The following is a 61,119-nucleotide window of genomic DNA, read 5'->3' as shown; positions in this document are numbered from 1 at the left end:
TAAGAACAAAATAATAATAAAAAAGGCATAAACATACCAATTCCCAATAGTCCAAACATAAAAAGGATAAAATAAATAAAAAATTGATTAATAAAAAGAACAAAATAAACACACCAGCAAAACTAAGCAAATTTATGAAGTCCCATGAGCTAGATCATGTGAATGAAATAATCTAATAAAAGGTAAAATGAAAAACATTATGAAGCCTAATTCTTAAACCAACCAGCTGTCGAAGGAAAAAACCGTAAAATATGAAATCTAAAAAAAAAAGATCCAAAGCAACTCTGGCTAACCTTTCAAACCCGTGATCTACATCATGAGATTGGGTCAAGCCTACTAAAAGGAAAGAAAAGAAAAGAAAATCATGAAGCCTAATTTCTAACAAACTCAACATCGAATTATGAAATAAAAAAAAAGAAAATCAGTGTAAAAAAGATTTTTAAAAAGATTGATGTCAATTCATATTAACCTTTCAAACCTATGATCCAGGTCATGAGGCCGTAATCACCCCACAAAAAAATCTCGAAGCCTAATTTCAAACCAACTAAATGGTTAAAGATGAAAATAAAATTAAAAAAATTTAAGTAAGAAGAAGTAATAAAAATAATAAGGACTAAAATTCATATAAGAATAAAATGACAAGAAACCTTTAAATTTTGGCTGGACCAGTTCAAATTCCGAGGAGAGGAGAGAAAAAACAAATAGGAGAAGGAAAAAGAAGTTGTTACCGCCAAGACGCCAATCATCACCCTACATGGGTCGTCCTAATGAAAAGAGCACACCGTGTCACTTTATATGACATAAAATATGATCGCTTTTGGCCGCTGGAGGAGGTCACACGCTTCACTTGAACGCATCGGACGTTCATGTGCTAGCTCATGGATCGCACGCTAAACCTAATTGGTCTGCCCATCTACCATAGTTTAATATATACCTGTTAGTTTCAATTTTGGTCCCTTAAAACTTAATTTTTTTTATGTTAACATAATTTAATTATATTTTATTGAATTAAGCTCAGCCGAGAGAAACAAAAATTTATGAGGCATTGCGAGAATCTTATATATAGGCAAATAAAATAAACTACAAAGTTAAATCTCAAATAAAGTCAATGTGAATGGATCAGATTAGAAAAAAAGATGAGTGGCTGAAAAAAAATATTATTTTAATATATTTTTGAGAAAAAATATTTTAAAAAACAACCACTACAATATTTCCAAACAAAACATAAATTGAGATGCTAGAATATGTATTAATACCAAGAAAAAAGAAGAAGATATATTTAACCTAAAGCTATCATCCAACTCTCATCCCGATTCCTAAATAAAAACTTTTATGGCTTGTAAACCATTGCCTTAAGATTTATGACTTTAAAATTATTAAGTATGAGGACCAATTTATCTTAAAATGACAACATTTCTATGATCAAAACTTCAATGGTAAAGTTAATTGGATAACATTTGATAGATGAAGGACTCATTTCAAGGTTGTTTTTGTTCGGGGACCTAATTAAAAATCATGTGATATTCAGGAGACAAACTTTCCTGATAATAATTAATATAGTCTAAATAACTCTAACATTAAAAAAACATATACCCACAAATCAAGGACACGCAAAATAAACGTCAATATTCAAAAAGGTTGAGACCAAGATATAATTTCTGAATTTATAGGGACTAATCTGTTAATTTATTAAGAGAATAGTGACTGAGCTATAATTTACTCACCCGAGGGGAAAAAAAATCTACAAAAACTTCCCAGGAAAGACAGCAGACGCGGCCAAGTCGTCGAAGGGAACTAAACTCCAAACTCCTAGCTATAAAATCTTTGCATGTAAAAGGAAATCAGCCCTTCACCACAAAAAATAATAATAATAAAATACTCTAATAAGTAGTAATACCCTAGAAAAAAAAGAAAAAAAGAATAGAGCGAGCCAGAGCATTCCTTAAAGAGACACACAGAACCACCCCAGCCCACCCCTAGGGAAAAAAAAAAAAAAAAAATCTCAATCGGAGACTCCAAAAGGGATAAAAAGGAGTTGGAGAGTGAAAGACCTGTCAATCAATCAATCCTCTTCAGTGGGCAGCATACCATACGATAGGTATATCTCTCTGTTTCTAACTTCTATGGACTCTGAATTTTGTTCACTGTTGTTTTGCCGCGAATTCTGAAACTTTATCATTATTTTGTTTTATATACAGGTTTAGTAATGGCAGCTACAGCTGCCTCAAGTTCTGTATTGATGATGAACGTGCCTCAAACCCGTGCACCCCTTACTCCTCCTAAAGATGATACTCTCTCAAGGAAGAACCGGATAAACCTAATTCAGCCTCGCCGTTTCCCTTTGATTCGATTCCACTCCAACCACCATCAATCTTGGAATTCCGTTTCCTCCAAAAGGTAATCAACCGTTTCGATCCATTTCTTGGAACTTGAACTGTTATGTGATGTTGAGATTTTACACTTTGTTACGATTTCGAGGTATTTGATGATGGTTAGCTTATGCTTATGAACATGTTTGCTTTGTTATCTGAAGAACAATCCTTTTCTTTTGTTTATGTTTTTTTTAAGGTGGTCACACGAGATTGCTACGGGTGGATCAGGCTCTCTTAGAAAGAAGAATAATGCTTGGAAACAATGTAGTTCTTCCCTCGGCGAGAGAGTGGTCGGGGCATCTTTTCCAGAACAATTTAAGTGCATGTCTTGCTCCCTTAACCGTCTTAGAAGCCGCTATAGCATCAAAGGATCTACACCAACTATACCAAGAGCCTTTGTTGATAAGTCTGCTTTTAACTTGTCTGGCCATTCACTTGATCCTGCTTCTGTAAGTAAATTGCTCCCACACCGATTGTTGATGACCATCTGCCCTATTTTGAGGCATCAAAATGTTTTGTTTTCCTCTTCTAGTTGAATGAAGAAGGCTGTATTAAAAGGAGGCGCCGACATAACCACAACTAGGAAAATAAAGCGTCTTATTGCTTGGAAAAATAAAGCTCTTTAGTTTCATTGAGTATCATTTATAGAGAAAATTTAAGATCCCCCCAGAGTGGCACAAAAAGAAAACAAAATGCTGCTGTGTCTCACATCAGCTGCCTCTAAAAAAAGAGGTCTTTGAGAATTTTTGCTTGTTGAGAACTTTTCAGTTTTTTAGATTTTTTTTTTGGAAACAGAAAGTTGTAGAAAATATGTTTATCAATCCAAATAATTTTTTTTTGGAAATTGTGTTTTCTATGACACATTTGAGATTTCTATCCTCCTAGTGTTCTAGGTGGGTTAGGCTTGGACGATTGAGGATTTTAGGGCTTGGATTAAAGAGAAATGAAAGTACGGTTTGTATATTGAATTGGGAATGAATATGAAGGGCTACTAGCTTCATTCTCTTAGGTTCTCTGGGAATCACACCTAGAAAGAGAAAAAACCTAAGCATCACAACCAGGATTCTTAGAAATCACACCGAAAAGCGATTGCATAGCACAATCATGGAAGCATAATTGCTGGAAATTTAATCCATAAATTCTTCTTCTTCATATTGAAATATTACATTGCGAATGACTTTATATAGAGTTCCTAATACTCTCACTCCATTAAGGACGTGAACTCCTAAACAATAAAAAATAAAAATTATAATACCTATTAGGTTCATTTTGCATTAGTTCCCAGGAAAGAAATGAAAATAAGACTTTGCATCAGGCACTTGGTTCAGTGGCTTTATTCTTTTATACGATATCTATTAAAATTCAGTGGCATATGCATAAGTTATTGATAAGAATCAAAAGGTTATCCATCAAAAAAAAAAAAAAAAAAATTAAATAAAGAAAAAGGAAAAGAGAAAGAAGCAGAGAAAAGTAAGCAATTCGAGCTGGCTTGGATTGGCACAAATCTATTTGGGGAAGTTCATGCCATGTTTGAGTTTACTGTAATTGTTCTTTAGATTAGCTCTAAGCCAACAATCATAAGCTTTCACCTGCTCAATTGGAGCATAGGTTTTGCTTGGTGCCCTTACTGTTACTAGAGTGCATTCACTGTTATCTTAATGATAATAGCTGGAGAGTCTTTCTTCATTTATGAAAATTGCATGATTACCGTCCCTGATTGTGTTAGTTCCGAAGTCTGTTCAATTCCAGTGTACCCATTTCATTGCCTGCCTGCTTAGATAATTGCAACCTGATTTGTTGTAGTCTTTTTACGCTAATGATGTATGCATGTTCTTCTGGATGGCTGATTGTTGTCTGCATAATTTCCAGGTGAAGCATGTTCATGTCCCATGTACATCGATGGGTCCAAATGAGCCACATGCAGCAAGTATAGGCTGCCCAGATGGTATTCTTGAGAGACAAGATTCTGATTTATTAGATTCGGAATTAGAAAGGGCAAGACTATTTGAGTTTTTGCATTCTGAACTTCCATGTCACCCAAAGTTGCACAGAGGGCAACTGAAAAATGGACTCCGTTATCTTATTCTACCAAATAAAGTTCCACCAAACAGGTATAGTTCATGCACTCCTGTCTGTTTTATGCTTTTCATCATGTTTGCAAGGCATGCCACTTTAAGATTTCTAAATACTTATGGTTATTTTAAAAGATGGTGACTGCATGATAGTAGATGCTTGATCTATAGTTCATTCAAAAAACTTATATTCACTTCTTGTAGCAGCTTAAGATATCATTAGACATTCCATTACATTTTATTTACCGTATGTCCTTATGAAATGATGTGTGAGAGGATCTAATGGTGACTTTTGGGGCATGATTTAGAGGCGAACTCCTCAACACATGAAGGAAAAGATAAACCATAAATAAAAATTTATAATAAATAAAATAACCAAGTGCTCTTCCTCAGAATCATTGAACAGTAAGCATCTTTTTTATAAAAATAACTCTTCCATTAACATCAATTTAGGAAATAATCTTCTATCAGTGTGATATTAAAGATTAGTTTCAATATCAACAGGTAATTCCAAGACTTATGCTTTTTGAGGAATTGGTTTGCTCCATGAATGCTTGACCATAGATGCTTGTCTAAAGCTCTCCATATGTTCATTCTCGTGCGGCACATGACGCTGACAGCTAACTTATTGTTCAAACCTTTTCTTCAAATTAGATGTGATTGGCATTTGGTGTTTTACTTGTGGAAATCTAATGGATTAAAAATGTGAAATATGTTAGCATGTCCAACAAAAACTTCTACTATGGCTATACATTAACTTCAATATCTCACAAGAGCAAAGCTAACATTACAAGGAGTGTAAGGTAAAGCATATTGAATTCATGACCATGTTGAAGTATATAGTAGTTGGAGGGTTATGATACTAAATTAGTTCAGTGAATTTCTCTTTAGCTTGCCAAATGATTTTAAAACTTATTACTGCATATTAGATTCTTGTTGCGCAAAAGATGTGTAGTAGTGGAATTTGCAAAATCATATTTGCTTTTTTTTCCCCTTGCATTCTAAATCTAGAGAGGCCTGAAATCTTTTCTTGTCGATCCTTTCACTCCCAATCTATACAGCATCCAAAGTTTTTTTTTTTTTTTTGTTTCCATCTAGTGAGTTATATATAGAAAGAGAGGATACTATCCATAATTGAGGCTTTTAATTTAGAAGGTGATACTTGGTGTGGTCAATACTCATTGTTCGTTCTCTCATATACAAAACTAATTTTCAATTTGTTAGGTTTGAGGCACACATGGAAGTTCATGCAGGATCAATAGACGAGGAAGATGATGAGCAAGGAATTGCACATATGATTGAACATGTTGCATTCCTTGGAAGTAAGAAACGTGAGAAACTTCTTGGAACAGGTGCCCGATCTAATGCTTACACTGATTTCCACCATACAGTTTTCCACATTCATTCACCAACTAGTACAAAGGTTTGTCACATTTCTCAAATTTTGCTTACAGTAACACTTGATTGAATTAATGGTTTTGATTTGGGTTCTTGACACTTTTGAAGTTCCGGTTGTTTCCCTTCACTCTTTCACATGATATATTTTTTTTATCTGTTTTTTTCCTTGCAGCTCTATGGTAACCTTTGATAGGTTCAAGAAAGTAAACAACTAGAGTTTGAACATAAATAATTCTATGCCATGATGGATTAATATGAAAAAATAAAATCCATCTAGAGATTCAATGTGCTTATATAGCGGAAAAAGAAAAAGAAAAGTTAAAATGATAAGGCACTGACTACAAATGCAAAGATGGTATATACTAGAGTTGATATCTTATCTATGAGCAAAAAGCAGTTAACACTTCAAAACAAGGATTACAACTACAAAACAAGGAATAGATGCGTGCATCAGACACTGCACAGCAGTCATGTATACATGGAAGATATTTTAATGGCAAGCACAAACCTGTGTGTTTGTGTGCATTTGCAGATTTGCTTCATCTGATTCATACCGAGTTGCGCTGTTAATATATTTTGCATCTGCTGGAAGGAAAAAGGACTTCAGAACATGCACCCAATGTATCAAACTAAAGTTATTTTTGCACATTGAAAACAACTTTAAATCTTATTGTTCAATTTATCCTTTGCATGGCATAGTGTGCATTAAGCATTTGATGAAGTTACAAAAACAAAAAAAATGTATTTTGGATAAGTTTAATTAATTTTGTGGTATGCTTGAATTCTAGTGGAGTTGCAAAGAGTTATGTAGACCCAATATGGACACATGTGATGCTATAAAAATTAGTATCCGTGCAACATGTTGAGAGGATTAAGGAGATATATTAGCATGTCTTGTGATACAATATCTTCCTATGTGCCAATTGTAATTGTATTCTAGTATAAACTACCTTATCTTTACATCTTGGTTTCTTTTGCTTGCTTCTTAAACCAGTACTTTTTTTTATAAAATTTCAACATGTGGTATTTATTGATGCAAATGGTGCTTGCCAGGATGCTGATGGAGATCTACTCCCCTCTGTGCTGGATGCCTTGAATGAGGTACAGATAAAGAAATTGCCCGTGTATTTGAGATGCTTCCCTTAGTTTGGTAAAAATATATTTGTCAAGACATGTTTGCTATCATGATGGCTTGTGGAATAAAGATGTGACGATTTGTGTTTTTATTTAACATGTTTGTTTCATTGAACAGATAGCTTTCCACCCAAGTTTCCTTGCTTCTCGAGTTGAAAAGGAAAGGCGCGCTATACTTTCAGAACTACAAATGATGAATACTATAGAATATCGTGTTGACTGCCAGGTACAGACTCAATGTTGCCTATATGTTGAACTAGTTAATGTTTGAATATTTCTGCTTATTATTGATGTTTGATGATTTTCTTTTAAATGTAGCTGTTACAACATCTACATTCAGAAAACAAGCTTAGCAAAAGGTTCCCGATTGGACTGGAAGAGCAGATTAAGAAGTGGGATGCAGATAAAATTAGGAAATTTCATGAGCGTTGGTACTTCCCTGCAAATGCAACTCTATACATTGTTGGCGACATTGATAACATTTCAAAGACAGTTCACCAGATTGAAGTATGCCCAAAACTTTGTTGATTGTAATTTGTAGTAATTAAATAGTGTCTGGCATAGTAACTTAGGTATCTTTCTTGAAAAAAGGACTATAATTACTTCTTGCTATGCAGAATGTCTTTGGACAAACTGGTCTGGAAACCGAGACAGTTTCTGCTCCTTCTCCAAGTGCATTTGGTGCAATGGCTAGCTTTCTTGTTCCTAAACTCTCAGTTGGGCTCCCTGGAAGTTCATCCCGTGAAAAATCATCTAGTTCACTCGACCAGTCTAAAGTCATTAAAAAGGAAAGGCATGCGGTTCGTCCTCCTGTGGAGCATTATTGGTCTCTCCCTGGAAGCAATGCAAATTTGAAGCCACCACAGATATTTCAGCACGAGTTTCTTCAGAATTTCTCAATTAATATGTTCTGCAAGGTATGAACAATAAGAGTAGCACCAGCATTATGCAGTGTGCTGGTTTTTGTGCTGATGTTCTCGTTTTATTTTATCCTCCTATTTATAGGGGTGATGATTACTTTTGCTTACATTTCTCCACATTCTAACTTCAGTAAAAAGCATCATTTTATCTGCATAATACTGTTTCTGCCATCATGCATGAGTTGTGATGCCAAACAGTAAAATTGAAGAGTTGTTGGCTGTAAAGAATCTAGTCCAAATTAATACTCGAGATTCTAGTGACTGGGAAAGGGAATCTTGGCAGACAGTGAATCCATTGAGTTGTGTTTCTTTTTTATTGTTTAATATATAATACCTTTGATGTTAGAAGAATAGCCAGACTTTTAATAAGGAAGGACTTCATTTGCATTTGTTTGACGCTTTACTCGAGACAGTGCTATGACTGGATCAATTTTTCATCATTTAAGAAGCTCGTTCGACTGTATGTTTTGATTTGAAGTTTTAATATTCGGCTTGCTAAGTTGAATCTTAGGTCCCCTTGTTAAGTTTTAACATTTCATTTGGAACGTTTTTGAATTTGGAACGTTTTTGAAGGAATGAATTGAATTCTACAAATTGGCAGTCTGAGTTGACATAAAGACTTTCCATGTTACTTTTAATAGATTAGAAACAAAAAAAAAGTGTATGTTCTGAATTTTGTAATGGGCCACTTTAAGTCAACTCATGAGTAACCAATCACATGAAAGTCAATTCAAATTGATTCTCATGGGAATTCTTTTTGCAATTTGTTTCATGATTTTGATTCCAAACTGGGTTTTGTAAAAATTAAGAAGACTGTTGCTTATCCCAACAGACAATTGCTGACATATAAAGAACAAAGTTCACTGTGAACATGTATAAAATCTTCAACACCAAAAGATATATAATCTTTGAATTTTTTTTTCAAGGTTTTACAACCTAAGTTTGTTTCATGAGTTTTTTTAAGTAGTAAATGGCCTCACTCTTGAAATTGGTCTCTTGATGGTTTCTAACTCCCCTTTGATAACCCAAGTTTATATGATTTAGTGTTGTGGAATTGCCAATTATTGTTGATTTCTTACTTTTGAATGGCGAGACCCTGAAGCACTGACACTAATAAGGCATGCCGTGGATTTATGGCTATTATAGAGAACTACCTGTCAACTCCTCACAGAGGACACAAACTCAAGATTCTATTCATTCATATATGTGTCATATTTCAAACTGATGCATGATATATGGATAACATTCTCTGTAATGCTGTTTGAAAGGGTAGTATTGTTTTCACATCTTAGTCAAAGGAAAAAATATAATTGGTTACTAATAACTTAGCCTTCCCATGCTGTTGTTTCTGTAACCCTTAACCGCTTTTCATGGTATGCTGTGTTGAAGAACATTTTTGTGTTCCCATAAACATAAAAACATGAATATTTTCTCTGGTTTCCTTAATGTAATTTAAGAGCTTCCCCAAATCTGGTTTGTCTTAAACACTTACAGTTAAATGCCGTTAAATTCTTTATCTGCATGAAGAAACTCATGCTTCTCTATTTGGTTATATGTTTCTCCTGATGGTCTTGCCTAGTATTTTATGTTCTACATACAGAAATATTAGCCTTTGGAAAGTGGGTTTAATTCCTTTTTTTTTTTGGTTTGGGATTGACATCATGCTCTGGATTTTTCTGCAGATTCCGGTGAGCAAGGTTCAAACATATGGTGACTTGCGTAATGTTTTGATGAAGAGAATTTTTCTATCTGCACTGCACTTCCGGATTAATACAAGATACAAGGTTTGTGCTTGTTATATTATATTTTAAGCGTTTTGTTGTGCTTGTTTCTTCTGTTTCCTATCCTATTCTTTGCCATTTAATCTATGATTGGTTTGGCCTTTAATTAATTTCTCCATAAATATCAGTTTTAATTTATTGTGTCGCTTTACTTCCTTGTTTGTTTGGGCACTGCCTTTTAATGGCTTTTAAATGGGAGTATAAAAATTGAAAATGAGTTTGGCTCCTTGTAAACACAGATTATGAATGGTGATGGTTTTATTGTTGACAATGCTTAAAGTTTCTTCTGATTATTGATCATGAATTTAGCTATACTTTCGCCTCAATGGGCAGCATGAAAGTCTCTGCAAATTTATCAATTATAATTTGAACCCAAACATATAGCAATTCTGCAGACTGCTGGTAAAAAAGATGAAAATTGGCGAATTGTCTATATCAGGCTGAATTCTGTTTGTATAGGTCCACATCACCTAGTTTGATTAGCCCTCCAAAAGTTTTCTTTTTTAATTTTTCAAAATTTTCAGAGTTCAAATCCACCATTCACTTCAGTTGAATTGGATCATAGTGATTCTGGAAGGGAAGGATGCACTGTCACAACTCTTACAGTAACTGCAGAACCCAAGAATTGGCAAAATGCCATTAAAGTTGCTGTTCAAGAGGTTCGTATCTTTCTGTTCTTACCATCGTCACTCTTCATTATATAGCTAATGCAATTTCATTTAATATTTTTTTTTTCTATTTCCATTCTTCCTTTTGTTCCCCTTATTTGCTAAATGCAGAACAGACATTCGATTGTTTGATAAGATTACATTAGAAGTTGCAACTATTAATAGTAGTCTTCGGTACGGAATGCTTCTATTTGTGTATGTAAAAGATTCTATAGACAGAAAGCACTGTGTCTTATTTGACACTGCTACTAATTCTCTTCAATTACATTCAGATCCTTTTCCTTTTCTTATTATTCGTTACAATATTTTATAGATTATGTTTGATGCAGGTTCGAAGGCTTAAAGAATTTGGTGTCACAAAAGGTGAATTAAATCGCTACATGGATGCTCTTCTAAAAGATAGCGAACATCTGGCAGCCATGATTGATAATGTGTCATCTGTTGATAATTTGGAATTTATCATGGAGAGTGATGCTCTTGGCCATACTGTGATGGATCAGAGACAGGGACATGAGAGTTTGTTTGGTGTTGCTGGAACAGTCACACTTGAAGAAGTAATTTTCACCCATAGTGACCCTAACTATTATTGCCTGTTGTGCCACACAAGTAACATGAGTGTGCTCATAATCCAGGAAGCCATAACTTCATTCATTGTCATAAGAGCTTATATTTTTTATTGACTCTTACTGTCATATTTTATCCCTGCATCTTTTCAGCGTGTAGCTTGAAATTGCTTTAGAACCACCATGCTTTTATTGGTAAAGCGATTGATATGGAGCCATAGTTAGTATTGTGCCAAAATCCAATATACTAGATAATTTTTCTAATGGTTTGATGCTTCACAAATTTTCCATTACCATTTATCAGATGCCTTGATTTCTTGTCTTTCAACTTGAATTTGTATGTTGATGAGGTTTTCTAGGAGAAATATTTGTGGTCATGTTTGTTCCGAAGGTGATATTTTCCTTTGGGTAGTAGATGCTTATTGAATGTAATGCTTGTTTGCATAGACTAGTGTGCTTTCTGAAGTTTTTGAAGTTGATAATGAGGATTGTGAGTTTTTTCATATACTCTTTTGTTTGTGAAAATTTTTTTTTCATGACTTTTTCTAATTATCCTCTCTCTCTCTCTCATAGGTCAATTCTATTGGTGCCAAGTTATTAGAATTTATCTCTGATTTTGGAAAACCAACCGCACCAATTCCTGCAGCAATTGTTGCATGTGTTCCTACAAAAGTGTATTTTGATGGATTGGGTGAAACTGAGTTCAAGATATCATCAAGTGAGATTATAGCTGCCATAAAATCAGGATTGGAGGAAGCAATTGAGGCTGAGCCAGAGGTATCCACATGGAACTTAGCATTCTTTATTCTTTCAACTATTATTTGTTTTTGCATTTTTATACATAAAGCCATTATTGAAATAAACTTCAATGGCAAGTTCAATTATTTGATTTTATGTGCAGCTTGAAGTGCCAAAGGAACTGATAACTTCAACACAGTTAGAGGAGTTACGATTACAACTCACGCCGTCCTTTATCCCTTTAGTTCCAGATGCAGATTACACGAAATTGCACGACCCAGAAACAGGCATCACTCAGTGTCGTCTTTCAAATGGAATTGCTGTAAATTACAAGGTATCTTTGTGCATGTTTTTATTCAGTTGGTCGCTCTGTTAGGCTGATATGTTTTGATGTTTCTGTAATATGCAATTGAAATTGGGTTCCTATTGTGTTTCCAATTCATAGCAATTATGCAGTTAATCCCTAATAGCCATCCATTGTTGTAGTGTAACAGTGTTTGTGGTATTTCATTTTGAAGATGTGTTGTATTTCAAGTTTACTCTTCACTGCAAAGCAAACCAATACTTCTTGTCTGCTCCATTTTTCATACTCATGTTTTGCAACTTGATGGAAGTATGATGATAAAAAACCTGATGGATATATAATGAGAATATGCTTAAATATATCACCAAAAAATTCATTTGTAGTTTAAGCCCATGCTGCTGTACAGATATCTAAAAGTGAATCCCGGGGAGGTGTCATGCGGCTAATTGTGGGTGGGGGCCGAGCAGCTGAAAGTTCTGAGTCAAAAGGAGCAGTTGTTGTGGGTGTTCGAACTCTCAGTGAGGGTGGTCGTGTTGGCAACTTTTCAAGAGAACAGGTTAGTGTAGTATTATGTTATGTTTCTTTTTAAAATCAAATATTAGAAAGTTCTCCATTGTGCTGATAGGCTATTAATTCTGAAATGAATTATGAATTTTAAAAAGTAAATCATCAATATCATTATTGCTAGTGGTGTTGTCATCAATTTTCTATGATTAAAATTTTCAATTTTCATCTGAAAGACCTGCCGTACAAAACTCAGTTTAAATGGTGGTGCAGGCTGGTTGTTTGAGACTTGAGGAAACCTTGGACAATCTTTTTGCCAAAGGAAATTCAACAGTTATGGCCTATTAGATTACGGTCTTGGAATGGAGAATTTGGAGACAGCCCTATCCTTTATTGTTTTTGATGTAGAGCGTGCACTTACAAGAGTTGAACACATACCTTTGTTGTTGCAAAATTCCTCTAGATTTTACATTGCAAAAGAGAGAAAAATTGAGGTGATGAGTGTGTATGAAATATGAACAGCTATGTGAAGAGAGATTGGGAAAATCATCAGGAAACTATGTAGCTGCTTAGATAGACATTTCAAGAAGATTATCCAAACCATAAAAAATAAAAAAATGGATGGTTGGGATTTAGAAACAACTGAACTTTAGGTGAGAATTTTGCTCAGAGATGTTATCAGGTTACATATATACTCTATTTTCTAGAGAATGGGTTTTTTTGAATTTTGGCGATCATTTTTATCAGTAAATTAGCTTTGATAAGGAATCATTTGCAGACGAGGTTTTGTTGCAGTTGGATATTTAATGATGAAGAATTTGGAGGGAAAACATACATATAAAGCTAACTGTGTATATCATATGCTTGCATTTAAGAAAATTAGAGTTTGTAAATTGGGGCCAACAGACTAGGAAAGTTCATTATGAGTATGAGAAATTAATATTCCAAAGATAGAATCGTGGTCAAAATCTTAATTTATCAGGTTTGAATGTGTAATGCATGATGGGTTTTCAAATTTATAGAACCGCCACAACATTATGTGAAGTCAGTTGCAAGTTTTCTTGCAATCATATTTTTTATGCATGTTGGGAAGTTTTCTCAGCAATTTATTTTATCCTTGTAACTCTTCTACAGGTAGAACTTTTTTGTGTGAATCACCTGATAAATTGCTCTTTGGAGTCAACTGAGGAATTTATTTGTATGGAGTTCCGCTTTACTCTGCGAGACAATGGGATGCGAGCAGCATTTGAGTTACTTCATATGGTGCTTGAGGTAACCCAATCAACAACCAAAATATGCTAATCTGTAAATGTTTGGTGTTTCATTTTTAGGCGTTTGGTTGTTTTGGTCGCTTTTAATGGGTGCCACATTCTTGACTTCTGATACTGGTATTTTGATACTTGAAATTACTGAATCCCAGCATAGCGTTTGGCTGGATGATGCATTGGACAGAGCCAGGCAACTATACTTGTCATATTACCGGTCTATTCCCAAAAGCTTAGAACGTGCAACTGCTCACAAGCTCATGACAGCAATGTTGAATGGGGATGAGCGATTTATTGAGCCAACCCCACAATCATTACAAAATCTAACACTGAAATCCGTAAAGGATGCAGTGATGAATCAGTTTGTTGGTGGAAACATGGAGGTGTGTGATTATCTACTTGTTAATCGTGCATATCACATGTGGATACAAATATTTCATCATATAAAAATTGCATGCCTTTATTGTTCAGGTCAGTATTGTTGGGGATTTCTCGGAGGAGGAGATTGAGTCTTGCATTATTGATTACCTGGGCACCGTTAGAGCAACAAGAGATTTTGATTGTGAACAAGAATTCAATCCTGTCATGTTTCGACCAGCGCCATCTGATTTGCAATTTCAACAAGTAAGGATCAAAACATTTTTTGTAACTTGAAAATTCTCACATTTGAGAATTAAAATGTCAGGAATCTTCCTGAAGATTATTGTTAGTAGGGTTGAAATGAGCTGAGCTTGCCAGCAAAACTGCTCAGCTTGTTTGTAAAACAAGGCTTGTTTTAGAATTAAGGCTGAACCAAACAAGCATGGACTTGACTGCTCAGCTTAAGAGCCTATCTATACAGATAAGAACCTCAATTCAGTCCTATGTTTTGACTTGTTGGAGATTTACAGCAAGTGAATGAAATAAGTTCTGCTGAGTTGCCCATGTCAGAGTTCCAAAATTGAGCTTGCAGAGGCTGTCAGTAAAACATGCCAGTTGATGTGTGCTGAGCCTGTCCTTGAGCTGGCTTGTTGGAGCTCAATTTGAGCTTGAGCAAGTTTGAGCATTTCATCAATGTGACAGAGCTAATCCTGCAAGCATGTAGTAATTGGCTCGGCTCGGCTGAAGCCCTAGCTTGTACCAGATATCCTAGTTTGGTTTTTTCTTTTGTTAGGTTTATGGAAGTAACCTGTGTCATTTTATATCTATATGACAAGAGTTCCTAAAGTATGTCTCTTAAGCAGGTCTTTTTGAAGGATACTGATGAGAGAGCATGTGCATATATTGCTGGTCCTGCACCAAATCGTTGGGGTTTCACTGTTGATGGAAAAGACCTATTTGAGTCGATGAGTGGCATTTCAGTTACAGCTGGTGAGTTTTCGTTCTATAAGTAGAACTAATAAATTTGCTGTTTGTTTTTGATTCTTGGAAGCCTTCTTAAGAATTAGTAAATTTGCTTCTTGTAAGACTTCTCAAGAGTTGCAAGGGCATAATGGAATGAATTAAGAAATAAAAAAAGGGAAGAACTGTGTTGCAAATGCTTGGATAAGTTGTTGTCAGGAAGGATGGGGATAGGAAAGTATTCCTTTATTCTTTGTGGTGTCATGCTTCAGGTGCTTTTAGGGGAGTTTCTTTAGCTGATATTCAGCGGAATTGGGCTGCTCATATATGATATTCATTTTGCTTTATTATTTTGAAGGATTACTTATTCTCCATCAAGCTTTTGTTGTTTTTTTGCTATTAATACAATCTTCTCTTATTTACAAAAAAAAAAAAAAACATTTGGGAAAAGCCCTTTATGTTAACCCTTCACTTTTCTTGTAATCTTGTCCTGTATTCACATGCTTATTTATTTTCCATCCTGAAATCTTGTCACTGAACAAGGATAGCCGAATAGCCTCACCAGGGTAGCTGTTTTTAAGATGGAATTGTTTTAATATCTCTTCTAAAACCTGTATGTAAAATTAATGGTTATATATAATCATGTAAATAGGATATCTGTCTTAGTTAATTCACTGCATTTTTAATACAACATTCAAGGACTTGCAAGAAATGTTTCTCACTTTCCAGAAGGCATGGATTGTACGAGTAACCAATTGATTTGGTTTCCAATGTGTCTACTGAATTTTCATGTTGCATTTCTTTTGGATTGAAAATTGTTGATCTTGTCTGCTTACAGAAGATGGTGGTTGACAAGTTAATATAAAATGTATTATTCAGGTTTACCTTTTTTTGCGAATATTGTCCGGCTCTCACTTCTGAACTGTTTACCTTTGTAGACAGTTGAAAACAGCTCTATTTCCCCCCCAATAAACTGAAGTATGATTCGTAGGCAGTGTTTGGGAACGCGGTTTCGTTTCCCAAAAATTTGAAAATTTTTCTCTTTTTTTTTTGCTTAAAATTAATATTTTTAATGTCTTCATATCATTTTAATGTGTTAATGTTAAAAATAATTTTTTTAAAATAAAAAAACATTATTTTGATGCATTTTCGAGCCAAAAGCACTTTGAACCACAACCGCTACCACATTCCCGAACACCCCTGTAATCTCATAGCTGGCCAATGCTTTGCAGATGCACAACCAAATTCTGACCCACAGCAGATAGACAGGAAGGATGTCCAGAAGGATAAGCAAGGAAAACTTCGCAGTCATCCTCTCTTTTTTGGCATAACAATGGGGCTACTGGCTGAGATCATAAATTCACGGTAATTTTTCTGACTAACAGTGCTTAGGAAGCACGTGCATCTATATGATATCACTGCATGTTTTAGCAATTCACTATCATGCGTTCATTAACCAGTGACATTCTTTATTTCTTGCACCTTGTGAAAGCATTCATCTAGAATAGTACCCGAGGGCATTTAGTCTAGCTGTATTGTACTCTGCAAAACAGCTTCTTCCTAAGGATGAGGGGTCTTGCTACCCTAAACACAAAGAAGCAGAGAAGTGTGTATCCATTTAATGCTACAAAATTATTTTGGAAAGTTATTAAAGTTTTTACTATTGTACCATGGATGCTCTGTGCATTTTACTCTTTGGCAACACTTATTTCAAATCTCAACACAGATAAATAATTTTCTGAAGGAGCCTTTCTTGATAGCAAGATGGGAAAGTAATCTTTTAGTTTTGAATTATGCAGCCTGAATCTGACTTATTTGTAGCTACCATAGCTATGAATTATTTGTATTTTCTTTCAGCAATATCTTTGTTTTGTGCAGGCTTTTTACCACAGTCAGGGATTCTCTTGGGTTGACATATGATGTATCGTTTGAGTTAAGCCTGTTTGATAGGCTTAAGCTTGGATGGTATGTGGTATCAGTAACATCAACTCCAGGCAAGGTGGGGTTCATTTCCCTATATTTTCATCTAACAATCTATTTGTCTGTTCTGACTTATTCACTAGCTTTGGCTCTATTGACATGCAGGTACATAAAGCGGTTGATGCATGCAAAAGTGTTCTTAGAGGGTTGCATAGCAACAAGGTTGCCCAGAGAGAGTTGGACAGGGTTAGATATTATACTACTTGAATAATCTTTTTGTTTTCTGTGATCAACAGCATTTAGCTTGGGACATACGATTCTAATCCATTGAAGCAAACATGTTTAATGGAAATGATGAAAAACGTTTCCAGATGTTTGTTGTTGTTACCTTTCTTAACAGCTTTTGCTTTAATTAACTTGTCAGCTGGGTTTTATTTTTCCTTCTTTTTTCTTATTAGGGAATATCTAATTGTATAATGCGGTGGGGTTATCTTTTATATATGCTTGTATCTTATGATTTTATGGATGTGTACAGTTCTTTTTAACACTTTGCAATTACAGGCAAAACGGACACTGCTAATGAGACATGAAACTGAGATTAAGTCCAATGCCTACTGGCTTGGATTGCTTGCTCATTTGCAAGCCTCTTCTGTTCCGAGAAAGGTAAAAAAGAATATCTTTGAAGCTTAATTTTCCATCCTTCAGTTCTTGTCTTCTAACTAGAGAAAGTATCGATTGCATATGACCTGTTCTATTCGGTTTTGGGGTTCAGGACGTCTCATGCATTAAAGATCTCACTTCACTATATGAAGCAGCAACTATTGAGGACATATACGTTGCATATGAACAGTTGAAAGTAGATGAGGATTCTCTGTATTCATGCATTGGGGTTGCTGGGGCACAAGCTGGAGAGGAGATTAATGGTAAGTAACCATAGTCCGCCGTCAAATGTTTCCTCATATCTAAAGTGTATTAGCACATTAATTCATATTTTAGCTGTTATCTCATTTTTCTTGGACATTCTGCATGAGGAACATCTTGTCTTGTTTTTCCATTTCATTTTTGGCTTTTCAGTGGCATATTTTCTATGAAATGCTTGCATCTGTCTCCTTTTCTTTTTCTCCCTCCTTTTTCTGTTAACACCTTTTGCTTCATTTATTTAAGATCTTTTCTTAAATTTGTTAAATTGTTCTCCCATCTGATTAACTCATAATTTGCAGCTTTAGAAGAGGAAGAAACAGATGATGATTTTCAGGGAGTCATACCTGTGGGACGTGGTTTGTCTACAATGACACGGCCAACCACTTGATCTTCCTCGATCTAACATGATTGACAGCAGTGAAATCATTTTCACTTAGTGTTGGAAGGTATGTTTCTTATTGGCATTAAATCTTATATGAATTATTTTATACAACAAGGCCTGTTGCGAACAGATATAGCAAGTTGCTTCTCTATGTGGCTTTGGCATATGCAATGAAATTAATAATTTTGGTTCAAAGATCTGTCTGGAAATTCCTTAAAACATGCCAAGGCAGATGCACGTGTATCATAATTGAGATTTTTCATTGATTGAAATGGGAGATAAGAACCTCGTGTTATTTTTTTTTTCCCTCTAGAGTCCTGAAATATGATTCTCCTTGTGTGGAGTATGTGGGTTGATGTTGATCCACTTTGTTATTGACCACCAGCTCTCTTTACTAGAAGATCATGTTATTAAGGGTTTTCATTTCTGTTAATCATTAGGTCATATGTTAGAATTAGTGGAGCAAAGTTGGATGTAAGGGTTCTGATTCATTTGTCACAGGAGCTGGCAAAAAAGTTTGGATTTCTAGATGGTGGTTTACCATTATCAGGACTCTTTCTGAGACACGCCCATCTACCTGCTGCCTACATACACTGTTAAGATCTGTAGCTCACTTGCACCCATTCCCACTCACCTGTTCACCTCCACTTAACATATGCATCATGTTCAGGCCCCAGTGATTAACAGAGATGGTCTTTAAGGGTAAAGGTACGGCTAACTCTAGCGTGAAACAAAATTGACAATGAGAAAGAGAGTTGATTAGGATCTGAGCTGGAGAGTGAGGGGAAGGATGTCAAGAGAGGTAGGAGGGTTTGTACCACTCTGCACGCCTGTTTGATGAAGTTTCAAGTTCTTGTCATGTTGCTCATGCAGTTTATTTAAACTGTATTAGAATTTCCAACATCAGAGGTCCATGGTTCAATAAAAGAATAGGATGCTGTATTTCTTATTTCCTGCATGTTAACAAGAAGTCGAATAATTTCTGCAGGACTGCAGGAAGCTCTCCACCTGATTCAAAGGTCACATGTCTGCCTATTGACAATCGGGGCTGTCCCATAAAGCTTCACCTTAGAATTCAGCAAAGTCCAAGGCGTGGAACCCGCACATCAAAGTGGTTCAAATATATATCAACTCAAATGCCCAGCAAAAGCAGTTGTGGAATTCCACTAGCTGATAAGGTTATTTTGATTACTAACAACTTAAATCATTGGGATACCAGAAATTGGACAGATAGTGTAGACTGCGTACAGCTGCCGTTCTTGGTCATTGGCCACTTGAATCTATGATAGTTTACAGCATACAGCGGTGCCAATTATTTCTAATGTAAATCAACAAATTGTGTGCACATGATGGTATTTATATACTGCATTAGAGAAATAAAAATCTTGGTGCTCGAGCTAAGTTTCTCATGTGTCTGCAAATCATGCACGCCATTTTTGTTTGCTGATGCAAGGGCATTTGACATTAGAGGTTGGGTAGAATATGGCTTTTTGATTCTTTGGGAGCAAACGGTGAAGATTTCTTTTGGTATTTGTAGTCAACAACATTCATTCAATTCAGTGCCTACAATAGATCTAGAACTTTTTAAATGGCGAACCCTAGAAGCTAGCTTAGAAAGAAAATGTGAGGAGCACGTATTGTGAATCAAATTCTTGTGTATCTAAGGGTAAAAATGTCTTCCAAATCATTTTGGTATGGTTCGAAGGGTTTTCAGTTGGCAGTATTGTGGGTGATCGGGAGAGAACTTGACATAATAGCTTAAGAGAAGAGTCTCAAGGAGAAGTCCAGTCTTTGAGAAATTGGATATAATTCTTTAATTATTATAAATTTCTTGTTTGAAATAAATATTTGAAAATTGCTCGATGGATAATACTCTCTAATCAACCCTTCCTTGTAAGTAGTTTTCATTTATGAAAAAATATTTCAGCCATTTGAAGGAGAAAGAGGTATTTTCGATGAAACTTCGGCAATTTTATGTTCTACTTTGGCCAACGCAATAACAATCATCATCTTCTCCAATGGTGTAATATATCTGGGGTACAAAAGAAAACTTTTGTGATATTTTATTAAATATAGAATAACTTTTTATTAAATATTTGAATTTTAAAACAGCTCCTGTAATCTTATCATATTTAAAAGAATTATAATTCATTTTAAATTATTATTGTTATTATTATTATAGATCGACAGTCTTCTGCTGCTGCTAATCCAATACTTTTCATCGGAAAGAATGGCAAAAGTCACCATCAAAGCACGTATACGGCCAGCTGGTGATACTCACACAATCCACTACACAACAACGCAGCAAAGCCCGAGACGATAAGAATACACACGGTGCGCTTTCTTCGTCCCTCCCATGAATCCAAAACCAACCCACAAAAACACAGTACCCACTATTTCGAAGCCACGAAAATTCACCGAATAAATAAAAAACTTAGTGTTCTGAGTATTTGAGTATGGGTTAGGCAAAATGCGATACCACATACAAACACCCCTAGATTTATGAGAAAAGCAGGATCCCATAAAAAACTCACACTGCCCTTCTGTCGTTTCTCCTGATTCCTCTGGCTCATGCATCTAATTTAAATTACGCGGCACGCCGTTGGTGCATGCGCCGCTACATCACCACACCACCTTAATTTGCGTGTCACCCTATCTCCATCATCCCCACTGCAAAATCATTGCTACATGCCACACACACACACCCCATCCATCCCTTTACTCCTCCTCTATAAATAGCTCATCTGGTACTCACCTTCTCATCAAACACAACTACAGAAAAGAGGAAGAGTATATATATATACACGGTACCAGCCATGGCAAAACTTATGAAGTCTTCAGTTCCCTTCTTGGTGTGTTTTCTTGTTCTCTCCACGCTTCTTGTGTCGGGAGTGAGTGGTTATAGAGGAGGAATGGTGGGGGGGAGATCCGAGGTGAGTGACGTGAAGACTAACAAGCAGGTACAGGAGCTGGGGAGGTTCTCCGTGAAGGAGTTCAACAGCCACAGAAGCCTGTACTGGGACGGTGGTGGAGTTGGAAAACTGATGTTTTCTGAGGTGGTGGAGGCACAGAAGCAGGTGATTTCTGGGCTCAAATATTATTTAAATATTGTGGCCACCACACAGAATGGAGAGAAGAGAATGTTTGATTCGGTAGTTGTGGTCCTGCCTGGGCTTCGAACCACGGAGTTGCTTACCTTTGAGCCTTCAGCTAAATTGATGGTTAGAAAATGAGAATTGTCATTTAGGGTTTGATTGGTTTATGAAATCCAAACTAAGATAATTAAATTAAGTTTTGGCGGTGTTCTATGAACATGAGTTAAGAGCACGTACTCTCTTTTATTTTTGTTTTACGAGGCTGTAATAACCATGTTTATATGTGTCGGAGCACATGTATAATCTCTATGAAAATAAAAAATAAAAATAAAATCTTTATGCCCTAATCTATAAGTGAAACTTGGGAGGTTCTCTGTCGATCGTCTGCTCCCCCTTACTATTAATTAACCAACTTGTTGCAAGCTGCTAGTTTTTCAGAGAATTTCCTTACGTTTTAAGCTACAATGCATGGCTAAATCTCCTGTTTAATTAACCATGCATAGCATAGATCAACATATCACATAACTATTATCAATTATTGCTCTAATACGGAAATAACGACCTGTTTTATGTGGATTTAACCCAAATCGCTGCTAGCCAATTTAAAGTAAAATATTTAATAGATAATAATCAATATTTATTCAAATAACTTAATTAGAAGACTGCTATAAAAATGAAAAAAATCACATCAAATATATTTTAAAATTTGAGTTTTAACTTGAAATCTTAATTTAAAGACATAAGTTGTTAATTGGTCTTGTTTTATTTGATACCAAAGACTTGACAAAGATAAATACTGATTGATATGCAAATTACAATCTTACACTTCTTGATGGTATGTTGAGAATACGATCAAGTTCACATAATATTTTGTCATACTAGTGGTGAAGGACAAGATGGTTCTCTAAACATGTTTGCTTCTTCCATCCACCGACGAGGTTTGAAGAAAATCTAAAAAACAATCAACATGTTGATGGATGAATTGAGAGATTCAGATGTTGGATTCGGATTGCATGAACACTTATAAAATTATTTCTTTTTTATTGAGTTTATGAGACTTTTCAATTCTTAAATTTGCAAATTAGCACTAGTGTAGGAGGAAGATTGCAAGGTTGTGTATGGTATCTTACCATAATAATAAATAAAAATGATAAAAGGCAAGAGATATGGTAAAGGAATTTGTGTGCAAAAATGAAATGACCCCCCTTAACTGGTGTTTAATAAGGAAAAACCCTAATATAATTTAGAAGTAATTATGTGAGATAATAATCTCTAATGGACAGTAATGTTTCATTTGAAATAAAAGACCCTCTCATATCGATTGCCTGATGAGCTCAAACGAGTCCAACATGACAACCACTAAAGGTTGTGCATTCAATGTATATACATTGTCTCTGTAGTAAGTAGAGAGTAAACCAAGTTTGATCAAGGGTTGTGCGTCATGGGTGTAATAGCTAAATTTAGGGGCATAAGTCTTGTCTAGGAGGACATGTGGTTGGTCCACTAAAGAGGGGATAAAAAGTCAGTTCATCAAGGAATTGATATGGGTCTAGACTTGTTAAGGGGAGACATGCAGTCATTTCTATTGGGGGAGGAACATGCAAGTGGTCTCGTTAAGGAGGGAACACACAAGTGGTCTTTTTGAAGGGGGGTAAAAGGTCAGTCTAGGGAGATGTATGACTTGTCTAAAGGATATGAAGTCAATCCACTAGGTGGACATAAGGTTAGCCTACCAATAAAAGGGATACGTTGTTAGTTCCATAAAAAAAGAACATGTGTTTGGGTATCTAATCAATCTAGGCATCCAATCAGATGCCTCTGCCTCAAAGTGAGGTTCACTTAGTTTGAGATATAATGATTTTCTTAACATATGTGATCTGGGTATATCAGGTTTTTGGAGATATGAGTCATCATGTTCGAACTAACTGGTTATTTTGTTTGATCAACCAAGGTGTTTTAAAAAATGGTTAGCAAGTTATTTGGGTTGACTTTAAAATTTTGTTATGATAACCTTTTATACTAGGTGATGTGGTTCCCTTATACTTGGGTATGGTGTAACTACACACCTATGAAGAGGTGTTTTCTTTATACCTGGACAGGGTGGATGCTTTTATTCCTAGACAAGGTGACTCTTTGTACCTGTGAGTAAGCCTTTATTACTTGAGTAAGGTGGGTTCCTGAACCAAAGGATGAATGTCTTTATACCCGAGCAAGATAGTTGGTTTGAACAACTTATAAAGAATAGCATATGTAAAAGCATTCTTGACCCGAGATGGAGGATGTCATTGTACTCGGACAAAGTTATATGTATACCCGGGGTGAATAATGCTTTAAGTTTGGGTTAGGTTATCCTTGTACCCAAATGGAGATCTAAGTGGACATTATATTGTGCCTAGGAGGAGAAGTTTCACCGAGATCCTTTTTGTTAGGGGTGGAGAATGTCTTTTTTCTTGGGAAAAGTTATCTTATACTCGCGATAAGTGTTGCCCTAACTCAAATGGAGGTTCCTTTCTCATCTTGCTCTAGCTAAATTATCTCTTCATGATTTATTTTGAAAATGTTATTGTATTTGGGTTCGGTGTTGTCCTAAGCACAAATGGAGAATGACAAAAAAATATGTCGGGCAGAGAAAAAAAAACTCTTGCCTAAGGTGGAGAAAATGTCATGGAAGATATTTTATAAAGATCATTGTATAAAGATTGTTTTTTAAATATTGTACTTAGTGATTAACCATGGTAGTGATTAACAATGGAAATCATCATATAATGTCTATTTCATTAAGACTATACATGGCAATTCATCATGTAGATTTTTATGGAGATCACTTATGGAGATTATTATGGATGCTTCTCATGTAGATCATTATAAAGATTTCTCATAAAGTCTATACTTGGCAATTCATCATAAAAATTAGGTTATACCCAGGATGAGATGTTTTCTCATTTAAGATGGAGAGTCATATAGAGAAAATCTCATAAAAAGCATGTAGATAATAACTAATGAAAAATAATGTAATAGAGAATAACTCATGGAAAATAATACATGGAGAACAATGTATAAACAATATTTCATGAAGAAAATCTTATGAAAAACATAAAAGAAGAAAAAATTCATAGAGATTATCATACGAAGACAATTTCTTAAAGAATAACATATGGTGATAATTTTGTAGAGATAGTTTTCAAGTAAGAAGTATAACTTTCTCCATAAGATCAGACAATGAACCCTATTAATCAAGCCTTTAGTAGCGACTGATTATAAAAAGACCTTTACCTTATTCAACATCTCTTCATCGAATCTTTTTAAATGAGCCTTCGTGCTCTTATTATCCTACTAAATGATGACGAACAACTCAATAGAGCATTTTTAGATAAGATACTCATTATAAAATAGGATATAATATTTACACAAAGTTCCTTAAAGCCAAGAATGGATTCGAGATCTAAATTATGATACCATGTTTAGACTAACCCTTTGAATATGATGGGGAGATTTTTTCATATGGTGTCTTTGACTTACATGATGACCTCTAGACTACCATGCATATTTTGCACATACTCTCTCAAGTCTATAAACTTATACTAGTTTTTTAGGTTTATTTGGATGGAGATGACGTTTCTCATAAGACGAGTGTCTAACACCCGTTTAGTTAATGGAGAACACCTCACTTGGTAAAGGTTATATATCTCTATATTAGAGAACCTATTGTAAAGAGTCAAGGTTGCCCACTACTCTTGTGTGATGTGATTGTTCTTACTTGTTGGATTAGATGATGGAGATTTTGAGAAGTTTGAGCACTTATAATGGGAAGGCTTGTAACCCTCTTATGTCCTCTAGTTTTTAGGTTGTTAAAAGAGGGAGATGAATTGATTTTTTTTCAAGATCCCTACCAATGTTGCCATTGATGGTTAAAAAACTCCAAAATATCAATGTTTTTCCAAGGCTAGTGGATGGATTGAAAGATAGAGGCTACTACACTTGGGTTTCATGAACACCTATAAAATAAAAATCCCTTATTAGGTTCAAATAACCCTTTAATACTTAGGTTAGCACTCAAGTAGAAGGATTATTACCTTGAAAGCTTGTATAAAGCATCTTGTGAGAATAATAAATGGAGATGATAAATGTAAGATATGTGAAGGAATGTGTTTGTGTATAAAAACTAATGAAACCCCTTTATCCGGTGCTTACTTTATATGAGGTTTTTATTCCCATGAAACATACCAACTTGTATTGAAAAAGGACATAATGATAAAACATTATATAATAAGGGCAACTATATGGGATATAGCCTTTAATGGGTGGTGGTGTAAGGTAGAAAATCTTGTCATGTCAATGCCTTCTAAGTTCAAACGAGTCGAACATAACAACCATAATTGCATGGGCCCAAATGTTATAGGAGGATTTACGAGCATTTAATGTGTGTGGATATATATATATATATATAGTAGTTGGATTAAAGGGTATAAAGCTTATATAGACGGGTGCATGGTTAGTCCATTAAAGAGGGGATGTAGAGTTGGTCTACCATGAAACGGATAAGTGGTTGGTCTTGTTACGAAGAGGACGCCTAGTTCGATCCCATTAAAGAGGACACATAGCTATAAAGTTAGTTTAGGCCCCGTTTGTTTGCTGGAAAGTAGTTTCCTTTTGAAAAGTGAATTCCGAGAAAGTAAATTATTTTCTGATATTTGGTAGTGTAATGGAAAATAAGTTGGAAAATATTTTTCAGTGTTTGGTTATGTCATGGAAAATAAGCTGGAAAATAACTTATTAATGTTTTATTTTTTTCAAGTTTATTAAAATAATGAGAAACAAAATTTACAAATTAAAAAGTTGAATGAGAATGAAATTGAAAAAAATATATAATTTCATAAATTATCTCAAATAAAATAAATAATAATCAAAATAATAGAGATCAAATCTAAAAAATAAAAAAATTAAAAGATGAAGAAATTAAAATAATAATAATTAACATTTCATAAATTATTTCAAATAAAATAAATAACAATAAAAAGAATGAAGACCAAATTTGATAGATAAAAAATTTCAATTAAAAAATGATAAGGGAAAAGCAAATAACAATTATAAAAATAAGAACTAAAATTAATATAAAAATTAAATTTTAAAGGATGAAATTGAAAAAAAAATATTCAAAACAAAATATATATAGCAATCAAAAGTTTGAGGACCAAATTTGATATAATCAGTAAATAATATAACATTTCTAAATTTTTTTTATATTTCTAAATTTTTCACAATTTACAAAAAATATTTTCCGCTCAAAATAAAAGGAAAATACTTTCCTAGAAACCAAACCAAATTTTTCTTTGATCGGAAAGTGTTTTTCGTTGATCAACTTTTCTAATGACAAATAAACATAAAAAAGTTTGACAAGTAATTTTCTAGAAATTACTTTTTAGAAAACAAACACAGCCCTAGAAAGATGTGTAGTCAAACCAGAAACACATGATGGTCCAAATAAGAAGTTTAGTAAAAAAAAAGAAAAAAAAAAGAGAGGGATGTGTGGTTGGTCTTATTAGAGGGGAACACATAGCAGCCATATCATAGAGGCGCTCGATGCTTATATGCATGGAAAATGATCTTCATCGTTGTGGAACCATCACCATCGATTTTGTGTACCAGCTTGTAACCAAAGCTTATGTATATGCAATCTTATCTATTAATTTTTTTTTAAAAAAAAAAACAGGAACTAACTTGAACATCTAGTCCTTGAAGCACATGATTGCCCCTTGTGTAGTTTCTTGGGTAGTTCTATGATATTTTGTTTTGCGGATTTTGCTTGAATAAATCTCCTGATTGAGGGATATCAATGTACATCTTCAATGTAGAGTGACATATATACTCTCCTTCTACCTCAAGGATTAATAACTCTTGAACAAGAATGATTGATGCGTTCGTTAACTTGCCAAATCAGGCCCGAAGACCCGCGGAAGAATCGGGTGAAAGATGAAACAAAATAAGACACACCATTGCATGATGGATTTACAGAAAAAGTTTCTTTATTACACGCATCACAACAGGGATACATGATGTTAACAACTGACCAGCTCAGCGCCAATTCAAGAAGCCATTGTCCATTTACTACTTAAGAACAAAGCGCACACCCATGATTCTCTTCCTACGCATGAAAGAGAGAGATAATTAAGAGGAGAGGATGCAAGAAGCTGTTAAGCCTTGCTATCTATGGTCATTGGCATTGGATCCTGCTTTGCTGCCATCTGCATTTCCATACCAAACACCGTACACAAGAAAAACAGTCAACAACAGGCACAATGTCACCATAACAACAGACTTAAATAAATTAGGGTTTTGCCTATTTACAGTTGAATTTGTTTGCTCTAACTTATTCATCTTCGCAAATATGTTGCTATAAAATTGCGCTTCCTTCTTGTTGTACTCTCTCACTTTGTCCTTCAGGATCTTGTACTCCAGCTTGACGTCCCTGTTAGGAGAAATAAATGGCAATTCAAGATTTGGTCAATTCCCAGCTAACGAATGGCAACCTCAAAGGCAGAAGATGGCACCCCAATTCTCAGGGTCAATCTCAAGCGGTAGCTCACCTATTGTCAGGGTCAATTTCAAGTGCCCTTTTAATGTCTTTCTCTGCCAGGTCCAAATCGACAAGCTGTATATACGCTTGAGCCCTCCTATACAAGGCCTTCACATTCTGACTATCAAGCTCTAACACCTGCACAGACAAATCTCTTCCAATGTTAGCATGTATCCTCGAGACAACTATCGTAGGATCAAAATGATTGTGAATGAAATTAAGCATGAGACCTTGGAGCAAAGCTTCTCAGCTTCCTTGTAGTCCTTGAGCTTCAGCTTGCACGCTGCATTGTTAAGCTTGCAGGAAATTTTCAGCACCTTTGATTGCTGCTTCTCCTCGTCAGTGAAAGATGAGTCATACTCGATAAACTTTGCTGCCTGTCGCACATCAATTAACATTCTGTCAATGACTTCATTACAATTGGACACCATCCCACATATAGCAAGAACCTGCTGCGCTCAATATACCTTCTCATATCTTCTTGAGGCTCTTTCATATTTGCCAGCCTTGAACCATGCATTCCCTTCTTCTTTCTTCTTCCCTGCAGCTTCAATCTTCTCTTGTGTATTCATATCCCAAGATTCCTTTTCCTATATCAAACCATTCGCAATTTGTTAAATCACCATCAAGGCGACAATTTTTAAAAATCAACCACATTAAGGAAATCAGATATATATTACACCCACCTTGGTGAAGGAGATCATCTCAACTTCATAGTACACTGTTGCATTGACAGGAACAGTAGCCAAGTCTTGTTGAGATTCAGATCCGCCAAAAGCATATTCTGGTTGAATTGTCACCAGAGCAACTTCCCCTTTCTTCATAGTCTTTACGGCTCTATCTAGTCCATCAATAACTTGCTCTGTAAGGGAAGCCATTTCAAATAGCAGTTAGTATTAGAGAATGACTACAAAATTCATAGAAACTTCACTAATGGAGGGGGAAAAGTGAAGCCATTCAAATTATATTACCTTCATCTATCTTGAACTCAAATGGTGGCTCCTCTTCATGGCCCTTCTTCACAAAGATAGTCCCATCTTCCAGCTTCCCAATTAGTTTCACTGAGGGAAAACAATAAAGATCACAAAGCACATATTAGAAAAACAAGTTGAGCAAGAACCAATCAAACTTCAGTCATAGAATATTATTGTAAACATTACCTTGAACAACAGTCCCGTCATCAGGTCGTTCATAACCTTCTCCTTCCTTCAGGATCTTTTTCATGACCTTCTTGTCCTTCATAACATCAGACACAGTCTTCCAGGAAAGCAGCTCAAGCATTATCTCGAGGGTAGCATTCGGAGGAACCGCACCTTCATCACCTGCTGCTGTCCTGCCATTCTCTCCAAACCCATCTGCGAAAAAGAAACAAAGAATTAGTAAACCATCATACCATATAATTAAATAATGGATCTAAGAAGGGATTGCGCTTACATTGTGGTTTCACTGTCAGCAACACTTTCTCCCCTTTTTTCATTGTTTTCACAGCCTTTGCCAAGGCGGGACAGAAATAGCCTACACAAGGAGACATGACATTTAACTTTCTTCAAAAAATGCGTTCAGCGTAACAAAGTACATACTTGTGAGAGAGGAGACAGACCTTCTCCAACAGTGAATTCAACTCCATCAGACTTTGAGACAACTGTGCCATTTTCAAGCCGCGCTTCATACTTAACTGCATTGAACAGTAAAACAACCATCAGGAAACAATGAAAAAAAATATCCATCCAGGCTTTGCATGATATAAGGTAGCAGCAGATAAAAAGCGTACCAAATACTTCATCGAGATCTTTGGGATTATCCCATTTTTCTCCCTCAACAATTATTTTCTTAAAGATTCCTCCATCTTTGCATATGTCTTTGACACTTGTCCAAGATAGCAACTCCACATCGAACTGAAGAGTAGCATTGGGAGGAATAGTTGGAGGAGAGCCAGATTCACCATACGCCAACTCTGGAGGTATAGTAAAAACAGCATTCTCACCCTTTTTCATAGTTTTGATGCCCTCATCCCATCCCTTAATTACTTGCCCTGAGATGAAAAACCGCCATTCCACAGTCACAAGACAAGCAATAATAAATCTAATTAAATGGAAAACAAGAGCGAAAGCAAATTTATATCATTAATCCTAGTTGTTATTAACTCCAACAACATAGACCACTCAATTCATTTTAGCATAGCACACTGGCAAAGCAATCAAGATTCATGTAATTCCACCACAACAACAAAATATGAAATATAATCGATCCAAAGTGATATTTAAATGTTAACTTATTAATGTAATTCAACACCTTTTCTTGAGATCAAACTTATTAACTTCCAATACATTTAAAATGTTTAATATACATATATATAAAAAAATCTTCCTTTCACTTGAAAATGGAAATCGACCAATTAATACATGACCAAAAGAAAAGAAAAGAAAAAAACAGAGAGGTAAATAGCATATAGCAGTACTAAATTAATTGATTACCTTGGCCAAGCTTGAACTTAAATGTAGTCCCTCTCTCACGGCTCGAATCAAACTGGGTTCCATCAACTAAAGTTCCAGTGTAGTGCACTGCAAATTGAGCAAAAGAGTTACTACCAAGCATCCACTACCAAATCAATTGATTAGTGGACACTACAGTTACACAGTAGGCAGGTAAGGGATATGTAGGTAGATACCTTCAACTTCATCACCGGCACTGGGGGTATCCCAGCCTTCACCTTCCTTAACGAGCTTCTTTTTCAGCCCATTTTTGCCAATCTCCTTCTCTTCACCCACCTTGATAACAGCTTCATCTGGGTCTGGGACACCCATGTCCATTTCATCTTCAAGTTCCATGTTGTTGCTTCCAGTTGGGAACTCAAAGTCTTCCTCCATCTATCTGATCTCAAGCAGCAGTTAACGTGCGACGAAAAAGAAGAAATGTATGGAAACTAATTGGGGTTTAAGATCTTGAAGCAGAGCAATGCAATAATATAGTTTGCTTGATTTTGCTAGCGCACGAAAACGCAACAAAGGCGTTTGTAGTTTTATAGTATATTTCGGGGTAGTTATGTCTCTAGAGACTTCTCATGTCAAACAGGCTCGGGATGGTTCCAGAATTGTCTCGTCTTCTCCGCATTTTCATTTCAGCAATATTCCATGCTTGGGCCCGTGTGCTGCAAACCTTTTTTTTTTTTAAAAAAAAGGAGAAAAATATGCTATTCGGGATACAAACATGAGTGCATGAAGTAATTCTCCGAAGATTATTTTTTAAAATATGTTTTATTTAAAAATAAATTTAAATAATATTTTTATTAATTTTTTAACTTTATTTTTGATATAAGTACGTTAAAGTGATATAAAAATACCAAAAAAAATATTAATTTTAAGTAAAAAAAATTAAAAATTAATTTTTTTGAAACGCAAAAAACACATTAGTTTTATTTTAATTAAATGATAAAAAAAATAATGATGGTAAATTGATCAAATTAAAAAAATATATAATAACTTAAAAAAAATTAAGGAAAAAAATATTGCTTAAATCTTAGCAAATTAAATATAGAATGATGAAATTGAGTAAAAAAAATATAAATAAAAAGTCCTGAGCCAACACGAATTAACAAAACAAATCTATAATTAGGTAATAAGGGGCGAAACAACTCGGGTTAATTCGTCAAACCCACAACTTAAATCATGATATTGGGATAACCCGATAGAAAATAAAACAAAGAAAACCACAAAACCCATTTAAAAAAAATATTGAATGATGAAATAAAAAAATAAGTAAAAAAAATTAATGTCAACCCGCATTAACTTTTCAAACTCATGACCTGGATCATTGGACTAGAAGTATCATATCTGAAAAAAAAAAATCATAAAGCCCAATCCCCAACTAATCCAATATTAAAGGATAAAACTGAAGAAAAAAAACTCAATTATACAAAAGAATCCAGAACCAAAAATAGCAATTAAAATAACGATGATCAAAATTTATAAAAAATAAATTAGATGAGAACTATAAAAAAATTTAACGGTTGAAATAAAAAAAATCAATTCAACAAAAGAATAAAAAATCAAAACAATGAGAACCAAGTTGAAAAAAAAATCATAAATTATGATTGAATAATGAAATCGAATAAAGATTTTACAAAAAATCTAAGAACAAAAATTAAAAATAAAAAGAATAAGAATAAGAACCGAAGTTGAAATATCAATAACTAAGAGGAAAACTTTGAAATTTTGAATGGCCAAAGCGAATTTCAAGGGGAGGAGAAAAAAGAGAGGAAAAAAAAACCCTGCCAATTATAAATTGTCATGTCGCCGCTGCCACGCTATGCTTCAATAGAAAGAAGATGTCGTGAAGATTCCAGTGACTAATAGGAAGAGATTTATTTTATTATCGAGAGGCCTTCGCCATCAGAATGCCACGAGTGCCTCCCACGTTGGCACTTGTTGTACGTGCCAATTACTTTTCCATTTGAATAATTTTTTTATTTATTAAAAGATCAATTTGCCATCATTAAACTTGATAATAACAGAAAACCCATAATAAACTCATAGATGCCTGGTTATTAAACCCAGCCTGGCGGGTTGACCTAGGACTCGGTCGACGGGGTGATTGGACTAGACCGGGTTTAATAAAAGACCGACTAGGATAACAACCCGGTGAATCCGGTCGACCTGGTGGGTCAACTCATGACCCCGGCGAATCCGGACGAGACCCGATGTTGTTGTTTTTTTTTTCCCCTCAAATCTGGGATTTGAAATCCATTAATATATATACTCTATGTTTCCAAGAAAAAAGTTATGTTTTTTCAATATAGGATAAAAAAAACTTTTTGATTTAAATACTTCAACTTAAAAGGATAACATAGTATCTTTTCAATGTGGGATTTGAAGCCCTTTCGTATATATACTCTATGTTCCCATGAAAAAAGTTATGTGTTTTTCAATGTGAAATTTGAAATCCATTAGTATATATACTCTATGTTCCCAAGAAAAAAAATTATGTTTTTTCAATGTAGGATAAAAAACTTTTTGGTTTAAATACTTCAACTTAAAGGGATAACATAATATCTTTCTAATGTGGGATTTGAAGCCTTTTCGTATATATACTCTATGTTCTCATGAAAAAAGTTATGTTTTTTCAATATGGAATTTGAAACCCATTAGTATAAATACTCTATGTTCCCAAGAAAAAAGTTATGTTGTTTCAATGTGGAATTTGAAACCCATTAGTATATATACTTTATGTTCCCAAGAAAAAAGTCATGTTGTTTCGATGTGGGATAAAAAAACTTTTTGGTTTAAATACTTCAACTTAAAAGGATAACATAATATTTTTTCAATATGAGATTTGAAACCCTTTCGTATATATACTTTATGTTCCCATGAAAAATGTTATGTTTTTTCAATGTGAGATTTGAAACCCATTAGTATAAATACTCTGTTCCCAAGAAAAAAGTTATATTTTTTCAATGTAGAATTTGAAACCCATTAGTATATATACTCTATGTTCCCAAGAAAAAAGTAAAGTTTTTTCAATGTGGGATAAAAAAATTTTTGGTTTAAATACTTCAACTTAAAAGAATAACATAACATCTTTTCAATGTGGGATTTGAAGCCCTTTTGTATTTATACTCTATGTTCCCAAGAAAAACGTTATGTTTTTTCAATGTGGGATTTGAAACCCGTTAATATATATACTCTATGTTCCCAAGAATTTTTTTTTTAATATGAGATAAAAAAAACTTTTTTGGTTTAAATATTTCAACTTAAAAGCTTAACATAGTATCTTTTTAATGTAAGATAAATTTTTAAAAAAAATATTCTTTTAAACTTCATTCTTAACATAGCCTATATTTATTTGGATTTTTTCTTAATTTTTTCATATGAAATATTAAAGCTTTAAATATTTTTTTAAATTTTTTCGGGTTGATCCGGGTTGACCCATAAAACCAGGGAGGCCGGGTCAACTACCGGGCCGAGTTTAATAACTATGCCTAGATGCTAGTTTTATTTTTTTAATGGTAATTGAGATGCTTAAAAATACAAAAAGATAAATCTACCCCCGATTATAATCTAGTAATGATCAATAAGTCTTCAAAAAAATCATAATACCCCCAACACCTAGGCCATTGATTAAAAAAAAACGATAAAACGATAATTATATTATTTTAATAAATAGTAAAATATGTGCATAAGTACAGTGAAAACTTTATCCGTACTATTTTTTTTTTGGATCAAGCCCCACCCAAATTGGGTAACAATAACAAATAATTTGGGTCAAGTGAACAAAGTTGGATTTCGCATCTTCCATATGAGTAATTGTAACCATGAATTGTTTGTTCGCCAAACCCATTCCAAATGTAATTATATCATAAATTGTTGATAGTTCTCAAAATGTTTTTGGAGGCATTTCTATCAAAGTCCAGGGACCAAAAGTAGTTCTTCTTGGGTTGGGTAGATTTATTCACAACTTGAGCTTGACAATTTTCCCGATGGGCTTACTTTATTAGGACCCAAAAACACTATATCATTTTTATTAATTATCTATAATCTAAATTGTGTGTTGTTTTCACTGTGCATTACCTCCACTATTCATCCTCTCACATTTTAATATGGATGGACTATGCAATTTTTTTTTAATTTGATCCTCGAATTTTTTTTAAGCTCTTTGGTCATAATTAAAAAGTAATTGATTTTGAATTCTTATGAAATGGTGGGATTGAAAAAGAAGAGATCGAAATGAAAAACACGACAAATATAAGTGGCATGCCATAAGTTTTGAAAAACATGCACTTTGGTTCTCCAACTTAAACAATCACGCAAATTATACAATTTTGGTTCCTCAACATTTTTCCAATTCCATTTTGGTACAACAATTCATTTTTGTTATTTTTTGATTTCTGGTTGAGAGAGGGGAGAGAGATCGTTGGATTTTGGTAGTAGAGAGAGAAATATATCATTGACACTAATTTATGCCACTAAAATGGATGATATTTGTGTCAAATTGTTTCATTTGATGAGGGGAATTCATATTAGGTGTTTTTGTTCCTTGAAAATTCATGAAAAAAAAGATCTAAGCTTAAGTTGATTTTTGGTTTCAAGTTGAATTCAGTTTTTGGGCGATGTTTTGAGGTCATAAATAGGTTTATCATGGTTTCTAAAGTGTTTTAGGTAAAAAAAACAAGTTGAAACAGGTTTTGGGGTCAAAACAAATTTGAGCCTGATTGTTTGGCAACCACAATGGCCAGAATCTGGGCAAGCCCGGATGAAATGGGTTAGGCAGGCTGGCTTGGCTTGCGAAGCTAGGAAGCGTCTGACCCTTTTTTTCTTAATTTTTTTATTTCAATTAATGCTTCTTTTTTTATTTGTGTAAAGAACAACGATATTTTGTTGGTGTTTTCTCTGTATTTCCATTAGTATATAAATAACTGATAGATTCCTTGATGAAAGCTTGTTATCAACGAGCTTTTCATTAGGAATATTAGGCCCGTTGATAATTCAGTCAGTGAATTTACTTACAAATAAAAATACCGACTGGATATCCATGACAAAAAAAAAATTGGCGATTATTTTTTTGTCAGTTAATCCATCTGTAAATATTACTGATGGAATACCCATCAATAATGGATCATGTATGATCGATGAATCCCCCAATAAAATCACCAACATACAAATTTTGTCAGTGGATTTGTGAGTTTATATCAAAACAGTTCATAACTCTTTGCAATTCTCCAAGGAAAATGGGCCTATATTATCGGTAAAAATTTTATGTTCATCAGTGATTTTATCTGTATTGCAATAATTTGTTTTTTTTCCCAGTACATACTTATTTGGATTAAACAATTTGATAATAAACAACTAAATTAAATTGAAGAAAACATTATATATTATTAATTTAATTATGAAATCAATTACAAATGTATATACATTAGAAAGAAGTTGGAGTTGCAGGGGGAGAGGGACGGGGAGGAGGAGGAGAATGGGAGGAGAATCTTCTTGAGGTCCATAAGAGGGAGGATAATGAGTTGACATGTATACCATCATCTGCTCTCATTACTTCCTACTGCATTATTCGTACCATGCCTCTAATTCAGCCTTTAAATCGGCCATTACAACAATAATTTGGTATTGAATCAACTCCTAAATGGCTACACATGGCTTAGTCGAGTTAAATTATAGGTGCCTACCACTAAGACACTATAGTCCACCCTCATATCTCAGGCCGTAGTCATAGAGATACTGTGAATCCAATTCCTACCGAGTCCACTGGTTGCTCTAGTCTCTAACCACAACTTTATATTGTATTTTTGATGGGTTGAAGGATCCTATTTGTGTTTGTCATGTAAATTGGCATTATATGTTTTATTAAAAAAAAAGCAAGTCAAAGATGTCGACAAAAAAAAATTGTTTAAAAAAATATGTAAAAGGTTTCAAAGTTCATTTACACATCGACTCGATTATCCATGAACTGTTGCACCCCTTTATGTCTGTCTCTCTTTTATATATGTGTTTTCATATATAACTCCATTAGAGTTGGCTTATGCCCAAGTTGTGTAACCTGTAAAATAAATCATTAGTTAGACTTTATCACAAATGATCACTAACATTTGAAAAAACAATACTTAGAAATAAAGCAAGCTCTTACCAGGCATTTTGCATGATTAATAAAACAAATCAATTCACCAATATACTTGTTAATGGAATCGTGAGTCTCCTTATTTCGATTCGATAACCCACTCCATGACCGCCTTCTAAAACTCTTCGACATCAAGAACTATAGATATCTCTCTCAATTACTCTTAGTGATGTGGGGAGATATAAATTTGTTTCACACCTTAAAGTTGTTAGAAAATAATATAAATCATATCATGGAAACTCACCTAAAAGCTTAAGCTTTTGGGTTGAGATGGTTCTTTGACATGGTATTAGAGTCTTGATGACCAAGCGGTCACGAGTTCGAATCTCACCATCCCTATTTATTTGATAAAAATTAAGCACAAGGTAATGTGGGCATGTGCAAGTTTCAAGCTCAAAGGGCTTTCACTTGAGGAGGTGTGTTAGAGAATAATATAAATTATATCATGAAAACTCACCTAACAACTTAAACTTTTAGGTTGAGATGGTTCTTTAACAAAAGTTATTTGACTCAGCTATTCTCTTAGTATAGATGTGTGCGCCATACTAGAAATCACGTAACCTGGTTAAAAAAGTATTGATTATTTATCTACTAATCTTAAATATCTCCGCCACGCCTCAACCATAGGCATCTATTTAGAATGATTTCTAAGTTGATTCTACTGAAATAAAAGTATTTTCATCGACACTTTCATTATCAATGTTATCATACGAACACCTTATATATTTATAAACTGAAAATTGATTAATAAATAAAAAAACTACATAAGTATTTAATCAATTCATTAATATTATCTTTAAAAAAATTCTTATATGTTATGATCCGGCTTCATTCCACTAACATTTTTAATATAATTTTTTCTTTTTAATGTAATTTTTTAACAAGAAAAATTATTTTTTCAGCTATGTAATGTCGTCTTCACGTGTCTAGACGTGAGTTCTAGAGGTCTACAAACTTCAAAGAGATTGTTAGAAGCGATGACAATGATCGGTAATGAACTGACATCAACAGTCCTTGCATCAATTTTTAGACTACTTGATTCACTTTGCAATACTGAATACAGGAAGCTTACTTGCATAAGTTTGTTACAGGTGAACAAATCACTGGAACCACACTTATAAAATATTATTAATTAGTATAGTGTTTCCTGGGTATTTTTAGTTTTATTATTCAATAATATAATTTTTTTTCAGTTTTCTTCTTATTTTAGACATTATGCTTCATAATTTTTTTATATTTTCTTTACATTGAGTTATTTAGTTATATATAGGTCTCATATATTTAATCGCCACCCCCCTCAATTTCAATATTCATTATTAGATTTTTTAGAAGTAGGGCTTTTCAATTTTTTTATTTACTTTCTATAAAATTATCACAGCCTTATAACTCGGGTTACAAGTTTGGCAGGTTAGCTTAGGTTTACTTGAGTCATTTTTTAATCATATTTTTTAATTTCATCATTTAATATTGAATCGATTAGAAATTGACTTTCATAATTTATTTTGATTTTGTTAACTCTACTTTTTTTTTCTTTCTTCTTCTCTCTCTTTTTTTGGGTCTTTTTTGTAATTCGATTTCTTTTCAATTTTAGCCTTGAGTTTTGTGATATTTTTTATTTTGCTTTCTATTAAGTTATCATGGTCTTATGATCCTGGTTGCAAGTTTTTCATGTTAATCTGGATTGACTCGTTTTTTTTTAATTATTTATTTTTAATTTCATTCTTTAACAATGGATTAATTTGGTGTTAGGCTTCATAATTTTTTTATGAGGTAATCATGTTTTCATGACTCAAAATTGTTGGTTTAGTTGGTTGGGATTCGGGCTTTATTCTTTTTTTTTATTTGCTTTTTATTATATTATCTCGATCTTATGATCAAAGTCATGAGTTTGTTATGTTAATTTAGGATGTTTCATATTATGTTTTTTGCTCCTTTTAAAATTATTTGTTTTCTAATTTTGTTCTTCAACAATGGATTGGTTTAGAGCTAGGCTTTGTAATTTCTTTTGATTTTTTTTATATGGTAATCTTATTTTCATGACTTAGGTCACGAGTTTAGTTAGTTGAGAATTAAATTTCATGATTTTTTCAATTTTTTTTCTATTAAGTTATCTTGATTTTATGCCTCAGGTTTGTCAGGATAACTCGAGATGACTTAAATTATTGCTTGTTGCTTTTTCTTAAAAAATTGTTTCTTTTTTTAATTTTGTTCTTCAACAATGAGTTGGTTGAAATCTAGGCTTCATAATTTTTTTTTCTAGTTTGCTTTCTATGGTGCAATCTCACTCTCATTATTCGAGTCACGAGTTTGGTTGATTGAAAATTGAGTTCCATGATTTTTTTATTTATTTTCTATTAAGTTATCTCAGTCACAAGTTTGTTGGGCTAACCCGAAACGACTTATATTCTTTTTAAATTGTTTCTTTGTTTGTTTTGTTCTTCAATAATGTATTGGTTTAAAGTTATAATTTTCAATTTTTATATATGAGGTAATTTTTTTTTATCATGATTCAGTTCATGAATTTAACAAGTTTATCCAAGTTGATTGGTGATATTTTTGTGTCTCGAATATTTTTACTTAATGAAAATTGGTCTTTCTATCGTGCGCGGATTGCAGGTTTTTCGCCTGAGCAATGTGGCTAAACTATATTGGTGGTTGAGATTCACCTTCTCCATCTTGTAGCCAAGTCTCCTAACTGGCTGAGATTCACCTTCTCCATCTTGTAGCCAAGTCTTCTAACTGGCTAACTGTATTGATTGTTGTATTGTAGCAATCATATGTCACAGTACTCCTAGTAATCAAGCGTAAACTGCTGATAGAGTCAAAAGTTAAAGTGAGTGGGAGGGGAGTACATGAAGGGAATGTAAGGAATTCTCAGTCACACTTCTTCGAGTGTGAAGCGGGAGCTTTCTGGCAATCGTTGCCATGAAGGGAAATTGGTGGAGGAAATGGAGCATAGTTACCCAGCGTGACCCATAACAGGTTGCTGCCGTTAGACTACAGTCACCTATTGTGAGTATTAGCATTCAAGATTTTTACCCAGCGTGATGATCATATAAAGAATGAAACTCTAAGAGGGTAGCACGCCTGGCAAATGCTCCTCTCCTCATACAAAGGAAGATAGCTCTATAATGGCATAACCCTCTCCAAGCATACTGTAATAGGAGATCATGACCAGCTTTCCAATCTATAAACAAAGATGTTTGTGGAAAACGCACCAGGTTTACTCTCACATGGCATGGACAGCCAGTAACAACGAGAGCAGTAAAGGAAAATCAAGCTCATAGGCATTGTTTCATGAAGAAAACCATGGGGCCTTTTTGGCACCAAATAATACAAGTCATAATGAACAGCTTTCCAGATCATGCTTCCTATGCATAGAAGTGACGCTTTAACTTATGAACAGAAATTGATGATCTGATCAATGTAATCTTGATGAGCTCACACATCTTGACTCTCAGTTTCATCAGCTTCCATTCATTTCACGCTGCATTTCACTGAGCTTTGCTAGTCACTAAATTTATGAAATCGACATATGTCCACCTTTTCTTTTCTCTAGCATTAGGTTCAAGGGAAGAGTAGCCCTCTTCACAGCTTCTGAGGAAGCTTCCCTTACCAAAAGCAGAGAGAGCCAGAGGATCGGTGTTCATTTCTACACGTCTATAAAGAAGACCCATCTTTCTCCACATCTCTAAACACTCTTTTCCATCAAAACCTATTTCTTCTGCATCAAAAAGAATTCCAAAAGTGACTATATCAGGTTCCACACGAATTTCTGGTAACTTAGAGAGCAAGATCCTCAAGCGGGTGAAATCTTTCATCTTCAAATATGCTAGCAAGATAATGTTTGCAACTGTTATATTCCAACAAGCCTTTGCATCTTCCATCTCCCTAACAACAGCATCCATGCCTCTTCGACTCAAAAGACAAGCATGAGAAAGGAGGTGTAGGCACCAAACAATATCAGTACGGCCAGTTATAGAAGTAAGATCAACAGCCAAGTCGTGCAGTCTCGAAAACATGTAGTTTGCAATATAAACCCCAGCTAATTTCCTAACCAAATCCTCCTTTAAAGTGATTTTTGAGTTCCATGCCCACCTTAAAATCTTTTCCATCTTCTCCACAATCCCGAAGTTTGCATATGCCTCAAGCATCGAAATCAAAGTCGAAGACTGCAACTTCATCCTTTTGGTTCGCATAGACTGATAAACCCTTTCCATTCTTGTCAGCAATCCACCTTGCGCAAACTTTTGGATGAGCAAATTATAAGTATAGCGATCAGGTGAACACCCATCCAGCTCCATCTTCTTCAGGCACATAGCCATCTCATCATACATTCTATACTTTCCATAAGCTTCAATCAAGCCATCATAAGTATCACTTTCCGGGCTCAAATTCATTTCATTCATCTGATTAAGGTAAAACAAAGCATCATCAAACTTGCCATTTCTTGCATAACCATGAATTATAGAATTGTAAACCTCCAAGGACAGGCAGAGACCAAAACTTTTCATTTCCATAAACGCAGTAACTGCATCTTCCATTAGACCCTCTTCACCTAACAACCCTATAATCTTCTCATAATTGAATTCATTAATTCTTGTTTTCTCCACGTCCCTCCACATATGAAACACCTGTTCAGAAAACCCACAACAGAAAGAGAGAGAAAAAAAACAAATTCAATTTTCCTTGCTGCTAAAAAAAATAAATGAGCGAGTGAGTGTACCTGAAGAATCTGATTGGATCTTGCAGAAAGTTTAAGGAATTTGATGACAGACCAGAAGTGATCTTTGGACCAGTCTCCATCCTGTTGAAGCAGTTGCAAAGGGTTTTGGTTGTTGTTAAGGTTGTGAAGCAGGGACTTGAGCCTCTTGTGTTCATGGAAGCTGTCAACAAGAAGAGTTGTGTGTTTTGTAGAGTGGTCCTGGCCATGGCAGATGGTGGCATGGGCTGTTGGGTGGCGAAAAGCGAGAGATAGAGAATGGGTAGTTACTAGGGTTTTGTAGTTGTTGAATTTCCATGTCCAAGATGGTATTGAATTGTTTTGGAACTTGAGTGCCATTTTAGGTTCTTCTTAAGAACAGGTCCCGACTCTGCCCAATAAAGGAAGCCCGTTTTCTGATTGTAGATACCCGAATAATTATCGTCGAATTCATGGAATCTATATATTTTATTTTATTTTAAATTATTATTTTATTAATTTTTAGATTGTTTTGATAAAATATAAAAATAAAGTTTAAAAAATAAAAAAATATTATTTAAAAAATAAACGAGACTCTAAATTAAAAACAAATAATAATAAGAAAAAAAAACCCACCTCGTGATTGCATATCAATTCACTTGGTCAAAATTTGTTTTATGTTTATAAAATTTAGTGAATCTACTTCATTGGACTAAATTATAAGATAAATTTTTATTTCATTAAAGTTTTCAAGGAGATAATATTAAAAAAAATAAACTCATGATTAAATAAAAAAATGGTTTTTTTCAATAATGGATAATAATTTTCAAACATATTTTATAAAGTTTTAAGAATATAAATGTTAAGAGATTTTAAAATATCTTTTATTTATTAAATATTTAAAAAAGTTATACTGTTTTTCTAAAAAAAAATCTAATATTTCATTTCGAATATAAAAATTATAATAAGTTATTAATTGAATTTAAATAATATATGAAATTGAATTCAATTCTACGCATCATTTAGTTGTAAAAATTGATGAATAAGTATAATACATGAAAATGAAAACATGCAGTCTCTTTACCTGGATAATATGATTGATTTTTCTATTTTTCAATCTTACCTAGGGCGGTAATTTTTTTTAATGCTTTTCAAATATATGTTTATCTTAAAAAAATATTAAATTTATTTTTTAAAAAATATTTTTTAATTATTTTGATATATTAAAATTTTTTTAAAAATATTATAATATATTTTCAAGAAAAACATATTTTTTACCCTGCACGAAACACGCTTCAAGTCAATTACAGCGCCCATGTGTGAGGACTTATGCTCACAACTATGCAATTGCAAGGGATTCCAGAACAGATTCAGAAAGTATTATTATCCACGAAACATTCCTTATTTTACCCGAAAAGTGGATTACTAAACGGTCATAATTCAGTAAACTTTGATGGACACTTCTATTTGAAAGTGGCAAAAACCAGCCTCTTCTCCAATAGGACTGTTGAAGAATTCAGCTTAGGTTGTTCTATCTCGAAGCTGTCAAACTTATGAACAGAACATTCTCAGAAGTCATCAAAATGGATCATTATATTCTGTCCTTCGATTTGCTTGCGAAGTTGGAGCAGCCGAGTTTCCTGTCATTTTCTCAGCTTGGTTTTTCTTGCTACGAGCCCAAGACAACCATGGTTATTTCTGCATTGAAACAAGCTTTAGAAAATTCACACTTTCTTAGCTGAAAAGGGCAACCCGGGGTTCCATTGAAGAGACTGGTAGAGGTGGAGGAGGAACTGTATACAAAAGAGTACCATCTGATCATAGAGTTGCAGCAATTAAGAAACTGAAAGAAGCTAACCAAGCAGAAGAAGAATTCCGAGCAGAAAGTTAGCATTATCGGGAAGCTTAATCACATGAACTTGATAGAGATGCGGGGATGTTGTGCAGAGGGAAAGCATAGGCTCTTGGCTTACAAGTGCATGGAGCATGGATCCTTAGCAGAAAATTTGTCTTCAAATGCACTTGATTGGGAAAAGCGGTTTGACATTTCTGTAGGCAAAGGAATTGCTTTGCATTTTAAAATTGTGTTTTACTTTTAAAAAAATATTAAATTAATTTATTCCATCATTTTAATGCAATAAAATAAAAAAAATATTATAATATATTTTTTAATGAAAAATATTTTTCAAAAACACTATATACTATAATACCAAATAATTATTTTTACGAAAGAGTAAATTGATGAAGTTGAGATACTTAAAATTAGGATGCTATATATGTGATGTAAATTCTATCATCTAACAAAAAATTAATAGCTTATATATATAAATATATTCAAAATATCATGACAGATTCTGAATATATATTCTAACTTATTTTTCATTGCAACCTAACATTAAAAAATAATTAATATACCAATGATTTACAAAAAGTAATTAATATGCCAATGAGATAGATGGCATATTTATAACAAGATCCGTGGAAGTTTAATATATACTTAGGTTACAGTTCGCGCTTTGCTATGAGGAGGACAAAAACAAATTAATATAAAAAAGAAAATGCAGACAACACTAATGTTTTATTATTTGTAAGTAAAAGTGTGACAATTAATTTTAAAATCCAGTCAGGTGATCCGCGCTTTGTCTTTGACAGGATACAAAGTTTTTTTTAACTCTAAAAGATAAATGTGCAGTCATTTTCAACATATTTTTGTCATTAAAAAATAAATCCTTATAATGAATTGAAAAACTCATTCATCTATTTAATTAAATAAATTAAAAATTACATACATATCAATAAATGTAAATGCAAAAAAAAAAAGAGTTGTTAATGCTAGGAAAAAATTAAATAAAAAAATTGAAAAATAGATGTGAATTAAGATACTTAATTTTAATTTTATTACACTAGATTGATTGGTTTAATAACTTTATTTGTAGGGGTTAACTTTTTATTTAATTAAATAATAATAATAATAAATATATATATGAAATTTGTTGAATAAATATTATATAAGGTTTCATGAAGAGGACGCTACTAATATCAAAAGAAAAATGTTATATTCTTGGTAGAAAACCAAGTAAAAATTAAACTCTATTCTATTGAAAATATCACATATTCTTTTTATACTTTATTTATTTTAAGTAATTGCAATCAAAATGAATACCCTTCAAGTAGGGCATCCAAATTTTATTTAACCAATCTATTTTAATTAATTTAAATTTAAATTATAAAAAATAAAATTAAAAAAAAGTTAGGCACTTGAAACCGAATGGCTTGACAACCTAACCCAATAAAAAAAAAAACACATGCCTTTAGGCTTGCAGGGTTTAAAAACACAACAATTGATTTCTCTTGTCAAATAAAACTCATTGACATTAAAATTAGTTTTTTTTTCTCTAAAATTAAGTAAATTTCATTAATTTACTTTTAATCAATATCCTTTCTCTTATTTTTTTAAATTTTGTAGGTTTTTTTACAATAATTAATCTTTTGAATTATTTCTATAATTTTATAATACTTCAAAGGATTTATTATAATTTATTTTTAAATTTTAGATAAATAAATTATGTTTTCATGAAGTAAAATATTTGTACGTGCACTTCTTTTATTTTTTATAAGGAAAATTAGCTTGTTGTCTTAGTTTTTAATTAATATTAACAGCTTATTTTATTTTTTTATTTGATATATATTTTTTATTCATTTTATTAAATGTAAAATATCTTTTTTTTACATTAGAAATTAATTTAAAATTCTATTATTATGTGTGTTTGATACATATTATTTTAAAAAAATATTATTTAATTAAAAAAAGATTAAAATAATATTTTTTTTAATTTTTTTTATATTTTTAACATAAACATATTAAATGTTTTTAAAAATATTTTAAAAATATTAATTTAATACTGAAACAATTTGAAGCGGTGAAAAAACAAACTCACATGCATGTCGTAATTCATTGTAGTTAAACAACCGTAAACCCTAATCATTTAAATACAACATTCACTAGCTGTCTCTCTCCGTAACCCGAACACGCACGCACACTTTCTCCCTCTTCTTCTCAGCATTTCCTCCCCCCCCACTACTAAAGCCTAGCTGAAGAAGAAGACGGCCTATCCAGCTAGGGTTTAGACATAACCAAAAAAGAAAAAAAAATCCTGAAGGTTGATAATTTTTTATCCTTTGATCAGTTGGATAATAATAATAATAATAATCATAATAATAATATGGATCTCCCTAGCCTCGCTGTTGTCCTACAAGCTGCTCTTAGTCCCAATCCCGATGAACGCAAAGCCGCTGAGCAAAGACTCGATCAGGTTCAAGATTGAATAATTGATCAATTATAATATTTCTTTATTAGCTTTGCGATAATCAATTCAGTTAAAGATGTGTTTTGATTGCAGTTCCAGTACACTCCTCAGCATCTCGTGAGATTGCTGCAGATTATCGTGGACAATAATTGCGACATGGCTGTGCGTCAAGTAGCTAGTATTCACTTCAAGAACTTCATTGCTAGGAACTGGGCACCCCATGAGCCTGGTATGCTATCCTCGTCGGTTAATTATACCAGCAGATTGTTGTTTTTGATTAGTATATGATTGTTATTGCTTGGTTTTGTTATTATTTATTGTAGATGAGCAACCGAAGGTCTCACATAATGATAAAGCTATGGTGAGGGATCACATCCTAGTGTTTCTTGTGCAAGTTCCACCTCTGTTGAGGTATAATTGTGTGATTTCTACTGTTTTATTGATGATTCTGATTTTTTCATGTTGGGAATTCTCTCTCTCTCTCTCCTGAATTGCAATTTCTTGCCTTTAATTAGTGTTTTGTTGGAAAAATATGATCTCCTGAATTTTTATTTTTTAAATTGTCAAAATTCAACTTTGTTTGTAGAGTGTGTATTGGAATTTAGTGGACCATTGTAGAGGCTTTTCTGATTCTTCTTCTTTTGTATTAAACATCATGCCATGATATATAGGGTACAGCTGGGCGAGTGTATCAAAACAATGATCCATGCTGATTACCCAGAGCAGTGGCCGCACCTTCTGGATTGGATCAAGCATAACTTACAAGATCAGCAAGTTTATGGAGCTCTTTTTGTGTTGAGGATTCTTTCTAGAAAATACGAGTAAGGATGTGCTAGTTGTTCATGTTTTATTTCACTTCCAAGATAATATGCCAATCACTAAGCTTTTTGACCTTTTCTCAAGTTCTGAACATGCTTGTGGTTCTCTATCTTCATTTCATAAATATCTAAACATTGATGTTGGGATCATTTTCCACAAAAAAATAGGAAAGACATATAAATAACTTGCATATGGCCTTTGAGCTTGATATAGCTCAAATATAACGACCCGGTTTTGAACAATGGCCTGTGGTGCTGATGAGAAGTGTGTTCATATAAAATTTTTTTTACCTCTGTATCTTTGCACGTCAAAAAAAAAAGAAGTCATTTCGTGGCTGACTATATAATTGGCACGGATACCTGTGCTTGATAGTTAGTTAGACCGTGTGGATTGGTTTTCCCTTATTTCATCAGTGATGCTGTTTATTATCAGTGAAAAGAATCTTTCCCAGGCAATAAATTGTGGTATGAGAGTCTTGGGACTGCTTTTCAGCCCGCACTTTGGATTTCCAGTAGTGTATTGCAACAGTGTCTGGATGCTTTAAGTGAGCTGTTGTACCAATTTGACTTGGGGATTAGAAAAAACGATCCATTTAAGAATGTTGCAAGAAAGAAAATGTCACAATAGGGTTTGTTTTTGTTAGAATGCTTTGGCACCCATCGTATTCTTCCATGCAGTGAGCACATTGCTTGTGAGTTTGGTTGAAGAGCTCAATAAATTGTCTGATTGGTGGAATTCCATTTGTAATAATTTTTATGTCAAAATCCATATTCACCTTCTTATCTGGGATGTACTACATTAAACATCCATTCTAATATTACCGAACTTTTTTTTTCATAGGTTCAAGTCGGATGAGGAGAGGACACCTGTTTATCGCATTGTTGAGGAGACATTCTCTCATCTCCTCAACATATTCAACAAGCTTGTCCAGATTCCGAATCCTTCTCTGGAAGTAGCAGATTTGATTAAGCTTATTTGTAAAATATTCTGGTCATCTATATATGTAAGTTCTTAAATGGTAGTTACAATAGTTAACATATGTAAATTCCATTTAAGGATTCCTTGTTTATTGGATGCTCCAGTATATCTATCATGGGGAGCATATTCTAATGTGCCTTTTGGAATCGCGGCCACCCCCACCCCCCCCCCCCCCCCCCAATTTTTTTTGCTACTTGACTTGCATTTTGCTCATATTATTGAGATGTTCTGTAAGCCATGCTGAAGTTCCCCTCCATGTTCATCCTTCAGTTCAGCTTATGACAATTATGAAACTTGTTCTCCTGTAATGTTTAGAGCAGTCTTGTACATGTTGTAATTTATACTCATTCAACATGTACTTTAACAACCTACTGCTGTGCTAGGAGAAGAGGACCTAATGTTGGCACTCTTTGCATATGGATATTCATACAAAAACAGTATGTTTAATACTTTTTTACCCTGTTTTAGGAATAAATTAAAGTTTGATCATATCCTATTTCTACCTCCGGCATTCATAAGACATTAAGAGGCTAGGATGCTGTCAAATGATACATATATTATTTGTTAGAACTAGGAAATATCCTAGTGTTGTATGCAGTTTGTTTTTGTAGAAAATTTCTCAGACATGGGCTTCTTACAGTATTTTTGATGTTATGATCTACAAGTTTTAATTTATTGTCACTGATCATCAGTTGGAGATTCCAAAGCAGCTATTTGATCCAAATGTCTTCAATGCTTGGATGGTTCTTTTCTTAACTGTTCTGGAGAGGCCTGTTCCTGTTGATGGCCAGCCTGTGGATCCCGAGCTTAGGAAGTCATGGGGATGGTGGAAGGTGAAGAAATGGACAATTCACATTTTGAACAGGCTATACACTCGGTAATGTTTTGGTTTTTGAAATAAGCTTTAGAGTAGTTGGGATGATCATGTCGTTTATTGTGTCATGACCATTTTAAACACCTGTAGGTTTGGAGATTTGAAACTTCAAAACCCAGAAAACAAAGCTTTTGCCCAAATATTTCAGAAAAATTTTGCTGGGAAGATTTTGGAGTGCCACTTGAATTTATTGAATGTGATACGTGTTGGTGGCTATTTACCTGACAGAGTTATCAACCTAGTTCTTCAGTACCTAAGTAACAGGTTTGTACAATATGCTTTCTCACACATACTGCAGTCATATTTTTGTTCACATTTTACATCCCATTCCTTCTTTCCATTGTCATATATTTCAGCTCCCAGTTTTTTAAAACTCTTTTTGGCAGTGTTCCAAACTAGTTTGTTTCTGCGAACTAGCTGGGGTCGGGAACTTGGGATTGAGGTTTGTTGTTGTTGAATGCACCTGGTTTGGGCAAGTTTGAAATTGAGGCTAGTTGTTGTTGTCATATGCATCATTTTAGGTGTGAGTGGCATGTCTGCTTAAAATCCAAACTGATGCACTCATGAGATTTTTTTTTTCTCATGGCCTTTCCTAGGGTTTGACTCTGTTTTTTGATAGCATCATTTTGCTCATCTTTTTACTGAACTGTTCTTATTTTCCCCTTTGTTTTGGTATGGTAATTCTAAAAGCATTTATCATTTGATTGCAAGATGAAAGAAACTCAAGCACATGTACACAGCAGAAAAATGAACATGCCTTGGTTTCTAAAGCACATGACTTTTATGCCTTTTGCATTATTGTGACAAGTTGTTCACCACAGTTTTATCAATATTTTTTGTTGGGTTTGGCTAATGGGTGCCCTTAGGGCACTTGTTAAGAGGTTAGTTATTATTAGTTTGTGGTAGTTAAATGTTGCAACAATTAGAAAAATTTGAATTCCGAACTTTTCATCTAATTACATCACAAACCCAATGCTTAAGACCCAAATGATGCACTTCTCAAACATTGAACTAGCTACCAATAACTGGTTTCTTAACAAGATCCAAGGGCACCCACTGACATCTCCTTTTTTTCAATTTTGTGTTATGTTGCACTGCTGCTATGGTGTATTGTTGAAGGCTAATGTTGTCACACTGATTTTTGCTCACATGCAGTATCTCAAAGAATAGCATGTACAATCTACTGCAACCAAGACTTGACGTTCTTCTCTTTGAGATAGTTTTCCCTCTTATGTGCTTTAATGACAATGATCAGAAGCTCTGGGATGAAGACCCACATGAATATGTGAGAAAGGGTTATGGTGAGTATCAAAATCTGGATCCATTGCTTGAAAGACTGAAGTGCTTTGGCATTATTGTTGGACTTGTGGGAGGCACTGACCCTGCCATAGAATGCAATAAACCATTTGGTTAGAAAAAGACTCGAGTTTCAAGTGTACTTTTGGGTTTTAAAAATTTGAATAATGTTTTGGAGAATTATTAATTTGATACTTTCAGAGGTGCTTTTCAACATGAATTGATAAACAACAAAAATATCCTTCATTTTTTTTAATAATTAATTAACTGTAGTAATTTGTTAATTAATTTGTGTTTTTATTTTCTTTAAATTTAAAATTGACGCATTACCAGCAACATTACCAAACACTTTCATGAACAATCATGAACCCTTCACAGCCACAGCCACCTTTTCTCCATAAACATAAAAAGTCTACATCATTCCTTAAAAGATCCTGAGTTTTAATGGTGATTCATACATGGCATGCCTTGTTTCAGATATCATTGAAGATTTGTACAGTCCAAGGACTGCTTCCATGGATTTTGTCAGCGAGTTGGTTAGAAAACGTGGGAAGGAGAACCTTCAAAAGTTCATTCTATTCGTTGTGGAAATTTTTAAGAGGTATCTTTCATTTTGAGCTTTAAAATAGATTGAAATATATTTGGATACTTAATGTTTCTCAGATTGATGTTTTCTTTTTTGTAGATATGATGAAGCACCATTGGAATGTAAACCCTATCGACAAAAGGATGGTGCTCTACTTGCTATTGGAGCGCTTTGTGATAAGCTGAAACAAACTGACCCATACAAATCTGAGCTGGAGCGTATGTTAGTGCAACATGTTTTCCCTGAGTTCAGCAGCCCTGCTGGCCACCTTAGAGCAAAGGTTCATTGCTTTTTTAGCTCTTTTTTCTTTGGAATCATTTTTCTGTCTGGCATTTTATATTTTAGCTATAACCTGCTGTTATTGGCTCTGGTACTTTAATGTTAATTGTGTTTCCCAGATTGCAAAGTCTATATGTTAGTTCATTAAAAGTCAGCCTATTATTTATTTATTTATTATTATTGGTGTTGATATTAGGCTGCATGGGTTGCTGGACAATATGCCCACATTAACTTCTCAGACCAGAACAATTTCCGTAAAGCTTTACACAGTGTTGTTTCTGGGTTGCGTGATCCAGAACTTCCTGTGCGTGTTGACTCAGTTTTTGCATTGCGAAGCTTTGTTGAAGCCTGCAAAGGTATGAATCTGCTACACTCTCTAGCTCTCTTTCTATTTCTATCTCTATCTTCTAAATGAATTCTATGTATGACTCAGATTTAAGTGAGATCCATCCGATTCTTCCTCAACTTCTTGATGGTATGTGATTATACTCATTGACAATTCATTTTGGTTTGTTATGACATTAATTTCTGAAGCCAGTTAAGTAGAGCTGGCTTCTCTTTGTTCATAGATCTTTTTTTCTTATCAGTGTCACTGCTTTTTTTGTTGATTTTTTTTCCTTGCATTCAATTCTAAAGGTTATTAATAGCATGTGACCAATTAGCCTTTGTTAAAAAGGTTCTAAAAGTGCTGATGTAACTCATTTATTTTTTCTTCCTCCCATCCAGAGTTCTTCAAACTAATGAATGAGGTAGAGAATGAGGACTTGGTATTTACTCTGGAAACTATAGTGGATAAATTTGGTGAGGAGATGGCACCCTATGCTCTTGGATTATGCCAGAATTTGGTAATACTCATCTGTTCTGATTACATGCTACAGTTGTTGGACATTTGTCTCTGACTGAGACTGACATTACACCTTTATTTCAGGCAGCTGCATTTTGGAGATGCATGAATACTGCAGAAGCTGATGACGAAGCTGACGATCCTGGTGCTTTAGCTGCAGTTGGTTGTTTGCGTGCAATAAGCACAATTCTCGAGTCAGTCAGCAGGCTACCTGATCTTTTTGTCCAAATTGAGCCAACTTTGCTTCCTATAATGCGTAGAATGTTGACAACCGATGGCCAAGGTATGCGAGCATCCATTGGCTTGTCTTATCTTGTCTGAATGGAACCGATTGAATTCTGCGATGACTGATGCTTGGAATATTAGGACTTGCTTGTATCCTTGTGATATGCTCTAATTAGTAGAATTTTTATTTTTTTCTAGTCATTCTGGTTCTGCTTGCCAATCTGGCTGTCTCAGATCCAGTGAGATTGGTTTGTGATGCGGTTTGAAGGCCAGTTGAGTTCTCTTTCTCCTGCTCACTCTTGGCAATCCAGTCTTCTTTCCTGTTACTCTCCTGGGAATGAGACACCTATGCCTTGTAGCATGTAAATCTATATCCTGTGTTAGCTTGTCACTTGATTGGAAAAATACTAAAGCAGGACCATAAAGTGTTTTGAAAACTTAGACTTTGCAATTGAATTCCCATCTTCATGTTTTTCCTTGAAACTTGCAAGAAGAATTTTAATTTTATCCTTGAAATCTATTCTGGGCCTAAATATCTGGTTAAAGCTTAATTGTCTCTGATGGCATGATATTGATCGAACCTTTTGTTCTATTGGTGAACTTGTGAAATTGAACTCTTTTTATATCTTTCTGCAGAGGTGTTCGAAGAAGTTTTGGAAATTGTTTCATATATGACCTTTTTCTCTCCGATGATATCTACAGAGATGTGGTCTCTTTGGCCCTTGATGATTGAAGCACTGGCAGATTGGGCAATTGATTTCTTTCCAAGTATGTATTTAGTTCATTGACTTCTTCTGCCACTCGTAACATCTTGGTAGCTAATGCTGTCTTTGGTTTTTATACCCTCATTGATATGATTTGCTAAATGTATTAGGAAATTAATGTTTCTAAACTGCTACCATTATTTACTAGCTTGAACAAGATAACAAAATCGAGGGTTTGTGATTGAATGAATTAAATTTGTATTATGATGCTTTTAAATTTTTAGTCCTTGTGACAGTTCTCATGCTGTTATGCTCTGCTGCAGACATTCTGGTTCCCTTGGACAACTATATATCCAGGGGGACTGCACATTTCCTTGCATGCAGAGAACCAGATTACCAACAAAGTCTTTGGAAAATGATTTCATATGTGAGTTATTCTAGAATCATTAAATGCTTTTTTTTTCTTTTGCTAATTGTGCAATTGAAGCATGCAGAATGAAGAGACTATTTTCTTGAACATTCTTTAATTTATTTTATCTACTTATCTTTGTTTTTTGGTCTATGTTTTTTGTTCTTTTGCAGATCATGGCAGATAAAAACTTGGAAGACAATGACATAGAACCAGCACCAAAGCTTATTGAAGTGGTTTTTCAGAACTGTAAAGGGCAAGTGGATCAGTGGGTTGAGCCATATATGAGAATCACTGTTGAGCGGTTGCGTCGAACTGAGAAATCATACTTGAAATGTCTTCTTATGCAAGTGGTAAGGAATTATAATGGTACTTTACAAATCTTTGATGCATGACTTTTCCTTTTTTATCATACTTTACCCCCCGAACTCCTTTGATGATACTTTGCCCCCTGAACTCCATATCCTGCTCCTTTTTCTCTTGGGGATTGCTTATTTCCCAGGCTTGACTTTTTCAAGTAGTTTGAACTATGAACATTCACCTCGTACTAGGTTTGAGTAGGAAGTCAGTATTCCTGACCTTGACTATGAGCAGACAGGCCTAGAGTTTGTGTGATTGTGGAACAGGCTCGTGTTTCACACTATAACTAATCATGTAAGGTTTTTTTTTGTTTTTAATTATGAATTTTAGGTCTTTATTGGTAAACAGGCAGTGTCGGATTTTGGGCCTTGTTATGATAATGAAGGTAATTTTTGATTGGTACTTCACACTCTTTGGAATAAACACATAATGTTGCTTTGGCTATTCATCATTATTGATATATTGGAAGCTGGCTTGTCAAGGATTCTCCATGGGATAATGGATATTGTAATTTCATGTTATTTTATCAAAGATCCATTTCTTGAGAAATTTGAGATTGTTCAGTCCACTTCATTCCCAGGGAATTTCTGCCTCCGATAACCTCTTATACTTTTAAAATTATGTTTGTCTTTGAATGTGTTCTCTCTATGTGACCGAGAGTCAGTCAACTATCGATGGTGACACCAAAATTTTCATTTGACAACCTGAACTATCCCTTCTAACTGATAGATTTATAAAACAAGGCACCTATTAAAATTCCATGTCACATGCATTCTTGATGTTGGGGCAACAGAAGAATTTATTAGATCTGCCACGTCCTAGTTAATCAATATTCTACAGAGAACATTTTAATTTGTTATTGTAAGTTTTATACTACTCAGTTTCCTAGTTGGGGTAGGAATATGGGTTCCTGTTGCAACTGTATGCGTTGGGTTAGTTCCATTCTCGGTGGAGTTCACTTATGGGTCTTTGGGTTATATGTTATAACTCTCAAGTTTCTTGAATTGCCTGAAAAGAATTATTTTGTGAACTGATTAATCTTTATCTACGAAGTATCATCCCACACTTGATATAAGCATGTGTCACAGATATTGCACCTTTTTTTTTTCTCTCTCTTGCATACAAACCTATACTAGGCTATCCTGATTTATGGCTTCTGAGAGGTGGGAAATCGAAATCTGACATTCAGATTTATTTGATATTCTTGTAAAAATGTCTTATTTTGAGGTAGCTAGTAGTTAATGCTTTTGGTAGCTTAACAAGATCACTCCCTTTTAAGTGAATTTCTTTTTTGTCTGTAGTAGGCTACCCATTGTATTTGAATTGAGATTTTGTTAAAAGGATACCCTTCTGAATTTTCTGTGCAGGTTGCGGATGCTCTTTACTACAATCCAGCTTTGACCCTCAGCATATTGCACAAACTTGGTGTTGCTACTGAGATCTTCAATCTATGGTTCCAGATGTTGCAGCAAGTGAAAAAGAGTGGTGTACGGGCAAATTTTAAAAGGTAACTTTTCTTAAACTTTTATTCTCTATCCTTGGGCTTCATATGAGCTGTAAAGTGGTGGTCTATTTTTCTCATATTCTCATTAAATGGTTTCTAAGATTTGGTGGAGCATACTTAGTGATTTCTGTGGCGCAGGGAACATGATAAGAAAGTTTGTTGTTTGGGATTGACATCACTACTTGCTCTCCCTGCGGATCAATTGCCAGGAGAGGCTTTGGGGCCAGTTTTCACAGCCACTCTTGATCTCCTAGTTCAATACAAGGATCAACTTGCAGGTCGGACTCTGTCTTTCTCTCTTCTGCCTGGTTTTTCCCACTGCCATGATCTTTCTTCATTATATGTTAGGTAGAATATTGATATTCTTATGTACATTATGTGTTGGGACAGAAGCTGCCAAGGAGGAAGAAGCTGAAGATCTTGGTGATATGGATGGTTTCCAGACTGATGACGAAGATGATGATGGTGATGGGTCTGATAAAGAAATGGGAGTTGATGCTGAGGATGGGGATGAAGCTGATAGCATTAAACTTCACAAGTTAGCTGCACAGGTGTGATCATTTTCTCATATTTCATTCTTAATGAGAATCCATGGCTTTTTAACCCCATATTTTCTTCAGTATGCTGGTGATATTGGTAGCCTTGATCTATATTTTGTTTTTATTGGAAATGAATATTAAGCATACTGTACATATCGCTTCCATCTTAAAATCCAGTGTGTTTAAAAGAGAAATCAATTTACTCCCTATCCCAGGAGAATGCATACGTTCTCAATTTAATCCAATTTGAATTGCATGTCCTTGCTGAAAAAGTCAAAGCATGTACTTTATCACCCTCAGTTCCTGCATTTCCCCTTACATTTCCCTCCTAATTTCTTTCATGGTCGCTTTTATTAAAGCACATTATTAAGTGCACGCTGGCAATGCAAGTTGATTCAATGATTCTCCTCTGAGCCTGAACTTTTTCTAAGAGAACAGCATGTTGAAAATCTAAAATTTTGTGAGGTCAAAGATCCATTTTAGAAAGAGTAAAACTGTCTGTCATGATTATTTTTTAACAAATGGCACAAATAGACAATTAATAAATTCCCAAAGAGTTTACTAAAATTACAATGCTTGCCATTGTCTCCATTCGTGATTTATTCGTTAGGTTTTCTTTGTGATATGTGACATCACTCTTGGAAAACCAGCAATTGGTTGACGGTGTGGCCGCCGCCTTGATATAAAAAATTTCAAACTGGTATTTGGTTGGTGTTTTATGAGCCCAATCATTTCATTATAACACGGTACAGCAGCTTGCCAAGTGCTCTGGAGTTTGTCCAGTGCCTGTACCCTTGATAGTCCACGATGAAGGTGAAACAAATGGAGCCAGCTTCTCTTATATCTGCTTGCCCATTTATATGATATTGCATGACCAAAATGTTGCCATGGCTCATAAGTGTTCTGACCTTGCAATTGATTTCCTTATGCGATCTCCATTCACTTTAAGCCATATATATACCTTGATTACTGTATCTCACAGGTGAACTTCTGTGTTGGGATTGCTAATTTACGCCGATTATATCTTTTTCCATATTGATTTGCTATGTTATTCAAGATGCATTGAGCTATAACTTGGTAGCCTGGATGGATTTTACATGAGATCGATTTCAAATTTCTCTTCATATCAAACTAATTTTTAAAACCTTGGTTTATGGAGAAAGCTGAGTTGGTCAGTGAATTCTGATCGAAGTTTCACTGAACTGCTTGTTTTATGTTTTTCCTCACCTCTTTTATACTCGACACATTCTTGGGCATTTTACTCAATCATCACCTGCTATGTGTATACCACAGGCAAAATCTTTCCGCCCACATGATGAGGATGATGATGACTCTGACGATGACTATAGTGATGATGATGAGTTGCAATCACCGATTGACGAGGTGGACCCTTTCATTTTCTTTGTGGACACTATCAAAGGCAAGGGGAACCTCTTTTGCGATAGTACATAAGAGAAGATTTAAGACTAATTCTTGGTGCCATCTAACCATGACCTTTTGTTGTTTTTGGTTCTGTTGAATCAGCCATGCAAGCATTGGATCCATTAAGGTTCCAGAACCTTACACAGACACTTGACTTTCATTTTCAAGCGCTGGCAAACGGTGTTGCCGAGCATGCTGAGCATAGGAGGGTAGTGATTGGAAAAGAAAAATTGGAGAAGACATCTGCTGCCGGTGCTTTGTAATTTAGAGGTTTGGAGGCCTTGTGGTCAAAGTTGTTCATTGCTGTCCAGTTCATGCATACTGCATTGGAGTCATTGCCATTCTCATAAAAGCATTTTTCTTAGTTCAATGGTCACAGAAGTCAGTCAGACCTGAAGAATTTTCAGGCTGAAGTTATGGTGGAGCTTTGCACATTTGAGTTCCCAATTAGTCTGCAGATTGTGGGATTAGTGGGCTGTGACTTTCTCTGCCATGGGTTCAGGTTAGTCATTGTTTGGCGAGTCTGGTCAATTCTACTTCAGAAGAGGCCTGTCACGGCTAGTTTGTGTTATTCTCTTTGTTTCTCCTGTTGTAATTTGTGTTTGGGCTTTTTGGGGGGAAGAGATTCTTTTGTTTTAATCTCCTTTCCACTCTCACCTCTTCCCGGGGTTGATTTGAGCCCCCATTGGCCCGCTTGTGTTTGAAATCAAGAAGTACCACATGCATAGAGTTCATGTCATAGGGATGGGAATCATTTTGGAGCGGTCAACCATGTAATGATAATTTTTTCCTATAAAAAGTAGCCAATATTCTTTTTTTCTAGCCTTCCTATTTTTGTCCCATTCTGTAACGAGTATAGTCTGCAAACATTAAGGAACATCGATCCGCATGGGTTTTTGGAGTTTTGGGGCTTGCTGCAGAGGCTTTCCAAGGGTAGCTTGCTGCTGGCTGTAAAACAGTTAGTATTCTTTATATAATGTGGTGGGAAGAGAAGATTGGTTTGTATATGATAAGCTCATTTTCATAAATCATCCTGGTAAAACCTAGATTTCTCTTTTGCTGCCGGCTTGCATGGTCTTGATACGATTTACATGGTTTCCTGGTTTGTACCGTGCCTGTGCATTCTTGCTTGAAATAGTGATCTGGTTTGTCAATGGAAATGGTGTTTTCCTGTGATGAGTTCCACGGATAAATGGCTGCCAGCTGCATAGGAACTAAAGAAAAATGGCCTTGCAAGGTTTAAGTAATCACAGTCTGCCATTCTCGTAGAATTATTTCTGAGGAATCACGTTTGAATGTCGCTGGGGAATTGGATTGTTACAACTCAGTGGAGGAACAAGAGGAGAAGAAGCTGAATAACATGGTAGTTAAATGAATTATTCATGGGAAATTAGCTATGTAAGCCAAGGTGAAGGTTGCCACGTGAGATTCAAGCAATAACAAATGAATTCAACCTTAGCTCACTGGTCAGAATTTAGATTTGTTTTCTAAAATTTATCAATTTAAGTTTTATAAACCTAAAAGCCATTGAAGATTTACATGGTCATTAACTTCAGGTCTTATGTGATTAATTAAGACAGGTGCAAGTTAGCCTGGATATCCATATTAATAAAAAACAAATTAATTTCTTTTTAACCTCCATCTAACCTAAATAGAAAGTCATGCTCTCTCTTTTTCCATCAAACTATATTAAGCTTCCTTTACATGAATTCAAAAATGATTTCTATACTTTATCACGGATTTTTTTCTTGTAAAATATGAAATAATATGCTTTCCTTGTATGAATTTATCTTGTGTACACCGTAATATATTAGAGGTGATTACGGGATGAGTTCAGCCTCTCAATTATGTAACAAAGTCTGTTTCAACTTACTTACAAGTAAAATCTTCACTTTTGTCACTTATAAAGGGAGAGAGAATATATAGAACCACAAAAAGAAAAGAGACGAATAAAGAGTCAAAGATGACATAAATGCGAGAGGACTATTAATTAATGCACTATAAATGATCAAAATCATCACCCTTTGCGACATTTCTTCTCATTTTTTAATTTTCCTGTTTTTAAATTCTGATTAGTGGATGCTGCTGCTTGGAGAGGAATCTTCATCACCAGCTAACAGAAAGTGATTAATGCAGAAGATGATTAGCCAAAACAGCGTCCACCTATCTCGTTATCATGAAACAATGACAACCCACCGACCCAATAAAAAATCCCTCTTAACTAGAAGACAATCTCTCAGCTCTCAGGGATTTGATGTTTATTAACACTGTGTGGTAAAGAAAAAAAAGGCTGGCATTATAATAATAAGAATTTAGGTTTGAGTAAGGCTTGCTTCTTCATGCCCTCAAGGCAATGCTATCCATGATGGACCTCTTCTTGTTTCTGTGTTCTATAGAGTGTTAAGGAAGTTGTTGATCTTTCCATTTGTTCGTGGAATCTATAGAAGAAAAAAAACCCTTCAAAATATACTTTTCAAAACCTTGAGAGGACAAAAAGTTGACTCTCCCGATCGAATCCAAATATTATTTAGTCTTTCTTCACTGGGAGGGAAATACTTTCCCTTCGTGCCTGCCTGGAAGTTTGCAATGATACAAGCACAGATCCATTGCACAACCATACAGAGGAAAAAAAGTTCAAGTACATACCATTGTTTACATGAATCAAAGCTCTCATGATTCATAAATATATTCTCTCAGCTGAATGTGCTCAAAGATTTGAAAGCTAATGTCCTCGGAAATCAACTTCATTAATCTTTCACTTTTCTCTTTGTCATATATAATCTAAACTAAACCTCATGAGATTTTTCAATAAACAGTCAAGTCCAAGGGACATCTTTTAATCAACAGCACGAACCAAGTTATGGTATAGCCCTGTTCAATCGACGATATGAAAAAAACCTATGCCCACGGGTTGCTGCTGCTGTCAAGAGAGATGTTCGACAATAATATAAATTATATCTTTAAACCTTACTTAATAGTTTAAATTATTAAATTGAGATGATTTTTTTACATGGTATCAGAACCTTAATGACTAAGTGGTCACGAGTTCGGATCTCACAATCTTTATTTATTTGATAAAAATTAAACACATGATAATATAAACTTGTGCAAGTTTCAAGTTTAAAAGGTTTTAATTTGAGGGGATTTATTAGAAAATAATATAAATCATATATAAAACCTTGCCTAACATCTTAAACTATATCATAAGGCCTCACAAATCTATATATGATTTTATATGATATTATGTCACCACGTTTCAACAATAGTACTAAATCTTTCATAATACTAAGTTTCGATATACAAAAAATGGCTTAATTAAAATGTTGGCAAAAGAATATTAAATGGTAGCAGCCGCTGCACACAACTAGAAGCTTATCTTCATACTGGAAGGTAAGCTCTCCACATTTAAAATTAATTAATTAGTGCATTTCAAGTCATTTTTTGTATCAAACTCAGCGGGGTGACCTTTGCTTTGGAAACAAGTGATCTAAAAGACGTGATTAGATTCCACCAATTGTCCGAGAAAGACATGCACTATAATGATAAGTAATAAACAGCCATGCAATGCTCTATAGCAGGACTGACTTTTTGACATTTATGTTCCCTCCTCTCCTTTGGTTTCCCACTGACACGGTCAAAGGTTCTTTAACTTCAACCTCATGTGTTGCCTCCATGTCTGATATATATTAAATTACGCGTGCATTAATTAGCTGAATTACGTATTTTCTGCTTTCTAATTGGCTCAGCCCAACAATGAATTATTTCTCAAAAATCTTCGAAAACCTTGCTTCCAAGTAATTGATCTTGTTAGAATTGGATCTTTGCTGAGAAGGATAAGGACGCGATGATTAATGGTTGGTATGGTGGCATGCTTCTTGCAATTATATATCATGCCTTTCTATTCAGGATTTCTTAGGGAATTTTATTTTCCACAGCTTGATTTAACTGGTATATATAACGATAGCAGTGGTCCAAATGCTTTTCTTTCCACTGGATCAGGGAAACTTGTCTCTCAAATTTCCTTCTATAAGACATAACTAACCACATTAGATTATTCCCCTGTTAAGTTCCCAGTATCTGCAGAATCATCCAAATTATACTAAATTAAATCAGTAGAAATATTTGAACCATTTGAAGTCCCTCTTGTCAGACTGTTCACTTTTTGTTTAGCTTATACTTGCCCGGAACCCTAATCTTGTTATAGACATTAATATCGTGCCACTTTGCCACGTTTTCCCTTCCTTTCCTCACTGGCTTGACATGTACAACTTTGCCCGGAACCCTAATCTTGTTATATCCATGTAACAATATTAGAAAGCCAAATAGAAGAGTTTATCCACCATAATTTAAAAACTCGTACTTAAAAAAGAAAGGAGTGTTTCTTTTCAATATAAAATAGATTTTTTTTTTATTCATTTTCAAACTACATCAACACAACACAACACAACACATGTATCACTATCAAATTTGAGTTTTGAAGTAAAAATGCGTGGTACGAAATAAATCACTTTGAGAAAACAAGTTGCATAGTGAAAATGATGGGAATCTCCTATGGTGATAGCGACATGCATGAATGGATTGTATGCTTTTACTAGCACTTCATATTTTACTTCGAGAGCCCACCCAGGTGCAATCTTACTAGATAGGTGAATTGTAACAGGAGAAAGGGCACCACCTTTCATAATCTAGAGATAAGGATTTCAAGTTTCAACAAATAACTAAGGATTTAAGCCAACAAAATATGA

General features: G+C 34.3%; 5 protein-coding genes across 6 annotated transcripts; 3 read left to right on the top strand and 2 right to left on the bottom strand.

Annotated features, from left to right (window-relative positions):
* The first annotated feature begins 1,916 nt into the window (after nt 1–1,916).
* LOC133682872 (stromal processing peptidase, chloroplastic-like) lies at nt 1,917–19,671 on the top strand. Its single transcript, XM_062106415.1, has 26 exons — nt 1,917–2,098; nt 2,199–2,397; nt 2,569–2,821; nt 4,242–4,483; nt 5,669–5,867; nt 6,896–6,943; nt 7,095–7,202; nt 7,295–7,483; nt 7,594–7,893; nt 9,579–9,680; nt 10,202–10,336; nt 10,675–10,899; nt 11,482–11,685; nt 11,810–11,980; nt 12,357–12,506; nt 13,589–13,726; nt 13,875–14,102; nt 14,191–14,343; nt 14,943–15,069; nt 16,272–16,404; nt 16,918–17,038; nt 17,125–17,205; nt 17,521–17,622; nt 17,732–17,882; nt 18,180–18,326; nt 19,251–19,671. The coding sequence occupies exons 2-25, from the start codon at nt 2,207–2,209 to the stop codon at nt 18,266–18,268; spliced, it is 3,840 nt and encodes a 1,279-aa protein (XP_061962399.1). The 5' UTR covers nt 1,917–2,098; nt 2,199–2,206; the 3' UTR covers nt 18,269–18,326; nt 19,251–19,671.
* Nucleotides 19,672–20,529: 858 nt separating this feature from the next.
* Nucleotides 20,530–21,704, top strand: LOC133682873 (cysteine proteinase inhibitor B). Its single transcript, XM_062106416.1, has one exon. The coding sequence runs from the start codon at nt 21,079–21,081 to the stop codon at nt 21,493–21,495; it is 417 nt and encodes a 138-aa protein (XP_061962400.1). The 5' UTR covers nt 20,530–21,078; the 3' UTR covers nt 21,496–21,704.
* A 5,658-nt stretch (nt 21,705–27,362) lies between these two features.
* LOC133683170 (70 kDa peptidyl-prolyl isomerase-like) lies at nt 27,363–30,996 on the bottom strand. 2 transcript variants are annotated; one of them, XM_062106709.1, is made up of 13 exons: nt 30,600–30,992; nt 30,406–30,492; nt 29,703–29,963; nt 29,532–29,606; nt 29,366–29,446; nt 29,092–29,286; nt 28,903–28,992; nt 28,618–28,793; nt 28,399–28,521; nt 28,162–28,308; nt 27,942–28,069; nt 27,703–27,823; nt 27,363–27,599 (listed from the first exon to the last, which is right to left on the bottom strand). In XM_062106709.1, the coding sequence occupies exons 1-13, from the start codon at nt 30,796–30,798 to the stop codon at nt 27,549–27,551; spliced, it is 1,734 nt and encodes a 577-aa protein (XP_061962693.1). In that variant the 5' UTR covers nt 30,799–30,992; the 3' UTR covers nt 27,363–27,548. The 2 variants fall into 2 exon arrangements, with proteins under 2 accessions (XP_061962693.1, XP_061962692.1); XM_062106708.1 differs by having other exon boundaries at nt 27,363–27,823; nt 30,600–30,996.
* Nucleotides 30,997–39,812: 8,816 nt separating this feature from the next.
* On the bottom strand, nt 39,813–41,670 carry LOC133681579 (pentatricopeptide repeat-containing protein At4g14190, chloroplastic). The gene is made up of 2 exons (XM_062104664.1): nt 41,274–41,670; nt 39,813–41,181 (listed from the first exon to the last, which is right to left on the bottom strand). The coding sequence occupies exons 1-2, from the start codon at nt 41,607–41,609 to the stop codon at nt 40,042–40,044; spliced, it is 1,476 nt and encodes a 491-aa protein (XP_061960648.1). The 5' UTR covers nt 41,610–41,670; the 3' UTR covers nt 39,813–40,041.
* Nucleotides 41,671–45,240: 3,570 nt separating this feature from the next.
* On the top strand, nt 45,241–57,379 carry LOC133682313 (importin beta-like SAD2). Its single transcript, XM_062105597.1, has 22 exons — nt 45,241–45,541; nt 45,629–45,764; nt 45,859–45,946; nt 46,207–46,356; nt 47,195–47,357; nt 48,025–48,209; nt 48,297–48,470; nt 49,362–49,507; nt 49,980–50,103; nt 50,188–50,368; nt 50,564–50,723; nt 50,801–50,842; nt 51,094–51,212; nt 51,296–51,494; nt 52,073–52,204; nt 52,464–52,567; nt 52,723–52,902; nt 54,277–54,416; nt 54,552–54,691; nt 54,804–54,964; nt 56,246–56,372; nt 56,477–57,379. The coding sequence occupies exons 1-22, from the start codon at nt 45,452–45,454 to the stop codon at nt 56,635–56,637; spliced, it is 3,102 nt and encodes a 1,033-aa protein (XP_061961581.1). The 5' UTR covers nt 45,241–45,451; the 3' UTR covers nt 56,638–57,379.
* The last annotated feature ends 3,740 nt before the right edge of the window (nt 57,380–61,119 follow it).

Source organism: Populus nigra, chromosome 2 (genome assembly GCF_951802175.1).
Source record: "Populus nigra chromosome 2, ddPopNigr1.1, whole genome shotgun sequence".
Classification (NCBI taxonomy): Eukaryota; Viridiplantae; Streptophyta; class Magnoliopsida; order Malpighiales; family Salicaceae; genus Populus; species Populus nigra.
The sequence above is the reverse complement of the archived record's forward strand: the minus strand, read 5'-3'. Positions and strand labels throughout refer to the sequence as shown.

Coding starts and splice junctions, on each gene's coding strand:
- LOC133682872 (XM_062106415.1), top strand. CDS start 2,207: ATGGCAGCTACAGCTGCCTCAAGTTCTGTATTGATGATGAACGTGCCT. Junction 7,203..7,294: donor AATATCGTGTTGACTGCCAG/GTACAGACTCAA, acceptor TTTTAAATGTAG/CTGTTACAACATCTACATTC. Junction 11,981..12,356: donor GAATTGCTGTAAATTACAAG/GTATCTTTGTGC, acceptor GCTGCTGTACAG/ATATCTAAAAGTGAATCCCG.
- LOC133682873 (XM_062106416.1), top strand. CDS start 21,079: ATGGCAAAACTTATGAAGTCTTCAGTTCCCTTCTTGGTGTGTTTTCTT.
- LOC133683170 (XM_062106708.1), bottom strand. CDS start 30,798: ATGGAGGAAGACTTTGAGTTCCCAACTGGAAGCAACAACATGGAACTT. Junction 30,493..30,599: donor TGCCGGTGATGAAGTTGAAG/GTATCTACCTAC, acceptor CTCAATTTGCAG/TGCACTACACTGGAACTTTA. Junction 29,287..29,365: donor GCTGACAGTGAAACCACAAT/GTAAGCGCAATC, acceptor TCTTTTTCGCAG/ATGGGTTTGGAGAGAATGGC.
- LOC133681579 (XM_062104664.1), bottom strand. CDS start 41,609: ATGGCACTCAAGTTCCAAAACAATTCAATACCATCTTGGACATGGAAA. Junction 41,182..41,273: donor GATCCAATCAGATTCTTCAG/GTACACTCACTC, acceptor TTTTCTGAACAG/GTGTTTCATATGTGGAGGGA.
- LOC133682313 (XM_062105597.1), top strand. CDS start 45,452: ATGGATCTCCCTAGCCTCGCTGTTGTCCTACAAGCTGCTCTTAGTCCC. Junction 48,471..49,361: donor CTTCAGTACCTAAGTAACAG/GTTTGTACAATA, acceptor GCTCACATGCAG/TATCTCAAAGAATAGCATGT. Junction 50,104..50,187: donor GTTGTGGAAATTTTTAAGAG/GTATCTTTCATT, acceptor TCTTTTTTGTAG/ATATGATGAAGCACCATTGG.